At 49.0% G+C, this 62648-nt stretch overlaps 1 protein-coding gene across 4 annotated transcripts; it reads left to right on the plus strand.

Annotated features, from left to right (window-relative positions):
- Window positions 1–7565: 7565 nt before the first annotated feature.
- Window positions 7566–60286, plus strand: LOC135973388 (uncharacterized). Of its 4 annotated transcripts, none has more exons than XR_010590203.1 (5): window positions 7566–7721; window positions 40100–40414; window positions 43733–48003; window positions 54425–59095; window positions 59335–60286. XR_010590203.1 is itself a non-coding variant. In XM_065556406.1 (2 exons), the coding sequence occupies exon 1, from the start codon at window positions 25448–25450 to the stop codon at window positions 26747–26749; it is 1302 nt and encodes a 433-aa protein (XP_065412478.1). In that variant the 5' UTR covers window positions 23643–25447; the 3' UTR covers window positions 26750–42938; window positions 43733–45510. The 4 variants fall into 4 exon arrangements, 2 of the variants coding, with proteins under 2 accessions (XP_065412478.1, XP_065412479.1); XR_010590202.1 differs by having other exon boundaries at window positions 40100–42938; window positions 59335–60285; XM_065556406.1 differs by lacking the exons at window positions 7566–7721; window positions 54425–59095; window positions 59335–60286 and having other exon boundaries at window positions 23643–42938; window positions 43733–45510.
- Window positions 60287–62648: the final 2362 nt, after the last annotated feature.

Genomic DNA, 62648 nt, shown 5'->3' on the forward strand with positions numbered 1-62648 from the left:
AAGTGAGAGTGTGCTAATAAAATTTGCAGATGACACAAAGCTGGGAGGTGTCGCCATTATGGAGGAGGACTGGAATATCATACAAGAAGATCTGGATGACCTTGTAACCTGGAGTAATAGAAATGGGATGGTATTTAATAGTGAAAGGTTATGTATTTAGGGACTAACAACAAGAATGTTTGCTATAAGCTTGGGACATATCAGTTGGCAGTGACAGAGGAGAAAGGGTATGTTGGGTATATTGGCTGATCACAGGATAACTATGAGTTGTCAATGTGAGGCAGCCATGAAAAGGACTAATGCAGTCCTAAGATGTATCAGGCAAGGTATTTCCAGTAGAGATAGGGAAGTGTCAGTACCATTATAAAAGGCTGTGATAAATAAGGGGGCGGGTAGCTCCCTTTTATGGACACCCAGTCAGCCAGTAGCTATAAAATCCCACTTAGTAGCTGTTCTCTAATTGCTCTACCTGTAAAGGGTTAAAAAGTCTCCCTGCGATGCATAGGTAAAAGGAAATGAGTGGGTACCTGGCCAAAAGAGCCAATGGGAAGGCTAGAATTTTTTAAAATTGAAACAAGACTCTCCTTTTGTCTGTCTTTCTGTTGTTCTTGGGGAGAGGCAAACAGGGAATAGTTATGCTGTGAGAAGCTTGGGTCGGGTATGAAAAATCATCGGTATCATACCTAGAAACTACTCATCTAAAACCCCAGATATGTAAGTAGATCAGGAAATGTCTAGGAAGACGTGATTAGGTTTATCCCTTATATTTCTTTATGGCTTGTGGATTCCTCTGTGCTAACCCCAGGTGCTCTTGTTTTGGTTGTAACCTTTAAGCTGGACCTCAAGAGAGCTATTCTTGATGCTTAATCCTTGTAGTTTTTTTTAAATGTAGCAAAAGCCTAAGTTCTCAGATATATTTTCTTTTTTTATTAATAAAATTTACCTTTTTAAAGAACAGAATTGGATTTTAGTGTCTTAAGAGGTTTTTGCATATGTTTAATTAGCTGGTGGCAACAGCTGATTTCCCCCTTTCCCCCACCCCCCCTCCTCTTTCTCAGCTCTTCCCAGGGGTGGGTGGTGGTGGTGAAAGGGCTTGAGGAAGGAATTCCCAAGTGTGCCTTCCTGGGTTCTCAAAGGGGTTTTGCACTTGGGTGGTGGCAGCATCTACCAATCCAAGGTCAGAGAAAAGCTGTGACCTTGGGAGTTTAATAAAAGCCTGGAGTGGCAAGTATTAATTTTTAGAGTCCTTGTGGGTTCTCAAAGGGGTTTTGCACTTGGGTGGTGGCAGCATCTACCAATCCAAGGTCAGAGAAAAGCTGTGACCTTGGGAGTTTAATAAAAGCCTGGAGTGGCAAGTATTAATTTTTAGAGTCCTTGCGGGCCCCCACCTCCTGCACTCGAAGTGCCAGAGTGGAGAATCAGCCTTGACGAAGGCACTGGTGAGACCTCATCTGGAACACTGTGTGCAGTTCTGGTCTCCCATGTTTAAGAAAGATGAAATCAAACTGGAACAGGTGCAGAGAAGGGCTACTAGGATGATCTGAGGAATGGAAAACCTACCTAACAAGAGGAGATTCAAAGAGCTTGGCTTGTTTAGCCTAACCAAGCAAAGGCTGAGGGGAGATATGATTGCTCTCTATAAATATATCAGAGGAATGAATACCAGGGAGGGAGAGGAGTTATTTAAGTTAAGTACCAATATAGACCCCAGAATAAATGGATATAAACTGGCTATCAACAAGTTTAGGCTTGAAATTAGATGAAGGTTTCTGACCATCAGAGGAGTGAAGTTCTGGAAGTGGCTTCCAAGGGGAGCAGTGATGGCAAAAAACCTAACTGGCTTCAAGACTGAGCTTGATAAATGTATGGAGGGAATGGTAGGACTAGACTGCCTACAATGGTGTGTGGCCCGTCAGTGACTTCCTGTAGCAAAAATCCCCAACAGACGGTGATGGACATTAGATGGGGTGGGCTCTGAGTTACTACAGAGAATTCTTTCTCAGGTATCTGCCTGGTGGGCCTTGCCCACATGCTCAGGATCTAACTGATCACCATATTTGGGGTTGGGAAGGAATTTTCCCCTGGGTCAGATCGGAGGAGACCTTGGGGGGGGGGGGGGGGTTTGCCTTCCTCTGCAGCATGGGGGCTTACACTTGCAGGTTTAAACTAGTGTAAATGGTGAATTCTCAAACTTGAAGTCTTTAAACCATGATTTGAGGATGTCAGTAACTCAGCCAGAGGTTAGGGGTCTATTGCTGTAGTGGGTGGGTGAGGTTCTGTGCCCTGCAATAAGCAGGAGGTCAGACTAGATGATCACAATGGTCTGTTCTGACTTTAGTAAGAGTATCTGAGTAGGAATATACATTATAATTTTAAACCTAACCTGTGTCTGTTAAGTGACTTGCCACAGGATGTCAGAACTTGTTAGTATTAGAGCTGAATGGGTCTAGTACAGAGGTGGGCACACTACGGCCCGTGGGCCACATCCGGCCCATGGGACCATTCTCCTCGGCCCCATAGCTCCTGGCCCTCGGCCCCTCCCCCGCAGCCTCAGCTCACTGCACCACCGGTGCAATGCTCTGGGCGGCATGCTCCTAGGGTACATCTACACTACAGGGGGGAGTCGATTTAAGATACGCAAATTCAGCTACGTGAATAGTGTAGCTGAATTCGACGTATCGCAGCCGACTTACCCCGCTGTGAGGACGGCGGCAAAATCGACTTCTGCGGCTTTCTGTCGACGGCGCTTACTCCCACCTCCGCTGGTGGAGTAAGAGCGCCGATTCGGGGATTGATTGTCGCGTCCTGACGGGACGCGATAAATCGATCCCCGAGAGGTTGATTTCTACCCGCCGATTCAGGCGGGTAGTGTAGACCTAGCCCTAGGGCAGCGCAGCTGCAGAGCCCGGCCTGACCCGGTGCTCTGTGCTGCGTGGCTGGCTCCAGCAGGGTGGTGTGGCTGCCTGTCATGGTGCAGCCACCGGTGCTCCAGGCAGTGCGGTAACAGGGCAGGGAGGGGGGTTGGATGGGGCGGGGCCACGCCTGCCTGTTTGGGGAGGCACAGCCCCCCCTAACTGTCCCTCCATACAATTTCTGAAACCCGAGGCCCTCAGGCCAAAAAGTTTGCCCGCCCCGGTCTAGTATCTATTTATGTTTCTTTCCTTATATGGGAACTAGATACAGTACTCCTGTCAGATCATTTCTAAGTTATCATCTGCAAAAAAACAAGAGTTTTCAGTTGCCTAAGTAGCCTCTGGAATCCTGGTTAAAGTTGCCCCCCATCTGAAATGGTGCCCTTGGGGCAGGCATGGAATTTGCACCCCCCCCCTCACAAACAGTCCCCTTGGCCTGACTGGTCCCCCAAAAATATAGAAGTCAAACTATGCCTATGCTAAATCCTGCCCCTCTCCTTATTTTCACATTTCTCTCCAGGTTTAAATGCTGCCTTTAATAAACAATCACTGTGTATCCAGTAAAAACAATCCTTATTTATACTTTCAGCTGCTAAAATAGATGTCACTTTGTGTGTCTATTTTTAGATAAGCTGCCTGCCCCAGCTATTCTGAACCCTGTAAAGGGTCTTAGCCAAGACCAACACTGAGCAGGATTGTAAGAGGCGGGGATGGTTGAGAAGATCAGACCCTGTGCCTGGCTGGGGGAGCTGCCTGGGGCTCTCTGCTCTCTTCCAGGCCCACAGCTTTGCAGGGCGAATCCGTCCTGGGCTCTACTTATCAAGGGCAGCTCGAGTAGGGGGCAAGTCAGCCTGACTCTCCGCCCAGCGGAGGAGCTGAGCGCAATACACTCCCTGCTCCCCAAAAGGGGGGTAACCGCACCAGAAGTAGCTTCATTAAGTCCCTCCTGCCCTTCCCCGGGGTGCTGAGCCGAGGCACTGGCGAGGCGGGGGGCGAACAAGCCGCAATTCGACTCGTGGCCAAGCGCTCGGCCGGGCCCTTGGCACAGGCTGTCCTAGGAGCCGGGGCGAGCCGGCCTGGATCCAGGCGCCCCCAGCTCTAGGCGTGGGGACTCCCAGCAGCAGGTGGCGCAAAGACTGGGACTGACCGCGCCGAGCCAGGCCTCCCCCGCCCATTGCAGACCCGCAGCCGGGGGCAGCGAGAGGTCAATGGGAGCGGCCGGGGGGTGGGGTCCTGCCGGCTTTGGGAGGAGAGTGGAGCAACTCGCAGCCCCCAGACTCCCCCGCAAGAGGGAGCGGGCGCTGTGTGAGCCAGACGCCGCTTCACTACCCGCTGCAGTCCCGTCCCCCCCCCCCCTGCGGCTCCGAAGTGGGGCTGCTCCGCGCGGGGGATTGGGTTGATGCTAGGAATAGCCCGTTTGAGAGGCAGGGGTGTGGCCCGGGAATATTCGTTCATGGCTACCTCACTCTGTTTGAAAGGTTTAAAAGCGGATCGCAGGCTGCGATTTATTTTCCTTCAACTTCTGCCGCTGTTTGGGACGTTCCGAGTTTCCCAGCCTGTGGGCGTCCAGGGAGAAATCAGCACAGCAATTGGAATAGTCAGGCAGATGGTCAACCCCCTCCCCCCCCGCTTTCAGAAGTTGAAAGGTTAAGCAAGAGATTGCAGGCATCACCCAGAACCCCCTCCCCCCATTCTTCCACTTACCAGCAAACAAAAACACCCCCTGACCCTACAGGGCAGCCGCAGAATTTGGGAGAGGTCGGGCGGGGTAAAACTGGTTAGTCCCGCCCCCAACATTCCTCTGCAAATGTCGAGCTGTTGTATGCCAACTTCTCAAGAGGCACCTGTTGGATGGTGAAATCCTACATTTTATTAAGGAACTGTTACCACGTTTGGACATCTACCCGGAGGCGCTAGCATGGCTGTGTTGTACCGTTGGTTTTTCAGTCACTTTTCATGTCCTTTTTATAAAACTGCTGTTCAAAGGACACAGAAACAAAAATTGCACATCATGGGGGTTGATTGATGATATCAAGACTTCCAGCCAGCTGATATTTGCTCAGTGTACACATTAAAAATTGAATCTCTTTTATTTTTTAATCTGCAAAAACTAACCTGGGATTGAGAGTCCAGTTAGGCTAGCTAGGAAGAACCAATCTTCCCCAGCAGTAAAAGTTCTGCAGCTGGCACTTAATTAATAATTTTGCTGCTGATGCACGAGCCAGCATAGGCTCCAGCTCTCTCTCTCTCTGAGTGTGTTGGGTCTGCAGGGCAAACAAGTTAAAAAAGTTTACATCTGTCATTGAAGTCAGCAGACCTGCATCTGAATGGGGAAGTAGATCTTCTGAGTGTGAAGGCACCATTTTTACTTCATAGTTTTTCTGTGGAAAATAATACCACCTGCAACTGGAGGTGAACAAATACATTTGTTATGTTGTATTTATATTTGAATGATGTAAACACATTTTAACATTAACATTTTCTGTTAAAAGATGTACAGTCATGCTAAAGTGTTACTGGTGGTGAGCTGATGCTATTTAAATCAAATGACTCATAACAACCTTCAGTCCTTTGAAACACAATTGGGTGGAGTGGAAGTAATGTATGTCAAATGGGAAAAGATACACGTGCCAGGACTACACAGCCCTAGTGGATAAGATATTGGACTGGAGTGCAGGTGTATTGGGTTCTGTTCCTGGATCTGCTTCTGACCTTCTGTGTGAACCTTGGCAAGTCACTTCACTGTGTGCCTCAGTTTCCCCAGCTATAAAATGTGGATAATAATACTAATTAAATTCTCCCATAGCTTGAGGATGAAAAACTCTTTAAGAGGTTAGTATTATTATTATTAGGGCTTTAAATCGCAGTTAACTCCCACAATTAATGCAAAAAAATTAATCACAATTGCAATGTTAAACAATAGAATACCAATTGAAATGTTAAATATTTTGAATGTTTTTCATATATATTGTATTCCGTGTTGTAATTGAAATCAAGTGTATATTATTTATTACAAACATTTGCACTGTAAAAATAATAAACAAAAGAAATAGTGTTTTTCAATTCACCTCATACAAGTACTGTAGTGCAATCTTTTTGCGGTTGAAAATGCAACTTACAAATGTGTGTGTGTGTGTGTGTGTGGGGGTTGTTTTGTTTTGTTACATAATTGCACTCAAAAACAAAACAAAGTAAAACTTCAGAGCCTACAAGTTCACTCAGTCCTACTTCTTGTTCAGCCAATTGCTAAGACAAACAAGTTTGTTTACATTTACAGGAGATAATGCTGCCCTCTTCTTATTTACAGTGTCACCTGAAAGTAAGAACAGACATTCGCATGGCACTTTTATAGCCGACATTGCAAGGTATTTACGTGCCAGATATGCTAAACATTCATATGCCCCTTCATACTTCAGCCACCATTCCAGAGGACATGCTTCCATGCTGATGAAGCTCGTTAAAAAAATAATGCGTTAATTAAATTTGTGACTGAACTCCTTGGGGGAGAATTATATGTCCCCTGCTCTGATTTACCCATATTCTGCCATATATTTCATGTTATAGCAGTCTCGGATGATGACCCAGCACATGTTGTTCGTATTAAGAATACTTTTACTGCAGATTTTACAAAACCCAAAGAAATGTGAGATTTCTAAAGATAGCTACAGCACTCAACCCAATGTTTAACAATCTGAAGTGCTTTCCAAAAATCTAAGAGGAACGGGGTGTGGAGCATGCTTTCAGAAGTCTTAAAAGAGCAACACTCTGATGCGGAAACTATAGAACCCGAACCACCAAAAAAGAAAAGCAACCTTCTGCTGGTGGCATCTGACTCTGATGATTAAAATGAACATGTGTCAGTCTGGACTGCTTTGGATTGTTATCGAGCAGAACCTGTCATCAGCATGGATGCATGTCCTCTGGAATGGTGGTTGAAGCATGACGGGACATGAATCTTTAGCGCATCTGGAACATAAATAACTTGCGATGCCGACTACAACAGTACCATGTGAATGCTTATTCTCACTTTCAGGTGACATTGTAAACAAGAAGCGGGCAGCATTATCTTCTGCAAATGTAAACAAACTTGTTTGAGCGATTGGCTGAACAAAAAGTAGGACTGAGTGGACTTGCAGGCTATAAAATTTTACATTGTTTTATTTTTGAATGCAGGTTTTTTGTACATAATTCTACATTTGTAAGATTAACATTCATGCACTACAGTACTTGTATTGAATGAGCTGAAAAATACTATTTCTTTTGTTTTTTACAGTGCACATATTTGTAATCAAATATAAATGTAAAGTGAGCACTGTACACTTTGTATTCTGTGTTGTAATTGAAATCAATATATTTGAAAATGTAGAAAACATCTAAAAATATTTAAATAAATGGTATTCTATTATTGTTTAACTGTGTTTCAGTAGCACCTATGCTTAGTGAGGCACAGCTGATTTTACATCCTTGTTCTGGTGTATCTGGGAGAACAGGAGACAGGGTTTGATGTTCTGCCAGAGAGGAGCCTAGAGTAACATCTTGGGAGTGTGAGCAAATCTTGCCAAGAGAGAGACTGTGCCACAGCCACACCAGTTGTCAAAGCAATCTATGATTATATCACATGTAAATAAAGCTGCAAATAACAATGAGGTAATCTCGCCTGTCCCCTGCCAGTGTAGGAGTGGTCCTACAGCACACTCACTATTACATGGTCCAGCTTTATTTTAAGTGGGCCAAGCAATGGGGCTTCTGACTCTTCTCTTCACTGGGCTGTGGAACAGACAACTATCAGCTGAAAACCTTTCCTGCTGGGTAAGTCTCGATTATCCATTTTTAGTTTAATCCTGTTGCTTCTAGTTAACTCCTTGCAGCACCCCATGGAGAATAACTGAGTGCTGGGTATTATTTTTTTATAAATATCATCTTCCCCTCAGTTTACCTGTTTGATATTATCCTGCCTGAATGCATAGAGTTAAATCAAATGAAGCTGTTAAGGAGAAACTGGAAGAGAATGAAATGATGGTAAAAATCCACTCAAATGCCCAAGTGTCTTGTGGGGGAGGGGAACGGAAGGGCAGGGAAATGAGTGAATGGCATTGAACCCTTTGGAAAACTCTCTGTATGAACTCTGTGTGATTACTCAAAGGTGGGGCAGGAAATGGGCAGGAGAGAGTTTGGCAAGGTGGGGCAGGAAATAGCAGAAACTCAACAAGAACATTCCTTAGCTAACTTGTGGGGGAAATTCCAGTGAGAACTAATGCAGATTGTGACATACTGGCCATTTAAGACGGAGAGAGGAAGTCTCTAGGGCCATGCCACCCCATTCCAGGGGTTGTACTGGCAAGTCAGATTCATCAGAAAAAGAAAACAAACACCTAGAGGAAGAAAGTAATTTGGGACTAGTAATTTGTGGTTTGTGAAGAAACCCAGGCTGACAACTATCTAGGACCAGGAACCCTGTTTCCCCTATTTGTTCAGCCAGAAGGAACCCTTGGAAAGTGGGGTCACAGGGCTGTAAGAGTAGGTAGGCCTCCACAGCAGGGCAGGATGTAAGCAGCCTCCTCTTTCATAACAGGGAGAGATGATGGTGGGAACCGGGGCTGCTGACAGATTCTCTCAGAGCCAAGGCAGTTCTGTTTATATTTTGGACACTGACGGCCAGATCTCTGGGGTCAGTCTGGAACACCCGCAAGAAAGGCACACAGGAACTGGCTTGTGAGAGAGGGTTTTTTTTAACTTTAATGTCAGGCTGTAGTTTATCTGCTTTGAACTTTGACTGCGATGCCTCAGAATACTCTGGAGTTCTGGCTGAGTAGGGGGAGTCCTGGCATGGAAAACATTCTGAAACTATAGATAGACTTGGAAGGATTATATCGTTATTGATAAATGTCAGTTTCACTGTAAGCAACACAAGGTGGGTGAGGGAATATCTTTTTCACCAACAGAATTTGGTCCAATAAAACATATGACCTCACCCCCCTTGTCTCTCTGATAACCTGGGACCAACACAGCCACAACAACAATGCATACAACAATGGAAGAGATCAAATTCTTCCCTCTGAAATGGTCATTTCACTGTACACACACAAACTGACCCAAAATATTTCTATTGCAAATCATTGAAATTTACAGTTAGGCAAAATAAGAAAAATGCTGCTTGAGAACATAGTAGAGTCTAACTGAAGGATGTTTACTTTGCATATTTTCACATGTGATGTGGACAATTTGTGTTTTAATGGTTATAAAGCTTTAACTCTTTGAATCTCAACATCTACACTCAATAATTGTCTGACACCCCTCCATAATTTCCCACAACAGCAGGAGTGTAGTAAGCAAGACATGAGAAGTAATTCTTCTGCTCTACTCAGGCCTCAGCTGGAGTATCATGGCCAGTTCCAGCTGCCACATTTCAGGAAAGATGTGAACAAACTGGGAAAGTCCAGAGGAGAACAACAAAATTATGAAAGGCCTAGAATACATGACCTAAGCAGGAAGATTGAAAAAATTTGGTTTGTTTAGTCTGGAGAAGACTTTGGGGTCGGGGGGCAGACATGATGACAGTTTTCAAATACATACAAGGTTGTTACAAGGAGGAGGGACCCCTGCCCCTAACTGCTCCCCCAGGACTCCACCCCCTACCTGAGCCTCCCTGCTCATTGTCCCCTGACTGCCCCCCAGGATCCTACCCCCTATCTGTCCCCTGACTGCCCCGACCCTTATTCACACCCCCACCCCCAGACAGACCCCCGGGTCTCCCACGCCTATCCAACTGCCCCCAGATGGGACCCCCAAAGCTCCCGACCCATACAACCCCCCCTGCTCCCTGCCTGTCCCAACTCCTCTCCACACCCTTGCCTCCTGACAGGCCCCCCCCCCGAACTCCCGACTCATCCAACCCCCCCAAGCTCCTTGTCCCCTGACCACCCTCTCCAGAGACCCCCACCCTAACTGCCCCCCCAGGACCCTCCTTGCTCCCTGTCCCCTGACTGCCCCCTCCAGAACCCCCCCCCGCCCCTAACCCCTCCGGGATCCCACCCCCATCCAACCCACCCTGTCCCCTGACCGCTCCCACCCCTTATCTAACCCCCCTGGCCCCGGACCCCTTACCATGAGATGAGGCTCCTAGCCTCCCCACGGAGCCAAACGCTGCCCCGCGGGAGTGCGCAGCCCCGGCCTCCAGAGTACTGCGCGGGCGGCCGCATGGCTCCAGAGGAGGGGGAAAGGTGGGGGAGGGACCGGCGGCTTGCTGTGTTCGGCTGGCTGCTCCGGCGTGGGAGCGCAGACCCCACTGCTTGCCGCACCGGGGAATGGAGCCATTTGCCCACCCCTGCCTTAGGGTGTGCCTGGGCACACCCGGCACACCCCGTGCGCACGCCTATGCCAGTTCTAGGATCTGTGATTGCACTGGAGAGGGAGGACTTGATTTAGGCAGTACGTTGATGTGGCTGGATGCAGGACTCTTCTGAAATCCATGGGACCCATCAGCTAACACATCAGTGGAGGTCTGGGGCATTATCAGTGAGGACCAAACCCTCTATCAGCACCAATACCTCTCGCCCTGTGCCAGCCCCTGCCATTCCCTAAAGAAATTTTACCTTACAAAGTGGAATAACATGGGTGTTAATGCTCAGAGGATCAGTGTGGCAGACTAGCATTCGCAGAGAGCTGTGCCTATGGAGTTCTTTCAAAGAAAAAAAAAGAAACCAGGAGTTTTTCTTCATGGGCAGAGATTGGGGGGGAGGGGGACATATAGGGGAATCCCCCCCAAAAAAATGTATACCAGAGGTTTTCAACCTGTGGGGCGTGACCCCTAGGGGGGGTGCAAAGGAATGGCAAGGCTCAGGGAGGAAGCGTCATGTCCACCCTGACTCACCTCAGGGGGCCACCCAGCCTGTGGGTCAGTGTCAACATCCGCCATGGCCATGCCAATTTCCATTCCTGGAAGCCTCGGAGCCTATGTTGGCTCGGCCCCCAGAGACCATTGCACCCTGAAAACCCAAGGGAGGCAGGTATTGGGGGGGTGCAACCACCAGTAGAGAAATCAAGCTACATCCTGCCTCTCCCCCTGCCAATATAGAAGTCAAACTATTCCTATGTTTTTCTTTCTCCCAGACATGCCTGTTGAGATATTCTGAGGCATCGCAGTCAAAGTTCAAAGCAGATAAACTACAGCCTGACATTAAAGTTAAAAAAAACCCTCTCTCACAAGCCAGTTCCTGTGTGCCTTTCTTGCGGGTGTTCCAGACTGACCCCAGAGATCTGGCCGTCAGTGTCCAAAATATAAACAGAACTGCCTTGGCTCTGAGAGAATCTGTCAGCAGCCCCGGTTCCCACCATCATCTCTCCCTGTTATGAAAGAGGAGGCTGCTTACATCCTGCCCTGCTGTGGAGGCCTACCTACTCTTACAGCCCTGTGACCCCACTTTCCAAGGGTTCCTTCTGGCTGAACAAGTTCTGGACTCCAGCTAAGTGGGAGATGGTTCTTAGCTCCCATTTAGCAACATGGGCCTGCACAGAGCCTGTGCACCACGTGGGTTCTTCACAAGCACTATTTTGAAGATTTAAGTAGTGCATAAACCTTAATAGCCCTTCTGCTCAGAGGTGAACTTCACCTTCTATGAATATTGTCTTGAATACTGAATTTGTTTTGGTTGCGTTCATGTGCTCCCTCCCTCCGCCTCCCCCCTTTTTTTCCTTTTGCTTAAATATTCCAATTTACTGTCAGGAATGTTCATATGAACAGTTTTAAACCAATATTAAAAGAATACTTACGGGAAAGTGTAGAAAGGAGGCATGGCCTCTCTCAGAGATGGACCAGGAGGGACCACAACCTACCCCCTGAGTTGTAGAGCCAGGAAAGCCCCACCTGCCCTGCCGGAAGCTAAGGCATGGGACAGGAAGCGGAAGTATAAAAGGTGAGCCCTGCAGCTCAGTTGGGCTGAAGCTGCCGAGGGAGACAGATGCTTCTCCCCTGCTGCCAGAGCAGGATGCTGAGGAGGACTGCTGCTGTCCTGAGGACTTGCCTGAACTTCCAGAGCACCCTGCCACTACAGACACCGAGGAGCTTCTGGGACTACCATTGGCAGTGTATCCCGGGGAAAAGGAGGGCAACCCCTGTATGCAGGTACACCCCAGGGGGAGGGTAGGAAGTAGCCCAGGGACAGCTGACTGTAGTCTGGCTATGGTGCTGCCTGCTGATAGGTCAGTGTGTTGCGGCTGGACTTCCTGCTGACCCCAGTGTTAGGGCCCTGGGCTGGGACAAGGCGGAGTTGGGTGGGCCCAGGTCCCTCTACCCCCTGTTGGGGTGGCAGCCTCCCCACCAGAGGCCAGGAGGTCTGTGCTAGTCTACCATCCACCGGAGCTATAGCATGCTAGACGCTTTATTGCTCTGATCTCTCCGAGGGCAGAGCCCTCTACCCATTTGCTGCCCTGCCATGACTGAGGACCTGGGCTCACAGATCCTTTGCTGCTGGCCAGATCCTGACTGCAGGCCAGAGCCCCTGATGGTTGATGCCCCACTCTGCCTAAGGGCCAGGGTGTGACAGTGCCACCCATAAGGCTTTATGGAAATATGGTTATCTATGTATATATATAACATTACTAGGCATATGTAGCATAAAACACATTCATGTAACATATCCCTGTAAAGGTTATGATCTACTGAATCTATTAATTTGTAGGCACGTATCATTTTTGTATTTGAAGTTATAAATATTGGCTGCATACTTGTTTGATTCTAAGTAGGCTGTAGTGAAGCAGTTGGTCAGCTTCCTGAGAAAAGACTGTTTCTTGATTGGGCACTTACTGAGAATACTTAAGCCAACAATGAACTTGGAGGCACTTCTGTTAGTCTTAAAGGTGCCACAGGACGCTCTGTTGCTTTTTACAGATTCAGACTAACACGGCTACCCCTCTGATACCAATCCACACAGGGCCGGCTTTAGCAAGAGCGGGGCCCGATTCCTGGGGGCGGGGCTTGCAGCAAGCCCCGCCCCCAGGACCCGAGCCGCGCCGCCGGGAGCCGGGGGGGGGGGGGGGCCGGGGGGGCCCGAGCCGCGCCACGCCGCCGGGGGGGGCGGGGGGCCCGAGCCGCGCCGCGCCGCCGGGGGAGGACGGGGGGCGGGGGGGGCCCCGAGCCGCGCCGCGCCGCAGGGCGGCCGGGGGGGACCCGAGCCCAGCCGCGCCGCGCCGCAGGGGGGCCGGGGGGGCCCCGAGCCCAGCCGCGCCGCGCCGCAGGGCGGCCGGGGGGGACCCGAGCCCAGCCGCGCCGCGCCGCAGGGGGGCCGGGGGGGACCCGAGCCCAGCCGCGCCGTGCCGCAGGGGGGCCGGGGGGCCCCGAGCCGAGCCGCGCCGCCGGGGGGGCCGGGGGGGCTCCGAGCCGAGCCGCGCCGCCGGGGGGGCCCCGAGCCAAGCCGTGCCGCCGGGGGGGCCGGGGGGGACCCGAGCCCAGCCGCGTCGCGCCGCAGGGGGGCCGGGGGGGACCCGAGCCCAGCCGCGCCGCAGGGGGGCCGGGGGGCATTCTGGAACTGGTGATGATCTTATCTGTATTCAGTTTCTTACTGTATTAGACATAGACTGGCGTGTTTTATTTTATTTTGCTTGGTAATTCACTTTGTTCTGTCTGTTACTAATTGGAACCACTTAATTCCTACGTTCTGTATTTGATAAAATCACTTTTTACTTATTAATTAACTCAGAGTATGTATTAATAACTGGATAACTGGGGGGGGGGCAAACAGCTGTGCATATCTCTCTATCAGTGTTATAGAGGGCGAACAATTTATGAGTTTACCCTGTATAAGCTTTATACGGGATAAATTGGATTTATTTGGGTTTAGACCCCATTGGGAGTTGAGCATCTGAGTGTTAAAGACAAGAGCACTTGTGTTAACTGCTTTCAGGTAAGCCCACAGCTGTTAGGGGATGTGATTCAGACCTGGGTCTGGGTTTGCGGCAGGCTAGCAAGTCTGGCTTAAACCAGGCAGGTCCCTTAAGTCCTAAGCTGATGGGGCAGAGGTAGTCTTGGCACTTCAGGTGGCAGCTCCCAAGGGGGGTTCTGTGATCTAACCCGTCACACAGGGTTCATAGATAAGGCTGCGAGTTTGTCATGGAGGTCACGGAAGTCATGGATTCGGTGACTTTCCGGGATCTCTGTGACTTCTGCAGTGACCAGTGCAGCTGGCCCTCCCTCAGCTCCTAGTTTACGGTCCTTATTCCTCTGTAGAGAAGTAAAGTGTGCGTTGTAAATGGCTTGTCTTGTTTTTGTAAAGTCCAGCCATGTGGAAGTTTGTGTGGAAGGTTGGTTTTGTATGAGAGTCTCCAGTTTTGAGAGCTCATTCTTGATCTTCTCCTGTTTGCTGTACAGGATGCTGATCAGGTTGTTCCTCAGTTTCTTTGAGAGTGTGTGACAAAATCTCTCACCATAGTCAGTCGATTGCAATGGATTTTTTACCTTCAGTCCATTTGGTATTATGTCTATCTGTTTGCTCTTGGAGAGGAAGATAATGTCTATCTGTATCTGTGTGAGTTTTTTCATGAAGTTGATGGATTTCCCCTAGCACCCCTCCTCTACTTGTGCTACATTGATGACATCTTCATCTATGGACCCATGGGAAGGAGGCCCTTGAAGAATTTCACCTGGATTTCAACAATTTCCACCCCACCATCAACCTCAGCCTGGACCAGTCCACACAAGAGATCCACTTCCTGGACACTATAGTGCAAATAAGTGATGGTCACATAAACACCACCCTATACCGGAAACCTACTGACCGCTATACTTACCTACATGCTTCCAGCTTCCATTCAGGACACATCACACAATCCACTGTCTACAGCCAAGTCCTAAGATATTTGCTCCAATCCCCCAGACAGGGACAAACACCTACAAGATCTTTATCAAGCATTCTTAAAACTACAATACCCACCTGGGGAAGTGAGGAAACAGATTGACATAGTGAGACAGGTACTCAGAAGTCACCTACTACAGGACAGGCCCAACAAGGAAAATAACAGAACACCACTGGCCATCACGTACAGCCCCCAGCTAAAACATCTCTGGCGCATCATCAACGATCTACATCCTATCCTGGAAAACAATCCCTCACTCTCACAGACATTGGAAGGCAGACCAGTCCTCGCTTACAGACAGCCACCCAACCTGAAGCAAATACTCACCAGCAAATACACACCACACCACAAAAACACTAACCCAGGAACCAATCCCTGTAACAAACTCTGTTGCCTACTCTGTCCCCATATCTACTCTAGCAACACCATCAGAGGACCCAACCACATCAGCCACACCATCAGGGGCTCATTCACCTGCACATCTACTAATGTGATATATGCCAGCATGTGCCAGCAATGCCCCTCTGCCATGTACATTGGCCAAACCTGACAGAATCTATGTAAAAGAATAAATGGACACAAATCAGACATCAGGAATCGTAACATACAAAAGCCAGTAGGAGAACACTGCAATCTCCCTGGACATTCAATAACAGATTTAACATCCTTAAAAAAAAAACAGATTTCAAAGAAAAATTGCAGAGTTACAAATCACTTGCAAATTTAACACCATTAATTTGGGCTTGAATAGGGACTGGGAATGGCTAGCTCATTACAAAAGCAATTTTCCCTCTCTTGGTATTGACATCTCCTCCTCAGTTATTGAGAGTGGACCATATCCACCCTGAGTGAATTGTCCTTGTTAACAGTGGTTCTCCACTTGTAAGGTAACTCCCTTCTGTTCATGTGCCAGTAAATTTATGCCTGTAACTGTAATTTTCCTCCATGCATCTGAAGAAGTGTTTTTTTTTTTACCCATGAAAGCTTATGCCCAAATAAATCTGTTAGCCTTTAAGGTGCCACCAGACTCCTTGTTGTTTTAGTGGCTGGAGTGTACTTAGATTTTCAGAAGCCTTTGACAAGGTCCCTCATGAAAAGTTCTTAAGCAAAGTAAGTTGTCATGGGATAAGAGGGAAGGTCTTCTCATGGATTAGTAACTGGTTAAAAGATAGGAAACAAAGGGTAGGAATAAATGGTCAGTTTTCAGAATGGAGAGAGGTAAATAGTGGTGCCCTCCAGGGGTCCGTACTGGGACCAGTGCTATTCAACTTATTCATAAATCATCTGGAAAAAGGGGTAAACAGTAAGATGGCAAACATTGCAGATGATACAAAACTACTTAAGATAGTTAAGTCCAAAGCAGACTGTGAAGAGCTACAAAGGGATTTCACAAAACTGAGTGATTGGGCAACAAAATGGCAGATGAAATTCAATATTGATAAATGCAAAGTAATTCACATTGGAAAACATAATCCCAACTATACATATAAAATGATGGGGATACATTAGCTGTTACCACTCAAGAAAGATCTTGGAGTCATTGTGGATAGGTCCCTGAAAACATCCACTCAATGTGCAGTAGCAGTCAACAGAATGTTGGGAATCATTAGGAAAGAGATAAATAATAAGACAGAAAATATCGTATTGCCTCTATACAAATCAATGTTATGTCCACATCTTGAATACTGCACACAGATGTGGTCGCCCTATCTCAAAAAAGATAAATTGGCAAAGGTTCAGAAAAGGGCAACAAAAATTATTAGGGCTATGGAACAGCTTCCATATGAGGAGAGATTTTAAAGATTGGGACTTTTCTGACTAAGGGGGGAATATGATAAAGATCTATAAAATCATGACTGGTGTGGAGAAAGTAAATAAGGAAGTGTTATTTACTGCTTCTCAAGAATTAGGGGTCACCAAACAAAATAAATAGGCATCAGGTTTAAAACAAACAAAAGGAAGTATTTCTTCACACAACACGCAGCCAACCTGTGGAATTCTTTGCCAGCAGATGTTTTAAAGGCCAAGACTATAATGGGGTTCAAAAAGAACTGGATAAGTTCATGGAGGATAGGCCCATCAATGGCTGTTAGACAGGATGGGCAGGGATGCATAACCATACTCTGAAGTGTCCCTAGCCTCTGTTTGCTGAGAGATGGCAATGGAAGACAGGATGGATCACTTGATGATTACCTGTTCTGTTCATTCCCTCTGAAGCACCTGGCATTGCCACTTTTAGAAGACAGGATACTGGGCTAGATGGACCATTGGTCTGACCCAGTATGGCCATTCTTATGTTCTCAGAGAGGAACACAGGAATTGCCAGACTGACTCAGAGTCAAGTCACACAATACTGTCTCTGACAGCAACCAGTAACAGATTTCTCAGAGGTAGGTGTAAGAACCTCATAATTGATAGATGAGAGGTAATCTGTCCCTTCCACATTAGATCCCATATTGATCCCTTGGAGTTTGACTTAAACCTGGAGCCATGAGATTTAACATCCCTTCCAAAAATGTTTGTGAGCACCAACTATTGTAACTCTGGATATTCTTGTTATCCATACACACGTCCAATCCCTCTTTGAATCTTGCTAATATTTTTGCCTTAGTGGCACCTGTGGCAATGACTTCCACAGTCTAATTACACATTTTGCAAAGACCTATTCCTTTGATCCTTTTGGAATTTCCCACCTTTTAGCTTCTTTGAATGGCTCCTTGGTTCTTGTATTATGAGACAGAGAGAAGAGAAGTTCCTGCCCTACCGTCTCTAAACCAGTCATTATTTTATACACTTTTATTATCATGTCCCCTCTTATTCATCTCCTTCCTAGGGTTAACAATCCCAGTCTTTATGAGAAGTTTTCCATGTCCCTAATCATTCTTGCCACCTGCCTCTGAACTCATTCTAATTCTGCAATATCTTTTTTGAGATGGAGTGACCAATGAGGGACACAATATTCCAGATGCTGCTGCACCATTGATTTATATAAAGGCATTATAATAGTCTCTGATTCTGTATTCCGTTCTTCATGCAACTTAACATTGGTAGTTTTTTTGACTGACCCTGCAGAGGTCTTGATCGCTCTGTCCACAATGATACCCCCATCATTGTTCTGACCTGATAGTTGATTTGGAATGCTGTGTGGTATAGGAGTAGTTTAATTTTCCCCCTCCCACCTGTATTACTCTGCATTTAACATTGAACTTCATTTGCCATTGTGTTGCCCATTGACCTCACTTAGGTACCTCTGAAGTTCTTCACAGTCCTCTTTGGATTTGACTAACTTGAATAGCTCAGTGTGATCGGCGTCGGGGTAGTCCGCTGTTGGCAGCTCCGGCTCCCCCTCAGGCTCAGGCTCCTCCAGCTCCTCTGGGTACTCGGCTGCTGGCAGCTCCCGCTCCCCCTCCGGCTCCTCCAGTTCCTCTGGGTACTCGGCAGCAGGCAGTCCTGGCAGCCCCAGTTCGTCCTCCAGGTGAGGTTTCCACGGGTCCAGGGCCTCCCCTGGTGTGGCAGCAGGCTCTGAAGGGAGCAGCCCACGGTCTGTGTCTGCCTCCCTCCCTGGTGCTGCCCTAACTGAGCTAAGGGCTCCGCCCTTTATACTTCCTGTTCCACCCTTCCCCTTCCGGGGGGTGGAGCGAGCTTGGGCTGGCCCCGCCCACTCAGGCTGAGAGAAAGGCACTTTACCCTCAGGTTCGGAGGGAAGCCACCCTGGCTCCCTACATACCCCACCCCTCAAATCCAGCTCCCGAACCTCGGAGCTGGCATCCTCAGTCTCCCTCAGACGGGAGAAAAAGTCCGCGTTGGCGTTGTCCCGTCCCGCCCGATGGCGGATCGTGAAGGCGTAGGTTTATAGCGTAAGATACCATCGCTGAAGGCGGGCATTCGCGTCCTTCATCTTGTTGAGCCACTTCAGGGGTGCATGATCTGTAACCAGTATAAAGGGGGCCCCGAGGAGGTAGTAGCGGAGAGCATCAACCGCCCACTTAACAGCTAGGGCCTCCTTCTCCAGGACGGAGTAGTTCCGCTCCCGGGGGAACAGTTTCCGACTGATGTAAACAATAGGATGCTCCTCCCCGTCCACCTCCTGTGAGAGGACCGCCCCAAGTCCCACGCCGGAGGCATCGGTCTGGACAATGAAGTGCCGATCGAAGTCCGGGCTGAAGAGAACGGGCTCGCTAGACAGGCAGTCTTTGACAGTTTGAAAGGCCCTCTCGCAGTCGTCAGACCAGCACACTCTACGGGGGCTATCTTTGGTCAGGAGTTCTGTCAGAGGGGCCGTAATGGTTGCAAAGTGGGGTACGAACCGCCGGTAATAGCCGGCCAGGCCCAAGAATTGACGTACCTGCCTCTTCGTGGTTGGCGCCTGACATTCCTGGAGGGCTTGAACCTTCCCGATGAGGGGGCGTACCTGTCCCCGCCCCAGGGTGTACCCCAGATAAGTGGTTTCTTCGCGCCCGATTCGGCATTTCTTAGGATTGGCTGTGAGGCCGGCGGCGCGGAGGTCCCGGAGGACAGCCGCCACTTGGTTGAGATGTTCCTCCCAGTTACTGCCATAGATGACCACATCATCCAGGTAGGCGGCGGCGTACTTGGTGTGAGGTTGCAAAATCCGATCCATCAAGCGTTGGAAGGTTGCTGGGGCCCCATGGAGGCTGAAAGGCATCCGAGTAAACTGGTACAAGCCTGACGGGGTGGTGAACGCAGTCTTCTCCTTGGATCGGGGTTCCAAGGGGATCTGCCAGTACCCCTTGGTGAGATCTAAGGTGGTGATGTAGCAGGCTTCTCCAAGCCGGTCAAGGAGCTCATCGACGCGGGGCATTGGATACGCATCAAACTTTGAAATGGCATTGAGTCTCCGAAAGTCAATACAAAACCGCCGGCTCCCATCTGGCTTCGGAACCAGGACGACAGGGCTCCGCCATTCGCTCTGGGAATGCTCAATAACACCCAGTCCCAACATGGCCTGGACTTCCTCCTCCACAGCCTCTCTCATTCGCCTAGGCAATGGCCGGGTCTTCTCTCGGACCACCACCCCGGGGTCGGTCTGGATTGCATGGTAGGCGAGCGTAGTCTGTCCGGGCTTCGTGGTGAAGGTCCTGGGGAATGCCTTCACTAGGCAGAGGGCCGGTTCCCGCTGCTCAGCAGTGAGCGTCTCGGCTAGCTGGGGTTCCCCATTATCAGACTCTTTGGGGGGTTGTGGCCCAAGGTCTGGTTCAGGTGGGTATGGGGCAATTAGTAGTCCTTCCCGTTCCCGCCAGGGTTTTAAAAGATTCACGTGATAGATCTGCTTTCCCTTCCGGTGATCAGGCTGCCGGATTTCGTAATTGACAGGCCCCACTTGGCGAAGGACTTCATACGGGCCCTGCCAGCGGGCAAAAAGCTTTGATTCCTCCGAGGAGAGCAGGAGGAGAACTCGGTCCCCGGGGGCAAATAATCGGACCTGGGTGCCCCGATTATATTGCTGCTCCTGGCCCCTTTGGGCCGTGTTTAAGTTTTCCCTCGCGAGTTCACCCGCCCGGGCCAACCGTTCCTGCAGCTGCAAGACGTATTGTAAAAGGCCCTGCGTTGAGGATGGTGTATGTTCCCAAGTTTCTCTCAGGAGATCCATCACTCCGCGGGGCCGTCGCCCATAGAGGAACTCAAATGGAGAGAACTTCGTGGAAGCCTGTGGAACTTCCCGAACCGCCAGTAGTAAAGGGGGAAGTAGTTGATCCCACTGACGGAGGTCCTGGGTGGGGACGCGTCGCAACATTCCCTTCAGGGTTCGATTAAAACGTTCGACTAACCCATCCGTCTGGGGATGGTAAACTGAGGCCTGCAGCTTCTTAATCCCCAGCAGGGCACATACCTGACGGAACAACTTAGATGTGAAGTTGGTCCCTTGGTCAGTAAGTAACTCTCGAGGGAGGCCTACCCTGGCGAAGATCTTCACGAGCTCTGCCGCAATAGTGCGGGCAGTGATACTCCTTAAGGGGACAGCCTCAGGGAAGCGGGTGGTGTAGTCCATCAAGACGAGGATGTATTGGTAGCCCGCCTGACTTTTCGGGAAGGGTCCGACCAGGTCCATCGCTACTCGTTCAAATGGAACGCCCACGGTTGGTAATGGAACTAGGGGGGCCTTCCGGATCCCGGCCAGGGCGGCGCGTTGGCAGTCCGGGCATGACCCACAGTAATCCTTCACTTCGCGGTGGATGCCGGGCCAGAAGAACTTGGCCAGGACCCTAGCCGCGGTTTTCTCCGGTCCTAAATGGCCTGCGGCTGGGATGTCATGGGCTAGCTTTAGGACCGCCCGTCGATGAATGCAGGGAACCACGAGTTGGGTCCGGACCTCTTGAGTTCGAGGGTCCCGCTCCACACGGTAGAGACGATCCTGATCAAGCTCAAATCTAGGCCATTGGGTAGCCCGCTGGGCCTCCACGACCTTCCCCTCTACCCGTGCCAGCTGTTCATAGGCAAACCGGAGCGTAGGGTCCTCCCTTTGGTCTCGGCTAAAGTCCCGAATGTCCACCGGGGGGCCCCCTGTCTCCTGGCCGTCCTGCCTGGGTGAAAGGGATGGGTCACCGCCGGGGTCGGGGCTCCGCCTGGGGCCTGGGTCCGTCGCAGAGGAGGCTCCCTCGAATGCCTCTTCCGGAGATAGGGACCGGAGCACTTCGACGAATTCTGGCCAGTCCCGGCCCAGGATGATTGGGTAGGCAAGGGACGGGGCCACCGCCACATTCATTACCTGAGTCACCCCGTCTACCGTGAGAGGGACCTGCACGGTGGGGTACGGTTTCACATCCCCATGTATGCACTGTATCCGTACCTCCCCGATGATCTGCTCGGTGTCCGGGAGGAGGGACTGGCGGACAAGAGTCTGCCCACAGCCCGAATCAATTAGACCCACCACAGGTGTCCCGGCGATGCTCATGGGGGCTGTCAATTTGGCCGCGGATGGCGGGCGGGCCCGGCTCTCCCCGGTGTACACCTGGCCAAAATCGCATTCCATCGCCGTACAGTCTCGTTGCAGGTGGCCGTACTCACCACACCGAAAGCAAGGTCCTACCTCTGTGCACCCCGGCCGTGCCGGGTCACCCGGGTGGCCGCGGGGTTGGCCGGGGCCCGATGGACGGGCCAAACGTCCAGACGGTGTGGGTTGTGGGGCCTCGGGCCGTCGGGGAAAAGTAGTGCCGCCGCCGTTTGGTCGTCGGGCTCGAGCGGGCACATTGACTTTGGGGGTGGACCCCCTTTCCGGCTTCTGAGCGCCGGGTCCAGAGCTTGGGGGTCGGGCTGTCGGTCCTATTGGGGTCTCGGCCTCTAGAAAGTTCTCCATAAGTGTGACTGCTGCACTTAGAGTTTGAGGTCGGTGCCGCAACACCCACGCCCTTCCTGGAGTCGGAAGGATGTGCATGAATTGCTCGAGGATGATCTGTTCTGTCACCTCAGCCACAGTTCGATGCTCGGGTCGTAGCCATCGGCACGCTGCATCCTTTAATTCCTGTGCCACGGCTCGGGGCCGGGCCCCCGGGGGGTAAAGCTTTCCCCGAAACCGTCGCCGAAAAGTCTCCGGGGTGATGTCGAAGGCATCCAGGATAGCCGCTTTTACTCTGGCGTAAACATGGGCTTCATCGTCTGGTAGCCCCCGGTAAGCCTTCTGGGCCGGCCCCGTTAGATAGGGGGCAAGCAGGGTTGCCCATTGGTCCAGCGCCCAACCAGCTACTGCAGCAACCCGCTCAAAGGTCACCAGATAAGCCTCTGGGTCATCCTCGGGCCCCATCTTGGCCAGGCGAATCGGTGGAGCAGGAGGGTTGGGGGTGGTCACCCCGCCCGGCTGGGCTCCACCGGGGCCCGGCCACAGGGTGGCAAGTTGCTGGAAACATTGAGTCTGTTGTTCGCGGTGCTGGGCCCCCAAGGTTTGAAGCAACTGCTGCTGGTGGGTACCCAGCTGCTGTATGAGTTGTTGCTGCTGCTGAGTCTCGGCCAGCACCTTGATAAGCCTTTCCATCTCCATCTTCCGTTTAGGGGCTGTCGCTGCCTCCTTGCTCTAATCCCTTTCGGCAGGGATAGGGGGCGCTACCCACATTCTCCACAACTTGTGATCGGCGTCGGGGTAGTCCGCTGTTGGCAGCTCCGGCTCCCCCTCAGGCTCAGGCTCCTCCTCTGGGTACTCGGCTGCTGGCAGCTCCCGCTCCCCCTCCGGCTCCTCCAGTTCCTCTGGGTACTTGGCAGCAGGCAGTCCTGGCAGCCCCAGTCCGTCCTCCAGGTGAGGTTTCCACGGGTCCAGGGCCTCCCCTGGTGTGGCAGCAGGCTCTGAAGGGAGCAGCCCGCGGTCTGTGTCTGCCTCCCTCCCTGGTGCTGCCCTAACTGAGCTAAGGGCCCCGCCCTTTATACTTCCTGTTCCACCCCTCCCCTTCCGGGGGGTGGAGCGAGCTTGGGCTGGCCCCGCCCACTCAGGCTGAGAGAAAGGCACTTTACCCTCAGGTTCGGAGGGAAGCCACCCTGGCTCCCTACACTCAGCATTATCTATGTATCTTGCTACTTTGCTGTACACACCTTTAGTACAGAACCTTGAGGCACTCTTCATCTTAATCTTTTACCACAATGAAGGTTGGCCATTTAATCTGACTCTTTGCTGTCCACTGCCTAGCCAGTTTTTGATCCATGAAAATACTTTGCCCCTCAGCCCACCATTACTTAGGGTATGTCTACACTACGAAATTAGTTCGAATTTATAGAAGCCGGTTTTATTGAAATCGGTTGTATACAGCCAATTGTGTGTGTCCCCACATAAAATGCTCTAGGTGCTCTAGTCGGCGGACCGCGTCCACAGTACGAGGCTAGCGTCGACTTCCGGAGCATTGCACTATGGGTAGCTATCCCACAGCTATCCCACAGTTCCCGCAGTCTCCGCCGCCCTTTGGAATTCTGGGTTGAGATCCCAATGCCCGGATGATGCAAAAACAGTGTCGCGGGCGGTTCTGGGTATATGTCGTCAGGCCCCTCCCCCCCCGTCACAGCAACGGCAGACAATAGATTCGTGCCTTTTTACCTGGGTTACCTGTGCAGACAACATACCACGGCAAGCATGGAGCCCGCTCAGCTCAGCTGAGCTCACCGTCACCATATGTCCTCTGGGTGCCGGCAGACGTGGGACTGCATTGCTACACAGCAGCAGCTGCTAACTGCCTTTTGGCGGTAGACGGTGCAGTAGACTGGTAGCCTTCATCGGCGATCTGGGTGCTGGCAGCCGTGGGGCTTGCCTTTTGGCAGTAGATGGTGTATTACGACTGTTAACCGTCCTATTACAAGTTGGGTCATCGCACATTAGCAGAGTCTTCCCCGAGCAGCAGATCGTGCAATAGGCCTGAAGACCATCGTCATACACTAACTGCCAAGCGCCCAGTATTTGCTGCCAAGCACCCAGAAAGATGCCGAGGGCTATCAGTCACGCTGCACCGTCGTCTTAAGATGTAAAAAATAGATTTGCTCTGTATTCATTTGCTTCCCCCTCCCTCCGTCAAATCAACGGCCTGCTAAGCCCAGGGTTTTCAGTTTAATCTTTGGGGGGACAATTCTGTGTGACAGTTGTGTTTCTCCCTGATGCACAGCCACCGTTCTTGATTTTAATTCCCTGTACCTGTACGCCATGTCGTCACTCGGCCCGCCCTCCCTCCTTCCCCTAGTCCGTCAGATACTACTTTCGCGCCTTTTCTTTGAATTCTGGGTTGAGATCCCAATGCCCGGATGATGCAAAACAGTGTCGCGGGCGGTTCTGGGTACATGTCGTTCTGGGTACATGCCCCTCCCCCCTCGTCACAGCAATGGCAGACAATAGATTCGCGCCTTTTTACCTGGGTTACCTGTGCAGACAACATACCACGGCAAGCATGGAGCCCGCTCAGCTCAGCTGAGCTCACCGTCACCATATGTCCTCTGGGTGCCGGCAGACGTGGGACTGCATTGCTACACAGCAGCAGCTGCTAACTGCCTTTTGGCGGTAGACGGTGTAGCATGAGTGATAGCCGTGGGGCTGGCAGCCGTAGGGCTGCATTGCACCAGCCCCTTGCCAGGAGATGGTATATTATGACTGGTATCCGTCATCGTCATACTGGAATGGCTGTCAATCATGGCCACCTGGGCAGACATGCTACTGTTTCGATGATGATGGCTACCAGTCGTATTATACTATTTTCTGCCAATTGCCCAGTATTGTCTGCTAAGCACCCAGAAGAGGCCGAGGGCGATGCTGGGTGCTGGCGGACGTGGGGCTGGCAGACGTGGGGCTGCATTGCGCTACACAGCAGCAGCCCCTTGCCTTTTGGCAGACGATGGTATATTATGATTGGTAACCGTCGTCATTATACTGCAGCGGCTATCACTCATGCTGCACCGTCGGCTGCCAGCTTAAGATGTAAAAAATAGATTTGTTCTGTATTCATTTGCTTCCCCTTCCTCCGTGAAATCAACAGCCTGCTAAGCCCAGGGTTTTCAGTTTAATCTTTGGGGGGACCATTCTGTGTGACAGTTGTTTGTGTTTCTCCCTGATGCACAGCCACCTTTCTTGATTTTAATTCCCTGTTCCTGTACCTGTACGCCATGTCGTCACTCGGCCCTCCCTCCCTCCCGCCCTCCCTCCTTCTCCTGGTCCATCAGATACTAGTTTCGCGCCTTTTTTCTGACCAGGCGCCATAGCTAGCACTGGGATCATGGAGCCCACTCAGATCACCGCGGCAATTATGAGCACTATGAACACCACGCGCATTGTCCTGGAGTATATGCAGAGCCAGGACATGCCAAGGCGAAACCCGGACCAGCCGAGGAGGCGATTGCAGCGCGGCGAAGAGAGTGATGAGGAAATTGACATGGACATAGACCTCTCACAAGGCACAGGGCCCAGCAATGTGGAAATCATGGTGTCACTGGGGCAGGTTCATGCCGTGGAACGCCGATTCTGGGCCCGGGAAACAAGCACAGACTGGTGGGACCGCATCGTGCTGCAGGTATGGGACGATTCCCAGTGGCTGCGAAACTTTCGCATGCGTAAGGGCACTTTCATGGAACTTTGTGACTTGCTTTCCCCTGCCCTGAAACGCCAGGATACCAAGATGAGAGCAGCCCTCAGAGTTGAGAAGCGAGTGGCGATAGCCCTGTGGAAGCTTGCAACGCCAGACAGCTACCGGTCAGTCGGGAATCAATTTGGAGTGGGCAAATCTACGGTGGGGGCTGCTGTGATCCAATTTGCCAGGGCAATGAAAGACCTGGTGATATCAAAGGTAGTGACTCTGGGCAACGTGCAGTCAATAGTGGATGGTTTTGCTGAAATGGGATTCCCAAACTGTGGCGGGGCCATAGACGGAACCCATATCCCTATCTTGTCACCGGAGCACCAAGCCACCGACTACGTAAACCGCAAGGGGTACTTTTCAATGCTGCTGCAAGCCCTGGTTGATCACAAGGGACGTTTCACCAACATCAACGTGGGATGGCCGGGAAAGGTACATGATGCTCGCGTCTTCAGGAACTCTGCTCTGTTTCGAAAGCTGGAGGAAGGGACTTTCTTCCCGGACCAGAAAGTAACCGTTGGGGATGTTGAAATGCCTATCGTGATCCTTGGGGACCCAGCCTACCCCTTAATGCCATGGCTCATGAAGCCGTACACAGGCAGCCTGGATAGGAGTCAGGACCTGTTCAACTACAGGCTGAGCAAGTGCCGAATGGTGGTGGAATGTGCATTTGGACGTTTAAAAGCGCGCTGGCGCAGCTTACTGACTCACTCAGACCTCAGCGAAAAGAATATCCCCATTGTTATTGCTGCTTGCTGTGCGCTCCACAATATCTGTGAGAGTAAGGGGGAGACCTTTATGGCGGGGTGGGAGGTTGAGGCAACTCGCCTGGCCGCTGATTACGCGCAGCCAGACACCAGGGCGGTTAGAGGAGCACAGCAGGGCGCGGTGCGCATCAGAGAAGCTTTGAAAACGAGTATTGTGACTGGCCAGGCTACTGTGTGAAACTTCTGTTTGTTTCTCCTTGATGAACCCTCCAAACCCCACCCCCGACCCGGTTCACTCTACTTCCCTGTAAACCAACCACCCCACCCCACCCTCCCCTCCTGCTTGCAGAGGCAATAAAGTCATTGTTTTTTCACATTCATGCATTCTTTATTAGTTCCTCACAGAAGTAGGGGGATAATTGCCAAGGTAGCCTGGGATGGGTGGGGGAGGAGGGATGGAAAAGGACACACTGCATTTTAAAACTTTAACTCTTATTGAAGGCCAGCCTTCTGATGCTTGGGCGATCATCTGGGGTGGAGTGACTGGGTGGCCGGAGGCCCTCTCACCGTGTTCTTGGGCGTCTTGGTGAGGAGGCTATGGAACTTGGGGAGGAGGGCTGTTGGTTACACAGGGGCTGTAGCGGCGGTCTCTGCTCCTGCTGCCTTTCCTGCAGCTCAACCATACACTTGAGCATATCAGTTTGATGCTCCAGCAGACGGAGCATTGACTCTTGCCGTCTGTCTGCAAGCTGACGCCACCTATCGTCTTCAGCCCGCCACTTGCTCTTTTCATCCCGCCATTCAGCCCGGCACCTCTCCTCTCGTTCATATTGTGCTTTTCTCATCTCCGACATTGACTGCCTCCACGCATTCTGCTGTGCTCTATCAACGTGGGAGGACATCTGCAGCTCCGTGAGCATATCGTCCCTCGTCCTACGTTTTCTCTTTCTAATGTTCACTAGCCTCTGCGAAGGAGAAACATTTGCAGCTGGTGGAGGAGAAGGGAGAGGTGGTTAAAAAAGACACATTTTAGAGAACAATGGGTACACTCTTTCATTACAAGGTCGCATATTTCGGCTTGCAGGCAGCCATGGTAGGCCACAGTGTTTTGGCTTTTTTAACCTTCTTAACATGCGGGAAAGGTTGCAAACAGCAGCGCATTTCCCATATCAAGGATGAATTGGGTTGTCCATTTAAAATGGGTTTTCAATGTAAAAGGAGGGGCTGCAGTTTCCCGGTTAACATGCGGCACAAACACAAGTAAACCACCGCCCCCCCCCCCACACACACGATTCTCTGGGATGATCACTTCACCCCTCCACTCCACCGCGTGGTTAACAGCGGGGAACATTTCTGTTCAGAAGAGCAGGAACGGGCGCCTCTGAATGTCCCCTTAATAAAATCACCCCATTTCAACCAGGTGACCGTGAATGATATCACTCTCCTGAGGATAACAAAGAGCGAAAAGGAATGGATATTGTCTGCATGCCAGCAAACACCGGGACCATACGCTGCCATGCTTTGTTATGCAATGATTCCAGACTACGTGCTACTGGCCTGGCGTGGTAAAGTGTCCTACCATGGCGGACGGGATAAGGCAGCCCTCCCCAGAAACCTTTTGCAAACGCTTTCGGAGTACATAAAGGAGAGCTTTCTGGAGATGTCCCTGGAGGATTTCCGCTCCATCCCCATACACGTTAACAGACTTTTCCAGTAGATGTACTGGCCGCGATTGCCAGGGCAAATTAATCATTAAACACGCTTGCTTTTTTGTGTGTAATGTTTACAAATATTTACAAAGGTACACTCACCAGAGGTCTCCTGTGTGCCCTGAGGGTCTTGGGTGAGTTCGGGGGTTACTGGTTCCAGGTCCAGGGTCACAAACATATCCTGGCTGTTGGGGAAACCGGTTTCTCCACTTCCTTGCTGCTGTGAGCTACCTACAGTACCTCCATCCTCATCTTCCTCGTTCCCCGAACCGTCTTCCCTGTGTGTTTCTCCAGTGAGAGAGTCATAGCACACGGTTGGGATAGTGGTGGCTGCACCCCCTAGGATCGCATGCAGCTCCGCGTAGTAGCGGCAAGTTTGCGGCTCTGCCCCGGACCTTCCGTTTGCTTCTCTGGCTTTGTGGTAAGCTTGCCGTAGCTCCTTAATTTTCACGCGGCACTGCTGTGTGTCCCTGTTATGGCCTCGGTCCTTCATGGCCTTGGAGATCTTTTCTAATACTTTTCCATTTCTTTTACTGCTACGGAGTTCAGCTAGCACTGCTTCATCTCCCCATATGGCGAGCAGATCCCGTACCTCCCGTTCGGTCCATGCTGGAGCTCTTTTGCGATCCTGGGACTCCATCACGGTTACCTGTGCTGATGAGCTCTGCGTGGTCACCTGTGCTCTCCACGCTGAGCAAACAGGAAATTAAATTCAAACATTCGCGGGTCTTTTCCTGTCTACCTGGTCAGTGCATCTGAGTTGAGAGTGCTGTCCAGAGCGGTCACAATGAAGCACTGTGGGATAGCTCCCGGAGGCCAATAACGTCGAATTCCGTCCACACTACCCCAATTCCGACCCGCAAAGGCTGGTTTTATCGCTAATCCCCTCGTCGGAGGTGGTGTAAAGAAACCGGTTTAAAGGACCCTTTAAGTCGAAAGAAAGGGCTTCGTTGTGTGGACGTGTCCAGGCTTAATTCGATTTAACGCTGCTAAAGTTGACCTAAACCCGTAGTGTACACCAGGCCTTAGTGTCAGTGACCAGAATGTGTGCAGTCAGGCCTAGTGGATAGAGCATGTGTCAGGTACTCACGAATTGGAACGGAGGGTCAGTTCTGGAGGCAGAAGTCAGGACTCACAACAGAGGCTCAGAAGTGGAGTAAGACCTGATGCCAGAGCCAAGGGGTAGAGCCGAAATCAGAAGTCAGGAATTGGAGCTGAGGGTCAGACCCAGGTTACATAGAGTGAGGCAAGGCAGGGAGATGGCTGGGAACAAGCAGGCATGGACAAATGCTTAGAACAACCAGCATCATGCTGCTGGTCTTAACAGCAGGCCTGTTGATCTCTTCAGCCAATCAGGCAGTTTGGGCAATCAGCTGGCTGAACTGGGGCCCCGCTGCACTTGTTAGAGTGCCTGAGGGTTAAGCTAGCTCAGGGGAGGGCAAACTACAGCCCATGGGCTGGATCTGGCCCATCAGGGCTTTCAATCTGGCCCGCGGGATTGACAACCCTGTGGCACAGCAGTCCTAAGGCAGGCTCCCTGCCTGGCCTAGCCCCACGCCACTCCTGGAAGTAGCCGGCACCATGTCCCTGCGGCCCCGGGGAGACGGGGGCAGAGGGGTCCGTGCGCTGCCCTTGCCCGCAGGCACTGCCCCCCGCAGCTCCCATTGGCTGGGAACGGGGAACTACGGCCAATGGGAGCTTTGGAGGTGGTACCCAGAGGCGAGGGTAGCACATGGCAGAACCACCTACCCCACCCCACCTGACTCCCAGGAGCCACTGCCAGACATGCTGACCACTTCCAGGAGAGGCACAGGGCCAGGGCAGGCAGGGAGTCTGCCTTAGCCCTGCTGCCACCCCGGGGCCACTCGAGGTAAGCAGCGCTGGGACGAAGCCAGCACCCCTACTGCACCCCAACCCCCTGCCCTGAGCCCCCTAACCTCTTGCCTTGAGTCCCCTGCCAAACCCCGCATCCCTTATGCACACCAACCCCCTGCCCTGAGCCCCCTCCTGCACCCCTCACTCTTGCTCTGAGCCCCTTCCTGCACACTGCACCCCCCCCACACACACCCCACACTCCCTCCTGTACTACAACCCCCTGCCCCAGCCCTACATTCATGGCCCTGCATATAATTTCCCCATCCAGCTGTGGTCCTCGGCCCAAAAAGTTTGCCCACCCCTGACTTAGCTGGTAAGCAGGCTAGCTGTGGGTCCTTACTCTTGACACTTAAGTACTTTAGTAGCCTCTTGATAGGGACCGTGGCAAAAGCCCATTGAAAGTCTAAATAAATTAAATGGTTCTTTTTTCTCACATTCAACAAATTCCGATCAATAGCTCTGCAGAAGCCATGCTTGGTTAGACTCTGTCATATCACAATTTCCAGGTGTTTCAGTATATTATTTTTAACTAGTGTTTCAACCACTTGTTCACCAGATACAGATGCTGGGCTTACTGCTCTGTAGTTCCCCAGCCAGCCCCTTCAGCCTTTTCTAAATGTAGGCACAGGAAGAAGAGAAGGGAGATTGCCTTACTCCTGTGTGACATGCTGTCAGGGCTGTATCCCCACTTTGAACTTTAGGGTACAAATGTAGGGGCCTGCATGAAAACTTCTAAGCTTAACTACCAGCTTAGCTCTGGTCCGCTGCCACCATCCCAATGGATTCCCTCCCTGGGAAGCCTTGAGAGACCTTCACCAATTCCCTGGTGAATACAGATCCAACCCCCTTGGATCTAAAACAAGGAAAAATCAATCAGGTTCTTAAAAAGAAGGTTTTTAATTAAAGAAAAAGGTAAAAATCATCTCTGTAAAATCAGTATGGAAAATAACTTTACAGGGTAATCAAACTTAAAGAGCTCAGAGGACTCCCCTCTAGTCTTAGGTTCAAAGTACAGCAAACAAAGATAAACACTCTAGTAAAAGGTACATTTACAAGTTGAGAAAACAAAGTAAAACTAAGATGCCTTGCCTGGCTTTTTACTTACAAGTTTGAAATATGAGAGACTTGTTTAGAAAGATGGGGAGAACCTGGATTGATATCTGGTCCCTCTCAGTCCCAAGAGCGAACAAACTCCCAAACAAAAAGCACAAACAAAAGCCTTCCCCCCGCCCCCCAAGATTTGAAAGTATCTTGTCCCCTTATTGGTCCTTTAGTCAGATGCCAGCCAGGTTACCTGAGCTTCTTAACCTTTTACAGGGCAAAGGATTTTGGAGTCTCTGGCCAGGAGGGATTTTATAGTACTGTACACAGGACAGCTGTTACCCTTCCCTTTATAGTTATGACACGCCCCCCAAATCACAGATAGTGTTGGGCATTTGGTTCTACACTGGCTGTGATTTCTTCCTGGAGTTCTAGGAGAAAACAGAGTTAATAAGACACATGTACCTTTAGACATACTACTGATTATATAAAAACTAACAATATGTTTCATTCCAAGAACAATTGTTAACCAGTTAACTCTGGGAAACTTTCCCGGGAGAGTGCATCAGCTACTTTGTTAGAAGCTCCCGAAATGTGTTGTATTTCAAAATCAAAATCTTGGAGAGCTAAACTCCACCGAAGAAGTTTTTTGTTATTTCCCTTGGCGGTATGAAGCCACTGTAGCGCAGCATGGTCTGTTTGTAGTTGGAAACGCCGTCCCCAAACATATGGGCATAGCTTTTCCAGCGCGTACTCAATGGCGTAGCATTCCTTTTCGCTGATTGACCAGTGGCTTTCCCTCTCAGACAGTTTCTTGCTGAGAAATACGACAAGATAGAATTCTTGATCCGGTCCTTCCTGCATTAAAACTGCTCCCACGCCTCGCTTGGACGCATCTGTGGTTATTAGGAATGGTTTGTCAAAGTCTGGGGCCCTTAGCACAGGGTCAGACATGAGTGTTGCCTTAAGCTGGTTAAAGGCCTTTTGACACTCATCAGTCCACTGAACTGCATTTGGCTGTTTCTTTCTGGTTAGGTTTGTCAGCGGGGCGGCGATTTGGCTGTAGTGTGGTACAAATCGCCTATAATATCCAGCCAAGCCTAAGAAGGATTGGACCTGTTTCTTAGACTTTGGAACCGGCCACTTTTGGATAGCATCCACTTTGGCCTGTAGGGGATTTATAGTTCCTCAACCCACCTGGTGCCCCAGGTAAGTCACTCTATTTTGGGCTATTTGACACTTTTTAGCCTTAACTGTTAGTCCTGCCTGCTGGATGCGCTCGAAGACTTTTTCCAGGTGCTCCAGGTGCTCTGCCCATGAATCAGAAAAAATGGCCACATCATCGAGGTAGGCAACTGCAGATTCTCCCAATCCCGCTAGGAGACCATCTACAAGTCTTTGGAAGGTGGCGGGTGCATTTCTCAACCCGAAAGGGAGTACATTGAATTCATACACCCCTGCCTGGGTGACGAAGGCTGACCTTTCCTTAGCGGGTTCATCTAGTGGTACTTGCCAGTACCCCTTGGTTAAGTCTAAAGTAGAGATGAATTGGGCATGTCCCAATTTCTCCAATAGCTCATCTGTGCGTGGCATTGGATAGTTGTCAGGACGAGTTACAGCATTTAGCTTACGGTAGTCCACACAAAAGCGTATTTCCCCATCTGGTTTGGGAACTAGAACCACTGGAGATGCCCATGCACTATTAGAGGGGAGGATTATACCCATCTGTAGCATGTCCTGGATCTCCCTTTGTATAGCAGTTTTGGCATGAGATGACTCCCGGTAGGGTGGGGTTCTAATTGGGTGAGCATTACCTGTGTCAATGGAGTGGTATGCCCGTTCGGTCCGTCCTGGAGTGGCTGAGAAAATTGGTGCAAAGCTTGTGCACAGCTCCTTGATCTGCTGTCGCTGCAGACGTCCAAGGGTCGTGGAGAGGTTCACCTCTTCTACGCCACCATCCTTTTTTCCTTCGTAGTAGACACCTTCAGGCCACTCCGTGTCATCTGTTTCCTGGGCTGTAAACTGGCAAACGTATAATTCTCTGGAATAAAAGGGCTTAAGAGAATTAACATAGTATACCTTGGGCTTTATGTTGGAAATGGGGGAGGCTATGAGATAGTTAACAGCTCCTAGGCGCTCCTGGACTGTGAATGGTCCTTCCCACGACGCTTCCATTTTATGGGCCTGGAGCGCCTTTAAGACCATGATTTGGTCTCCTATTTTGAAGGACCGTTCTCTGGAATGTTTATCATACCAGGCCTTTTGCTCTTCCTGAGCATCCTTTAGGTTTTCTTTAGCAAGGGCTAAAGAGTGTCGGAGGGTGCTTTGTAGGTTGCTTACAAAGTCTAGAATGTTAGTTCCTGGCGAAGGCGTAAACCCCTCCCATTGCTGCTTCACCAACTGTAATGGCCCCTTAACCTCGCAGCCACAAGTTCAAATGGTGAAAACCCTAAACAGGGATGTGGTACAGCCCTGTAGGCAAAAAGCAACTGCTGCAACACTAGATTCCAATCATTGGAGTGTTCATTTACGAATTTACGTATCATGGCCCCCAAAGTTCCATTAAACCTCTCCGCCAGGCCTCTGGTTTCATGGTGGTAAGGGGTGACAACCAAGTGATTCACCCCATGAGCTTCCCATAGGTTTTTCATGGTCCCTGCCAGGAAATTAGTTCCCGAATCTGTAAGGATGTCGGAGGGCCAACCTACCCTGGCAAAAATGTCTGTTAATGCCTGGCACACACTTTTAGCCCTGGTGTTGCTTAAGGGTACTGCTTCCAGCCATCGGGTAGCAAAATCCATGAAAGTCAGTACGTACTGCTTTCCTCTGGGTGTCTTCTTTGGGAAAGGACCCAGAATATCCACAGCTACTCGCTGAAATGGGACCTCAATTATGGGTAGTGGCTGGAGAGGGGCTTTAACCTGGTCTTGGGGCTTTCCCACTCGTTGGCACACCTCACAAGACCGGACATAATTAGCAACATCCTTGCCCATTTCCTCCCAGTGGAAGGACTTCCCCAACCGGTCTTTGGTTCTGTTCACCCCAGAATGGCCACTGGGATGATCATGGGCTAAGCTCAAGAGCTTTACCCGATACTTAGTGGGAACTACCAACTGTCTTTGAGGATGCCAGTCTTCCTGGTGCCCACCAGAAAGAGTCTCCTTGTATAAAAGTCCTTGTTCTACAACAAACCGGGATCGGTTAGAAGAGCTGAGAGGCGGTGGGGTGCTCTGCGCCGCCGCCCAAGCTTTCTGAAGGCTGTCATCTGCTTCCTGCTCGGCCTGGAACTGTTCCCTTGATGCTGGAGACATCAGTTCCTCCTTGGACTGTGGACTAGGGCTTGGTCCCTCTGGAAGCGATGCAGGTTGTTGTCCCACAAACTTATACAGGATCGTTTCAGGGGTCAAGGCAAAGATGCCACATTTATTAATCTGTAACTATTAACAAATACCTCAATGATTATACACATACAGTCACACACACACACACACCAAAATGTTCTGCAGCTGCTGGATAGTTACCAGTCCTGAGTGTAGTTTGAGTTCGCAGCTTGGGATCGTAGCTCGTGACAGCTAACTGGCCAGGAGAGCTGAGCACGAGGGGGAGCCGGGTCTCTGTCGGGCGCGCACCGATGCTCCTTGATGTTGATAGCAGAACGTTACCCAAAGTCTCTCATCTCACCCTTTCTTTTTTATAGGAGTTTTTGGATTCAAAGTCTCTAGGTCTCGCTGTGTCACGCCGCCTCTGGGTTTGACTTGATCACCCGTCAATTGCAGGCGTGACTGTCAGCCTGGGACCTGGCTTTGATCTTCCTTCTGTTGTTTCTTTTTAAGGTGGATGCTTCTTGCTTGAGTTAGGGCTGTTGTCTAGTTCTTCAGCCGTTGGTATTTGAACTTTATCTCATCAGGACGGGCTGGTGCTGGAGGTTGATTCTATCACCCATACATCCCTCATTCACACATCTTAACTAGACTAATAAGGTTACAGCAGGGTTTGCAAAAATGAAGGTTGCAGCAAGCCCTTACAAAATGGAGTAAGCATTTTAAAATGGGGTTTGAATTACAATATGGCACAGAAGTTACAATGTAGCAAAATGGCAAGTGTAATGAAAGTTACAATGTAGCAAAATGGCAAGTGTAATGAAAGTTACAATGTAGTAACAGAAGTTACAATGGTACAGTGGATAACTTAAAAACAATTTCATTCACATTGGTTCTACAAGGTGTTGGGGCTGTTTCCATTGACTGTGAACCGCTGTCCGCTTGTGCACTATGTGGTATCGCAGGCTCTGGCTGAGCCTCTTGGGTAGGGTTATTTGCTGCTTCCGCCAGGTCAGTGCCCTCTGGCGTTGAAGTTGTAGATGGGTTTGCAGGCGCTGGGCTCAGTGCTGGCAATGGTTCTGGTGCTGGTTGCGTTGCCAGTTCCGGTTCTGGGACTGGCTTTGGCTGGGTCTCTGGGATTGGATCCACTACGTCTGTTTCAGTCGTTGGCAGGGGATCCAGTTCCACTACCTTTGTTTGGGTCTCTGGTAACACAGACGGGGCCCTGGTGGATGGCTCAGGAACAGGGATGGGGGTGAAAGCTTGCTTAGCCTGGCTGCGGGTGACTATTCCCACTCTCTTGGCTAGCTTCACATGGTTGGCCAAGTCTTCCCCCAGCAGCATGGGAATGGGATAATTGTCATAGACTGCAAAAGTCCACATTCCTGACCAGCCTTTGTACTGGACATGCAACTTGGCTGTAGGCAAGGTTACAGACTGTGACACGAAGGGTTGAATTGTCACTGGAGCCTCCGGGTTGATGAGTTTGGGGTCCACTAGGGATTGGTGGATAGTTGACACTTGTGCCCCAGTGTCCCTCCAAGTGATAACCTTCTTTCCGCCCACTCTCAAGGTTTCCCTTCGCTCCGAGGGTATGAGAGAGGCATCTGGGTCTGGGGATCTTTGGTGTGATTGGGGTGTAATGAACTGTAATCGGTTGGGGTTCTTGGGGCAGTGAGCCTTTCTTTGTCCCAGTTCATTACATTTAAAACATTGCCCTGCTAAGGTATCACTGGGGCGATGTTGGTTGGTGGAGACGGGTGTGGTGGGTGAGAAGGCGTCTGGGGTTTCCCTTGGGATGTGGGTGGGGCCTTGGGTTGTCCCCAGTGGTAAGGTTTTGTTTCGGCTTGCCCCTTCTGATATTCGCTCCAACTGTTACTAGTTTTTTTCTTTTCTGCCACCTCCACCCATTTGGCTCCAATCTCCCCCGCCTCAGTTACAGTTTTGGGCTTCCTATCTAGGCTGTACCTTTCTATTTCCTCAGGAACACCCTCTAAAAACTGCTCCATTTTTACTAGGGAAAGCAGATATTCCAGAGATTTAACATTTGCTCCTGATACCCAGGCATCACAATTTTTGTCAATGTGGTAGGCATGCCAGGTAAATGACACATCTGGTTTCCACCTTAGGACTCTGAACCGCCGACGGGCATGCTCGGGTGTTAGCCCCATTCTGAGTCTGGCCTTGTTTTTAAAAAGTTCATAACGGTTCATGTGTTCCTTAGGCATTTCAGCCGCCACCTCTGCTAAGGGTCCACTGAGCTGCGGCCTCAGCTCTACCATGTACTGGTCTGCAGCGATGCTGTATCCAAGGCAGGCCCTTTCAAAATTTTCTAAGAAGGCCTCAGTATCATCGCCTGCCTTGTAGGTGGGGAATTTTCTGGGATGGGAAGTGGTACCTGGAGAGGGGTTGTTAGGATTGGCTGTTGTATCCGGCTTAGCCTTTGCTACTTCCAGTTCATGCTTCCTTTATTTTTCTCTCTCCTCCATCTCTTTTTCTTTCAGCTCCATCTCTTTCTTGTGGGCCTCCTCTTTGGCTTTCTCTTCTCCATCTCTCAGCTCTATCTCTTTTTCTTTCAGCTCCATAGCTCTCTTGTGGGCCTCCTCTTTGGCTTTTTCTTCTTTTGTAGTCATTTTCCTGTTTTCTTGTGCTGGGTCACCCCCTCTGCAGTTTACTGAAACTGGGAAGCTCTCAGCTCTGGCTGCTGCTGGGTTAACAGAGACTTTCTAACTAGCTACTCCCGAGGATGTAAAAAGAAAAAAAAACAATTCAGCTTGTAAATTCCTTTTACCAGTCGTTTGTTTGCTCATTAATTGAACACTTTTCTTAACAAAGGACCTTGTTAAAAAAACTTAACACCTCTGCCTTCAGGCAAGGAGAGATAAGATATGCATCTACCTTCAACTCTGCTTTCCAAGCAGCTAGAAGAAAAAAAAAATCTTACTGGCTTTTGGGTTTAAAATGATCCCACCGCTCTGCCACCATGTCAGGGCTGTATCCCCACTTTGAACTTTAGGGTACAAATGTAGGGGCCTGCATGAAAACTTCTAAGCTTAACTACCAGCTTAGCTCTGGTCCGCTGCCACCATCCCAATGGATTCCCTCCCTGGGAAGCCTTGAGAGACCTTCACCAATTCCCTGGTGAATACAGATCCAACCCCCTTGGATCTAAAACAAGGAAAAATCAATCAGGTTCTTAAAAAGAAGGTTTTTAATTAAAGAAAAAGGTAAAAATCATCTCTGTAAAATCAGTATGGAAAATAACTTTACAGGGTAATCAAACTTAAAGAGCTCAGAGGACTCCCCTCTAGTCTTAGGTTCAAAGTACAGCAAACAAAGATAAACACTCTAGTAAAAGGTACATTTACAAGTTGAGAAAACAAAGTAAAACTAAGACGCCTTGCCTGGCTTTTTACTTACAAGTTTGAAATATGAGAGACTTGTTTAGAAAGATGGGGAGAACCTGGATTGATGTCTGGTCCCTCTCAGTCCCAAGAGCGAATGAACTCCCAAACAAAAAGCACAAACAAAAGCCTTCCCACCCTGCCCAAGATTTGAAAGTATCTTGTCCCCTTATTGGTCCTTTGGTCAGATGCCAGCCAGGTTACCTGAGCTTCTTAACCCTTTACAGGGAAAAGGATTTTGGAGTCTCTGGCCAGGAGGGATTTTATAGTACTGTACATAGGACAGCTGTTACCCTTCCCTTTATAGTTATGACACATGCACTTTATAAATCTGCCTTAATGTGATTGAACAGTAGAAGAACTGGGTTTCTTATGCATCTCCATAGAGAAAAGCCAGCTGAGCGGTCATGTTTGCCAGCCATTTGATTTCCATGCTCCAGCACTGCTCAGCACATCTGAGTCCCCACCTCAGTTTCTCACATACATTCTCACTCCAGACTCTGGGGATCCAGGGAGACAAAATAGGCAATAAAAGGCAAAGGGGGCTCCTGGGAGACATTGGAAGTAGGAAGGTGTGGAGGGAAAGAAAGGCACTGGGGGATTGAGTGGGGGAAGGGAACAAGTTAGGCTATGGAAAAGTAGGAAGTAAAGCCGGCTGCACAGGGAGCCTGCAGTATGGGGGAATGGGGCTCTCGGAGAGGGAGTCAAGACTGTATCTGCCCAGGCATTATCAGAAGAAAAGGACCCAAAAATCGGGACTGTCCCTATAAAATCGGGACATCTGGTCACCCTAGCTGCCTGATGTGCCAATAGCTTACATGCAGACTCAGGTCCCTGGCATAGGTGGTATATAGATTGGATTTTAGTTCCTCCATTGACAGAACAGGGTCCTAGAATCCCATAGGAGTTACAGGTACACTAACACCTTGTATGCCCCGTACCTGCTCAAGGTGCACCCCACGATGTGGTCTCCTCTTTGAACACAAAGTTGCCCCACCTATGACTTCTCCTTTTATACATTGATACAAACAAGTTATGTATTATACTCCAGATGGTGTTAGTTACCACCCTTATATACCTGCTGGTTTGAACAAAACATCCTTATCTGTTAGGGCTTGCTGTGTTCTTGTAAACACATGCCTAAGAAATGGTACATAGTTACTTGAGAGATCTGTGTGTTTTTGTATCCTCCTCTCTAGTCAGGAATGTGCTAACTTGGTGTTAGCTGACTGCTGACACCTAGCCTAAACATTTTAAATCCAAACTACTAAAGGAGCTGTTAGTAGGAATTCTGTCTCAGCTTAACTTCTCAACACTGACTAATCACCAGCTATTTGTAATAAGAGTCTCAAAACCCATGTATACCACTGAACAAAGAGAAAACCTGGCTGACAAGGTGTAGACTAATATGGCAAGGTATTAGAGGTTATTTGAGCCAGACAAAAATCCTTCAAAATGTGTACTGCATACTGAGAAAGCAGGACGATCAGCGAGTTATCGTAAGTGCCTATACACAAATGCAAGAAGCCTGGGAAACAAGCAGGGAGAACTGGAAGTACTGGCACAGTCAAGGAACTATGATGTGATTGGAATAACAGAGGCTTGGTGGGATAACTCATATCACTGGAGTACTGTCATGGATGGATATAAACTGTTCAGGAAGGACAGGCAGGGCAGAAAAGGTGGGAGAGTTGCATTGTATGTAAGAGAGCAGTATTGTTGACGTCACTAGGCATAACCCTAGGTAACTCGGGAGGGTGGAAGGCCACTAAGTGTCAATGAAGCCTTCCTGCACTAGGCCTAAGTGAACCAAACTCTATTCTTCCATGTTTAAACTCTAATCAACCTCAAAAGCCAGGTGCAATTGGAATATGTAAGCAACCAGTTATCTGTGTGCAACCCCCTGCTCAAGCAGTAATAATGAGGCCTGCATGTTTCTGGCTGAAGGGAAAAAGGACAAGATAACGGTTTAAAAAAGTTACTAACAAGCTAGGCTTATAGCTGCCAAGAATGACTTAACTATTACCAGGGACAGGAGGGGTAGAGGGAGGAATGGGGGGGAGAAAGGGAGGGCTAGAGGGGAAGGGGGGGGGTGAGGCTTAACTGCAAAATGTATAAAAGAAGAAAAACTGTTCCTGTTAATGTGCTTGATCTGAGACGTGCCTGTTTCCTAGCACCGCTTTGGGATCCCAAATAAACTTTGTTTGCTTCTCCCCCTGGTGTGTTTATTGGCGCGAAGCACACCGGGCAATGAACCTGCTGTTGCTTTGCCTCGGGCACTCTGTGCTGGCAACAGTTTTGGCGCCCAACGTGAGGCTCGAGGCTGAAATTTAGCCTTGCCCGGACCCCTCTCGGAGGTCGACAGATTGCGGCGACGACCAACGCCCAGCGCGCACCGGTGACTTTACCGGGGCCTCGGCGAAGACGTGGTTTGGTCGACCGCGGAGGGCACAATGGTGCAACGCGCTCAAGTAGTGGAGAAGCAGCTGCGGGTGACGGTGGGGAACCGGTCCCGTGGATAGGGCGACGGTGCAGAACCGGACCCTTGGATAAGGTAGGAACAGTCCAGTGGGGACTTTATCTGTCTTGACCTGGGGATGCCCAGTGTCTACCTGTTATGACCTGGGGACGCCCAGTGTCTCCCTATGGGGCAGGGACAGAGTATGGCAGGCAGGGCAAGGTGTACACCCTTGGAATGCATTCTGGTGAATTGGAAAGTGTTTGGTGCAAATCCAATAACTAAAAGTAAACTGAAAAGGTTCTGTACAGTAGACTGGCCTCAATATCAGCTAGAGGACCAGGAAAGGTGGCCACCGGAAGGATCACTTAATTATAACACGATCCTTCAATTACTTCTGTTTTGTCAGCAAACGGGTAAATGGAATGAACATATGTATGTACAGTTGTTTATGTTGCTAAGAGATAGGTTAGATATTTTGCAAAAGTGTAATTTGACTCCCGACAGGTTCGGTAGTAGCTACTGTTAGTCCCCAGAACCCCCCCACAGCTGTAATGGCAGGTCCGGTGTCCCCTTCGGCTACCACACCCCCACCATATAAAGACAAGGTGTCTCAGGTCCCAGAGATTGCCCCCTCGGTGGAATTTTATCCGTTGATCACTGAGACCGTGGTGTCCAGACATGGCTCAGATAGGAATCAGGCCACTACTATGCAGGTTTACACCCATGTGCCTTTTAACCCGGTGGACCTAGTAGCCTTTAAGGCACAGGCAGGGGAATTCTCTACGAACCCAAGCAAGTTTATCTCGGTCTTTGAAGGGTGCCTGGCTAGCTATAAGCCTGACGGGAATGATTGTAATGTCCTTATGCGGACCCTGCTGTCTGAGGTGGAGCGTAATCGGGTTGTGTCTAAAGAAAAGGAAAAGAGGCAAGCGAAAATGATGGTTGCAGCAGTACAGGCCAGTGGCAGGGGAAAATTCCAGGAAGGTGGAAGGGGCCGGGGAATGAGGACGTGGGCGCCCTGGCTCACAGGAAAGGCGTCTGGGTCGCAACCAGTGTGCCATATGCCGAAAGGAGGGACATTGGAAAAATGAGTGCCCCGAAAGGGAAGGTACCCCTATGATGGCAGCGGAGGATCAAGAATAGGGGTGTCAGGGGAGACGGACTATCCTGCCCCTGGAACCCCGAGTAAACATGAGGGTGGGAGACTTGGACATAAACTTTTTAATAGACTCTGGAGCTGCACGAACCGCCGTAAACCAATCCCTGCAGCTGCCTGTGTCAGAGTCCCTCACTGTGGTGGGTGCCACAAGGAAAGGAACCAAGTGCCCAGTATATGCCCCAGCGGAATGTGCTTTGGGAAACAGAACTCTATCTCACAAACTGGTTTACCTCCCTGATTGTCCAACACCTCTACTGGGATGGGACCTGCTTTGTTGCTTAGGAGCCACCCTGCATTTCACCCAAGATGAAATAACCCTCACCTTACCCCCAGAGAATGCCTGGATAATGACCCTTGCAATTGAGCCCTCAGCCTTGCAAGCCCCAGAGTGGAGCCAGTGGGAGGACAAAAGGAGGGTTAAAAAGCAGCTTTGCTGGACAGTGTTGGCCCAGGGATTTAAAAATTCCCCCACTCTGTTTGGCCAGGCCCTGGCCAAGAGACTTGGAGGAGTGGGACAATGAGGACAGGGTCTTCCTCCTGCAATATGTGGATGACTTGTTAATTGCTGCTGTGGGTCTCATCCCTTGCCTTAAAGCCACTGTGAGCCTCCTGAACTTTGTTGGACTCCTCAAAAGTAGGTGTGCTCGTCCTGGTTTGTTGCTCCAAAGCTCTGTATAGAAGTTATTTTACTAGAAGGGTGTATAATGGCAATGTGTATGTGTTCATTGTTGGGAAAAGGTGTATGAGTGAAGAGTGGAAGTTTCCTTTGTAAGTTAAAAGAAGCCAAGAAGGAGAGAAGGAAAAAGAACAGAACGAGTTAACTGAGGAAAAAATATAGCTAGCAAGCTCAGTCCAAAGATAAGATGCTGGCACCATCCAAGGGCATTGTTCACAGCTAAGACTTGGCTGACAACCAAGAAAAGGAGGGCCTGAATGTGCCCAAGCAACTATGAGATCTGCAAAACACTGCCAGGCATTAATGAAATGTGTAAGGTTTCTTTTCTCACAGATAAAAGACATGCTAACCAAAGACCCTAGCAGCCCTGCCATTCATTGAAATAACGAGACTGAGTCTACGTAAAGTCCATCAACAAAAAACTGCTTTGGCTCCACACTGGAAAGGCCCTTTCCAAGTCCTGTTAACCACCAACACCGCTGTGAGGTACCAAGGACTGCCCACCTGAACCCAGGCTTCTCACTGTAAAAAGACCCCTCCACCTCGGGAGGACTCTCCGACTGATGATATGCCTATTTAAAGACAGGGAGATGTGCTAGTAACCTCTCCCCTGTATGATGCTGAACCACACTGTTTCAGGAAAAGAGAAGAAGGAACACTTGCTTCATTGAAACCACAAAGTCCAGGAATTCCTGACTACAAAAGACATTAAGAACTGACCCTGGTGAAGAAACAAAGAATTATACGCTGGCAGGGAGGCTCTTACACCTCTGGCCTCCCAGGTACAGGCTGAATGTCTAGTCTGCCAAAAGAACAACCCTCGACCAGGAGTGTCAGTGCCACCAGCCACTCTGGAACCTGAGTGAAGAAACAAAGAATTATACGCTGGCAGGGAGACTCTTACACCTCTGGCCTCCCAGGTACAGGCTGAATGTCTAGTCTGCCAAAAGAACAACCCTCGACCAGGAGTGTCAGTGCCACCAGCCACTCTGGAACCTACCCCAGGCCTAGGGCTGGTTTGGCAAATAGACTTTACTGAGTTTCCCCGGACCCAAGGATTCAAATACCTTTTCGTCTTGGTGGATCGATTCAGCGGATGGCCTGAAGCCTTCCCACGCCATAACAACACTGCCAAGACGGTGGCTCTGAAATTTGTCAAGGAGATCATTCCCCACTTCGGACTCCCCCAGTGGATGGAATCTGACAGTGGAACACACTTCACATCCCAAGTTGTTCAGAAGATATCGGATGCCCTGCAAATCCCCTGGAAGCTTCACACTCCATGGCGACTGCAGGCCAGTGGAGTAGTGGAACGCACAAATCAGACACTCATGCGACACCTCTCAAAGGTGTGACAAGAGGCTTCCCTTAAGTGGCCTGATGCCTTACCCCTTGTTTTGCTCGGCATTCGCGCTCTCCCAAAGGGCAGGTTAGGGCTCAGTCCCTTCGAGATTATGTTTGGAAGGGCATGGCCTATGAATGGTACACCGGTTCTGGCAGGGGAGTGGGAGGTAGGCTGTGGTTTCTTCTCTCAGTATATGTGCTCTCTGTCTGCTGTTCTCTGTTCTCTCCACAGGTATACCAGAGATTTGCAGCCTCTCCCGCTGGATGCCCCTGTCCACTCCTTGCAGCCAGGCGATTCCGTTCTCGTTCGGACCTGGAAGGACTAGCCTCTCCAAGAGAAGTGGAAGGGACCCCACACCATCCTGCTGGTCTCCCACACAGCAGCAAAGGTCAAGGGACACAAGAACTGGATTCATCACTCCTGTCTGAAGGCAGTGCCCGCTCCTGAATGGTGGACCGTCCAGCCTACGGAAAAGGACTACCAGCGACGACCTGGGACTTAAACTGTTATTCAAAAAAGACAATAAGGCCTGCTGGGAATGCCCTGTGGTCTCTTTGGACAGTCGCAGTGCACTCCCCACGAAAACTCTAAGCGTTGGTTGTGTTTACTCTCACAGGGCCGGCCTAACCTGGTGGTCTGGTCCCTTTTGCTTTTAGTCTGCCTGCTATTGGTAATTGTTATTTTGTGGGTATTTGGAAATTGTAATTGTTAGGCCTTAGGGTCATCTGCCCAGCATGAGTTCAGGTCCAGGGTCTGCCCCAGTAGTACTCTTTGCCATAGGGACACTCCTTTCATTACCTCCCGTTTCCCCCCAGGCACATGTGGGATGGAAAGGAATCCCTACTAACTTGGAAACAAACACATATAAGTCCTTGAAGGTTTGCTTTGCCCAAGAGTTTAACCTCTCTAACTGCTAGGTATGCTCCCAAGTCCCGCACCACGCAGCAAGGTTACCCTGGAGGGTGGTCCCCCAAAATTGGTCAGATATCTGTTGGGGATGGTTCAGTAGGGGAAGAAATACCTCGGGTACCCCCTTGTCACAAAACTGTACCATTGAATCCCAGTATGCATTAAGGGACAACCCCTGGCTGCCCCAGGCAGCATAAATCTTTGTATGCCACCTCAGAGCCCATTAAGGAAGAAGCTTATGTCCCAGAACACTCACAGGACATTAACAAGCACGTCCTGTTGTCCGAACAGGCTTTCGAGCCGTGGAAGGCCCAGGAAAGGGAACCCACGGTTTTCAATTCCCTTTGAAGTTTGTTGCCCGACCTAGGAGGACTGGGGGGTGGCCTTGTGCGTCTCCTCCTCACAGGTGTGGTACTGTGCCTGGTCACCCTCCTCCTGATTGCTTGTTTTAAGATGCTCCTCCGTAAGCTTTGTGCCCCCCGTTCCTCAAAAATCCCGGCATACCCTCTCATTGAAAACCCCAGCTTCATAGCACTTAATCATATCTTGTCCACAGAATATGAGAAAACTCAGCCAAAAGCTTGTTGAGTATTCTCAAAGGAGGGAGTTGTTGACGTCACTAGGCATAACCCTAGGTAACTCGGGAGGGTGGAAGGCCACTAAGTGTCAATGAAGCCTTCCTGCACTAGGCCTAAGTGAACCAAACTCTATCCTTCCATGTTTAAACTCTAATCAACCTCAAAAGCCAGGTGCAATTGGAATATGTAAGCAACCAGTTATCTGTGTGCAACCCCCTGCTCAAGCAGTAATAATGAGGCCTGCATGTTTCTGGCTGAAGGGAAAAAGGACAAGATAACGGTTTAAAGAAGTTACTAACAAGCTAGGCTTATAGCTGCCAAGAATGACTTAACTATTACCAGGGACGGGAGGGGTAGAGGGAGGAATGGGGGGGAGAAAGGGAGGGCTAGAGGGGAAAGGGGGGGGGAGTGAGGCTTAACTGCAAAATGTATAAAAGAAGAAAAACTGTTCCTGTTAATGTGCTTGATCTGAGACGTGCCTCAGCACCGCTTTGGGATCCCAAATAACTTTGTTTGCTTCTCCCCCTGGTGTGTTTATTGGCGCGAAGCACACCGGGCAACGAACCCACTGTTGCTTTGCCTCAGGCACTCTGTGCTGGCAACAGTATGACTGCTCAGAGCTCCGGTATGAAACTGCAGAAAAACCTGAGAATCTCTGGATTAAGTTTAGAAGTGTGAGCAGCAAGGTTGATGTTGTGGTGGGAGTCTGCTATAGACCACCAGACCAGGGGGATGAGGAGGACGAGGCTTTCTTCTGGCAACTAACAGAAGTTACTAGATCGCAGGCCCTGGTTCTCATGGGAGACTTCAATCACCACGATATCTGCTAGGAGAGCTATACAGCAGTGCACAGACAATCCAGGAAGTTTTTGGAAAGTGTAGGGAACAATTTCCTGGTGCAAGTGCTAGAGGAACCAACTAGGGGCAGAGCTCTTCTTGACCTGCTGCTCACAAACCGGGAAGAATTAGTAGGGGAAGCAAAAGAGGATGGGAACCTGGGAGGCAGTGACCATGAGATGGTTGAGTTCAGGATCCTGACAGAAGGAAGAAAGGAGAGCAGCAGAATACGGACCCTGGACTTCAGAAAAGCAGACTTTGACTCCCTCAGGGAACTGATGGGCAGGATCCCCTGGGAGAATAACATGGGGGGAGAGGAGTCCAGGAGAGCTGGCTGTATTTTAAAGACACCTTACTGAGGTTGCAGGAACAAACCATCCCAATGTGTAGAAAGAATAGTAAATATGGCAGGTGACCAGCTTGGCTTAGCAGTGAAATCCTTGCTGATCTTAAACACAAAAAAGCTTACAAGAAGTGAAAGATTGGACAAATGACCAGGGAGGAGTATAAAAATATTGCTCAGGCATGCAGGAGTGAAATCAGGAAGGCCAAATTACACTTGGAGTTGCAGCTAGCAAGAGATGTTAAGAGTAACAAGAAGAGTTTCTTCAGGTATGTTAGCAACAAGAAGAAAGTTAAGGAAAGTGTGGGCCCCTTACTGAATGAGGGAGGCAACCTAGTGACAGTGGATGTGGAAAAAGCTAATGTACTCAATGTTTTTTTTGCCTCTGTCTTCATGAACAAGGTCAGCTCCCAGACTACTGCACTGGGTGCAGGTGACCAGCCCTCTGTGGAGAAAGAAGTTGTTCGGGACTATTTAGAAAAACTCTACGAGCACAAGTCCATGGGGCCGGATGCGCTGCATCCAAGGGTGCTAAAGGAGTTGGCGGAGCTGATTGCAGAGCCATTGGCCATTATCTTTGAAAAGTCATGCCAATCAGGGGAGGTTCCGGATGACTGAAAAAGGCTAATGTAGTGCCCATCTTTAAAAAAGGGAAGAAGGAGGATCCGGGGAACTACAGGCCAGTCAGCCTCACCTCAGTCCCTGGAAAAATCATGGAGCAGGTCCTCAAGGAATCAATTCTGAAGCACTTAGAGGAGAGGAAAGTGATCAGGAACAGTCAGCATGGATTCATCAAGGGCAAATCATGCCTGACTAACCTAATTGCCTTCTATGAGGAGATAACTGGTTCTGTGGATGAGGGGAAAGCAGTGGATATGTTATTCCTTGACTTTAGCAAAGCTTTTCATACCGTCTCCCACAGTATTCTTGCCGGCAAGTTAAAGAAGTATGGGCTGGATGAATGGATTATAAGGTGGATAGAAAGCTGTCTAGATTGTCGGGCGCAACGGGTACTGATCAACAACTCCATGTCTAGTTGGCAGCCAGTTTCAAGCGGAGTGCCCCAAGGCTCGATCCTGGGGCCGGTTTTGTTCAATATCTTCATTAATGATCTGGAGGATGGTGTGGACTGCACTCTCAGCAAGTTTCCAGATGACACTAAACTGGGAGGAGTGGTAGATATGCTGGAGGGTAGGGATAGGATACAGAGGGACCGAGACAAATTAGAGGATTGGGCTAAAAGAAATCTGATGAGGTTCAACAAGGACAAGTGCAGAGTCCTGCACTTAGGACGGAAGAATCCCATTCACTGCTACAGACTAGGGACCGAATGTCTAGGCAGCATTTCTGCAGAAAAGGACCTAGGGGTTACAGTGGACGAGATATGAGTCAACAGTGTACCCTTGTTGCCAAGAAGGCTAACGGCATTTTGGGCTGTATAAGTAGGGGTATTGCCAGCAAATCGAGGGACATGATCATTCCCCTCTATTCGACATTGGTGAGGCCTCATCTGGAGTACTGTGTCCAGTTTTGGGCCCCACACTACAAGAAGGATGTGGAAAAATTGGAAAGAGTCCAGCAAAGGGCAACAAAAATGATTAAGGGGCTGGAGCACATGACTTATGAGGAGAGGCTGAGGGAACTGGGGTTGTTTAGTCTGCAGAAGAGAAGAACGAGGGGGGATTTGATAGCTACTTTCAACTACCTGAAAGGGGGTTCCAAAGAGGATGGATCTAGAATGTTCTGAATGGTAGCAGATGACAGAACAAGGAGTAATGGTCTCAAGTTGCAGTGGGGGAGGTTTAGTTGGATATTAGGAAAAACTTTTTCACTAGGTGTGACAATGCGGTTCTGGCGGAACCCAACTGAGAGTGCCAACTCAGGACAAATTGCTCAAATAGGGCAGTTACAGCCCAAGGCTGGGGTTTTTCCACCTCTAAGGCAAACCAAACCAGCCAGACTAAGACTTCGGTCTCACCCCACTGGCTAACCGCAAGTCTCACAAGCAATCTCCTTAGACACTCCAGTTACCCAGTATTACCACCAGTGCCACACGTTATGGGGATAAATGGTTATAAAAACCAATACCCCAGTAAAAGAAAACGGTTCTCCCGATCCCAAAGGACCAAGCCCCAGACCCAGGTCAATGTACAAGTCAGACCTTACCCATAAATCACGCTACTGCCAATCCTTTAGAATCTAAAATCTAAAGGTTTATTCATAAAAGGAAAAAGATAGAGATGAGAGTTAGAATTGGTTAAATGGAATCAATTACATACAGTAATGGCAAAGTTCTTGGTTCAGGCTTGCAGCAGCGATGGAATAAACTGCAGGTTCAAATCAAGTCTCTGGAATACATCCCCCGCTGGGATGGGTCCTCAGTCCTTTGTTCAGAGCTTCAGTTTGTAGCAAAGTCCCTCCAGAGGTAAGAAGCAGGATTGAAGACCAGATGGAGATCAGGCATCAGCCTTATATAGTCTTTTCCAGGTGTAAAATCACCTCTTTGTTCTTACTGTGGAAAATTACAGCAAAAATGGAGTCTGGAGTCACGTGGGCCAGTCCCTGCATACTTTGCTGAGGTACAAGGCGTATCTGCCTTCTCTCAATGGGTCCATTGTATAGCTGATGGTCCTTAATGGGCCATCAAGCAGGCTAGGCAGAGCTAAACTCAGCTTGTCTGGGATGTCACCCAGAAGCATAGCATAAGTTTGCCATACAGACAGTACAGAGCCAATATTCATAACTTCGACTACAAAACTGATACATACATATAGACAGCATAATCATAACCAGTAAACCATAACCTTGTCCTAGACACCCCATTTGACCCCCTTTATACAAGATTTGGGGGCCACTACAGGACCTGGGTTGCAACAATGATCTATATGGTCCCAGTTTATGTCAATAACGTCACACCCCCAACGCAAAATTGATGCAGGAAGGGATGACACAAACATCACTGACTGCATCCCAAGAGCTCCCCATCCTGGGTTCTGTCTCACTACAGCTAGTATTGGGTTAGAAGCCGTACCAGTGTATAACAGAAATGGTTTATCAAAATCATGTTCAACCACATGATTGAACCTCTTTACAAACTCAAGGTAACACTTAGTTAGAACAATAGTGGATTGGATCTGCTCTGGCAGCATGGTTCCTGTATGTGCCATGTGATCTTGCCAAGAGCTAAAGAAAACTGCTACTTTATCCATACAAGCTCGGGCAAATGTTTGGAACCCAATTAACATCGAATAAATGCAGATATTAATGTTCTTCATAGCCCAGGAATCTTGGCATTTAGCCCTGAAAGCAATATGGTAGTGTGCCTCAGTCTTCCTTTTCATACAGCACATTAGGTCTGGAATGTCTTTTCCCCTGTGAAAAGTTCCCATATTGTTTATAGGCATTACCTGTGAAACCCCAGTGTAACAAGGCCTTTTAACATAACGTGTGTTTTCATGTATTCCTTTTAACATGTCCAAGGGATTCTCCAAAAGATTAGGCACATTGTTAATTATAAAATTTAGCAATAACAACAAGTTCATTGCAAGTGTCCATCTACAGTCATGTTTGTCATGCCACACCTTCGGCTCAATACCATTGGAGTTTGGGCATTTTAGGGTTAACCTGTGGCTTCCCTTTGCAAAATTCAGTTTTCTCTTTCCTCCTTGTCCTGCAGGATCAAACCCCGATTTCTCTTGCTTAACAGAATTCACTGGCTGATGGGGTGGGCCCTCTGTGCTAACAGCTATTAGCAAGTCCTTCCTTTCCCAGCCAGGCAAGTAATTTGCACTACCCCAGACCAGAGCCAGTTCACCAGTTTTCATATTCGTAACTGCTATTATCTCCAAGGCTGGACTCTGTCTTAAAGAGATACCACACAAATCCAAAGAGTCTGCGGGTGAGAGTTTGCTTGCTCTCCCCCGCATCCTCAAGCATTTAGCCATAAAACTGCTCTGCTCTGACACATCAGTAACCAAATCTGTCCTCAAACCCTGAAGCACAAACTGCTCATTTAAAGAATCAGAAAGGAGACATTCCTGTTCCAACACCATTGTCTCCCCAACAAGTTGGCCCCACACAGCCATTCGGTTATAGGGATGCCTCAATTCCTTAACAACTTTTACTTCCTCTGAGACCTTCTCAAAGCTACCCACACTGGATCTTTTAAAAGGAAAGTCAGAGGATCCATTCACAACAGACAATTTTTGGCTGCTAGGAACTGAAACTTCCTTGATTAAATCACTCTCACACCCTTCAGTTGCAGGGAACTGCTTGCACCGAGTACCATGAGGATTCCTTTTTCCAGGAGCTTTTCTAAGCAGCAATTCACCCCTCACAGAAATTCTGCCCTTACCCTCTTCACCTAGGGCTTGCTCTAAAGGCACACTTTCCTGAGCAACAACAGACTCTGTCTGGGTCTTACTTGCATTCAGGATCACCTCTGGCCCATCAGGCAGATCTCTACACAATCCCCTTTCAGGTGAAACCATAAACTTCCTAGATAAAAGGTTAGAAATACTTCCCTTCTCTTTGCCACACACCAGCTTAGGAGTTTTTTCCTTTTTGCTACAAGTTGTTAAACTGTCCGTAGGTAACACAACCAAATTACCTTTCTGCTCTCCATGTGCCCTGGCTAGGGTATCACCCTGATCAGACAGAGTTGTTACACCCTTCTCCAACCACACATGAGCAACAGGCAAAATACAAGCACCAGAATCGTCTGATCTCTGGGATTTTGCTAAGACACTAACTGGATGCAACCTAGTTACAGTGCTATTCTCCCCAGCAGATGCAAACTTAGGACCATTCCCTTCCTGGGCTTTAGTTGAATCCAGAACCAACTCTGAGACAACTAAATTACTCTCAACCATCACAGGCCGAAAGGCACCTTCTGTCTGCTCCACAGACAAAAAAGAGTTGGAGACGCATTTTCCTTTACTAGACATATAATTTGGGATTTCATTTCCCTTGTCCCAGCACACCGGGCTGTTCACAGACAACTGCTTGGAGATTGGGGTAGCTTCCTCCATAGGCAAGTCAATACCCCTGACAGACACAGGCACATTTCCTTCACTGTCACTATTCTTCGCACAGGAAACAGATAAGGTATAGGGACACTCATCTTCCACTCTCCTTGCCTTCCCAAACTGCTGACTAGATAAAGCCATCAGCTCACAAGACTGCCTAGGCTCATCCAAAATCTCCTTGTTCTCCTCTCCCTTTGCTTGATCTAATTCCAGATTTACTTCTGAGACATTAGATAGATATTCAGAAACTTCATTCACAGCCAAACAGCTACTTTCCAAAGACAAACTTTTGGAGAAACCCTCCATAGGCACAACCTTAGGATCATTCCTCTCTTGTGCCTGGTTTGTATTAACTTGACTGACCATAGCTTTAATATCATTTCCAATCATAATATCCTTAGGGATTATGTCTTTTACTCCCACAACCGTGGTGCCCTCCAATCCCTTCCATTTCAGGTGGATTTTAGCTAAAGGCACCCTGACAAAATACTTAGATAAGGCTACAACAGTTACATCTTCACCTGGCAAATAATCTTCCTTCCTGACAAGACTTGCTTTAACCAGAGTAATATCTGCTGCGGTGTCCCTCCATGCCATACACCTCACTCCATTAACTTCTGCACTGCTAATAAACTCTGCATTATTTCCCCCATATTTAGCTCTAATGTGAGTTTTAAGGTCAAATTCTTCCGAGACCACAGAAACAGCATTTGCACACAGGGCACCAATGCTGGGCTCTGTGTGGCTTGCCTGTGAGTTTACAACAACAGGGTTAGCATTGGCCGTGGCATTTGGGGTTGCTGGTTTTGGGCCGCCCTTCAGTGTCGGGCAGTCTGGTCTCATGTGGCCCAGCATACCACAGTGATAGCATGTAACCTGTTCCGTCCTGGGATGTGAGTTCCTACCCCCCGGACCCCCTTGAACTCCTTTAGAAGAGTCAGGTTTATTTTTAAATCCTTCCCTCCTCTTGAACTGGGGAGAATGGTGATCAGTTTTCCCCGGGGTTTTACACCCTTCTCGAGCCCTGTTTTGGGTATGGGCATCCGCAATCTCTGCTGCCCGTAGGACTGACTCAGGGTCCCTGTCACACACAGCTGCTCTCACATTGTCCGGCACAATGTCTAAGAACTGTTCCAAAGTTATTAAATCCAGCAGTTTTTCAAAACTCCCATGAACCTTGGCTCCCATAACCCACTTTTTAACAAAACCCATCAGCTTATGAGCACATTCTACAAAAGTACAATCCTTAGACATTTTAAACTCTCTAAACTTAACTCTGTAAGATTCAGGAGTAACCTTGAACCGCCTTAACACAGAATCCTTAAACCGCTCATAATTTAAGGCTTCTTGTTCCCCCAAGTCATTAAACACCTCCCTGGCTTTTCCAGTCAGTCTGGTCAGCAGGACAGGCATTCGCTGACCCTCAGGGATCTGGTACAGATTGCAGAGGCGTTCAAAGGTAGACAAAAACTCCTCTATATCCTCAGTATCATTGTAAATGGGACACATCCTTTCCCAGTTTTTCTCATGGTGGGGGGGAAGTGGAGTACCAGGTGGGGATGACTTTCTCCGCTCTTCCATTACTTGGAGCTGAAGTCTGGCCGTCTCCTGTTCAGCAACGAGCAGCTCTAGACGTCCCTTACGAGCTCTCTCTTCTCTCTCATCAGCCTCCTTCTTTCTTTGATCAGCTTCTTTCTCTCTCTCAGCAGCCTCTTTCTCTCTCTCAGCAGCCTCTTTCTCTCTCTCTCTTTCTAACTCTGCTATTTTTCGCTTCTCCAGCAATCGAAGATCTGCTAGCTTCTGTTCATGCTCAAATTGCAGTTGACTTGTCACCCTTTGCATCCTAATTTTTTCTGCATCTTCTGCAGCCTCAGGTAAGGGCTGTGCTCCTGCCCCCTGATCACTGGCTATTAACAGATTTCTCAGTTCTTCCTTTGTAGCTTTCTTTCTAAAGCATATCCTCTTTTCTGAACACAAATTTTCCAGGGCTTTTTTGCCAAGTCCCTCATATGCTCTTTGCTCAGCCATTGCAGCAGCTCTTTAACCAACAAAACTCTCAATCCCAAAATTCAAATTTGGATAGCGTGGGGTTCTGACCCAAAGCTTAATTGACCTGGTTCTGTGGATCCAAGCACGACTACGCCACTGTGACAATGCGGTTCTGGCGGAACCCAACTGAGAGTGCCAACTCAGGACAAATTGCTCAAATAGGGCAGTTACAGCCCAAGGCTGGGGTTTTTCCACCTCTAAGGCAAACCAAACCAGCCAGACTAAGACTTCGGTCTCACCCCACTGGCTAACCGCAAGTCTCACAAGCAATCTCCTTAGACACTCCAGTTACCCAGTATTACCACCAGTGCCACACGTTATGGGGACAAATGGTTATAAAAACCAATACCCCAGTAAAAGAAAACGGTTCTCCCGATCCCAAAGGACCAAGCCCCAGACCCAGGTCAATGTACAAGTCAGACCTTACCCATAAATCACGCTACTGCCAATCCTTTAGAATCTAAAATCTAAAGGTTTATTCATAAAAGGAAAAAGATAGAGATGAGAGTTAGAATTGGTTAAATGGAATCAATTACATACAGTAATGGCAAAGTTCTTGGTTCAGGCTTGCAGCAGCGATGGAATAAACTGCAGGTTCAAATCAAGTCTCTGGAATACATCCCCCGCTGGGATGGGTCCTCAGTCCTTTGTTCAGAGCTTCAGTTTGTAGCAAAGTCCCTCCAGAGGTAAGAAGCAGGATTGAAGACCAGATGGAGATCAGGCATCAGCCTTATATAGTCTTTTCCAGGTGTAAAATCACCTCTTTGTTCTTACTGTGGAAAATTACAGCAAAAATGGAGTCTGGAGTCACGTGGGCCAGTCCCTGCATACTTTGCTGAGGTACAAGGCGTATCTGCCTTCTCTCAATGGGTCCATTGTATAGCTGATGGTCCTTAATGGGCCATCAAGCAGGCTAGGCAGAGCTAAACTCAGCTTGTCTGGGATGTCACCCAGAAGCATAGCATAAGTTTGCCATACAGACAGTACAGAGCCAATATTCATAACTTCGACTACAAAACTGATACATACATATAGACAGCATAATCATAACCAGTAAACCATAACCTTGTCCTAGACACCCCATTTGACCCCCTTTATACAAGATTTGGGGGCCACTACAGGACCTGGGTTGCAACAATGATCTATATGGTCCCAGTTTATGTCAATAACGTCACACTAGGAGAGTGGTGAAGCACTGGAATGGGTTACCTAGGGAGGTGGTGGAATCTCCTTCCTTAGAGGTTTTTAAGGTCAGGCTTGACAAAGCCCTGGCTGGGATGATTTAGTTGGGGATTGGTCCTGCTTTGAGCAGGGGGTTGGACTAGATGACCTCCTGAGGTCCCTTCCAACCCTGATATTCTAGGATTCTATGACCCTAGTGAAACCAGTAAACTTTAATTACAGCAGGAGCTATGTCAGAGGGAAATTAGAAAGATCAGAATGGATTTTGAAGCACAATAAGCATAAAATCCCTGCAAACAATGTAATGACAAACAATAAGAGAAGCTTTAAGTACATGAGACGCAGGGAGCCTGTGAAAAACTTGGTGGGCCCACTGGGTTAAAGAAGCGATAAGGATATTGCTGAGAAGTAAAATGATTTCTTCATACTGAGAATGCTAGGCAGATACTACACCAGACTCGCTCTTTTCTGGTAATAAAAATGAGGTTCTCTTAGAGATTCATGTGTTGCAGGAGGAGAGGGGGTGGGTGAGGGAAGGGAGCTGGAACAAACAAGTTGCAGGTAGGTCCTTGTGGGATTTTCAGAACTACCCAGGTGTAATGGGGTTCATGCACCATTCTGGCAGCTCCTGTTGGCTGTCATGGGAATTAGCTCTGCATGTTAGTGCGCCCTCTTTGGGTGGTGCCTCGCCGCCATCACTCCTGCTCTAGGACCCAAGTCTCTCCAAGAATCCCCTTCAGCGACACAGCCCTCCGGCCATGCCATACACTATGCTCCCCGCTTCCAGGGGACCTGCAGTCCACTCTTCAGCCACGTCCCTTAGTGTCTACTGCAGTGAATTGTCTGGCCACTTCCTCGTGGCCCCAGCATCCTCTTTGCCCTTTCCTCAGGGTCAGAGCCTGCAAACCCCAGCAGCCAACCAGGAGCTGTCTCTCACGCCCTCGGTCCCTGCTAGCAGCGCTGCTCTGTCCAGGGTGCTGGCAGTGCTCTCAACCCTCCAGAAACACAATCCTTCCTCCCTGACCGCCTAGCAGAGAACTGCCCTCCTCTGCCCTGCAGCTCCCTTTTTACATGGGCCTGCTTGGCCCTGATTGGCTGCCTCCTGCACAGCCTCCCTAGGGCTCTATTAACCCCTTAGAGCCCAGTGTGGGCAGGTGTCCCATCACACACCCTTCCCCTCAAGCCTACAACCCTCGGGGGTAGGGAGGTCTCATGCTCTGCGCTACTCTGAGGTGCCCCTTTAGGTTATCCAGCTGTTTCTTGGTTTCCCTCAACTGGAAACACACATCTTCCTTCTTCTTTATAGCATCCTTAAACTCTTCCCTCAGACATGCCCACATCTTCAATACTGCGTGCAGATGTGGTTGCCCTACATAAAAAAAAAGGGTATTTTGGAATTGGAAAAGGTTCAGAAAAGGGCAACAAAAATGATTACGAGTATGGAACAGCTACCATGTGAGGAGAGATTTAGACTGGGACTTTTCATCTTGGAAAAGACATGACTAAGGGGGTGGGGTGTGACAAAGATCTATAAAATCATGACTGATGTGGAGAAAGTAAATAAGGAAGTGCTATGGGGGTCACCAAATGAAATTAATAGGCAGCAGGTTTAAAACAAATGGAAGTATTTCTACACACAATGCACAGTCAACCAGAGGAACTCATTGCCAGAGCATGAAGGCCAAGACTATAACAGGATTCAAAAAAGAACTAGATAAGTTCATGGAGATAGGTCTCTCAATGGCTATTAGCCAGGATGGGCAGGGATGGTGTCCCTAACCTCTATTTGCCAGAAGCTGGGTATGGGCCACAGGGGATGGATCACTTGATGATTACCTGTTCTGTTCATTCCCTCTGGGGTACCTGGCCACTGGCAGAAGACAGGACACTGGGCTAGATGGACCTTTGGTCTGACACAGTACGGCTGTTTTTATGTAGAGACTGAGTCCTGTGTGACTCCCACAGCAGACATCCTGACCAGAAACGGCTCTCCAGACTGCGGGGGTGTGCGCTCAGGTTTTAAAATCGAAATGCAATCCTTCCGGTTGGTTGTAATGAGTGGGAGAGGGCTTAGCTCTGCTGATTCTGTGTTTGTTTAATTTGCACTTCTGGCGAAATTTGTATGAACTCATTCAAGGCAAATAGGAGCGTTAGTAATGCATACTGCACAGTGTGCATAGAAAGGCTCTCTATCCGCTTGCTCAGACAATTACACAATACACTAGGGCAGCTTGTTTACTTGTAGTTATGAATGTATGGGGCTGTAGCTATGTCGGTAGAGGGTCCCGGCAGCAAAGCGGACAGCATCCTCATCAAATTCAATTGTTACACTTCTGCATGTATCGGTGCAGCAGGACTGGATCGAATTTTTCCGCGAACGGATATAAACAGCTATCCATCCAGCACGCAGCTGCATTTGACTATGTCGAGCAAATAAATCTAACTTCGCTGTTTCTGTTAATCTGCTCAATTGCTATGATTTTCAGAGCAAAAAAACCACAAGGACACTAATCTTTGGGCTTGTGACAGGTGCACTAGCACTGGGAAAGAAGGTGTGTGTGAAATAGTTAACGCAATGTAACCATACAGCAAGGGAAGGCAACCTATGGCATGTGCGCCAAAGGCGGCACGTGAGCTGATTTTCAGTGGCACTCACACTGCCTGAGTCCTGGTCACTGGTTCTGGGTGGCTCTGCATTTTAATTTTATTTTAAATGAAGCTTCTTAAACATTTTAAAAACCTTATTTACTTTACATACAACAATAGTTTAGTTATATATTATAGACTTATAGAAAGAGACCTTCTAAAAATGTTAAAATGTATTACTGGTACGCGAAACCTTAAATCAGAGTGAATAAGTGAAGACTTGGCACACCACTTCTGAAAGGTTGCTGACCCCTGCCATACAGGGTTCTCTCCCTACTTTCCTGGGCAGGAATTTCAATGCTTCTTTTCCCAGCTGCCAGGAAAGTCAATCAGATTCTTTCCATTGACTTTCAAGGGAGCTGAATTCAGTCAGATCAGTCACTTCTCCTTGTCTGTTATCATTTGACACTTTCAAAGTGCTAACCACCGCCAAGGGTCTACACACAGCCCGGGTGTGAAGACAGCGTTTGGAATGTAAACACACAGCAGTTCCATTAATGTCAGCTATTTAGGCAGTGACTTGGTAGGCGAGTGCTGAGGGACTGGGTCCTAGTACGAGGAACAGTGGCATCCCAAAATGACAGGAATTAAAAAAAATTCTACAACAAATACTGTCCAGCTATTCAAAACTGTGCTCCTCCAGTTGACCCGCATGAAAGTTGTTTGTTAATCCTGTTGGACTCATGTGAAGCAGCTCGTGTCTGAACCTATTCCCACTGAAACCCGCAAAAAGCAGAATCAGGGTCCCCCTTTGTCTTTTTACCCTCAAGAAATTCCTGCTGCTATGTTGCTTCTCTGAATATAGCGTGACCTGAGAGAATCTCTCCATGGAGGCATAAACTAGTCCCTTTTGGTTGTTTTAATACTGGGCTCTGAAATTTTGCCCAACTGACAAATGTGTCAATTTTGGGCAAGGAATTCGCACTAGGAAATGCACCTTTATTTCTCCTTAAAAGGAATAGCTGTTGTGGGTTAAATATGAACACCACTCCTGCTAGAAATCCTGAACAACCAGAAGCGGTTATACAAAACGGGGTGGGGGGAGATCCAGGGTGATTCTACAGTTTACACAAACACAGAGGGGGAAAGTACAGCAATGTAGGGCTTGGTCTACACTAAACCCCCAAATCGAACTAAGGTATGCAACTTCAGCTACGTGAATAACGTAGCTGAAGTTCGAAGTACCTTAGTTTGAACTTACCTCGGTCCACACGCGGCAGGCAGGCTCCCCCATCGACTCCGCGGTACTCCTCTCGTCTAGCTGGAGTACCGCAGTCGACGGCGAGCACTTCCTGATTCGACTTATCGCGTCCAGACAAGACGCGATAAGTCGAACCCAGAACTTTGATTGCCAGCCGCCGAATTAGCGGCTGGGTGTAGACATACCCTTAGTCAAAAGATTAAAACCTTGGCTGTGGATGTAATTGACTAACTTCTAATAAAATGTAGGTACGATTTCCTAATCATCTCCAAAATCTGGCAGATTAATAATTTCTTGGAGGTATTTTGTTAATGACCCATTTTAAAAAAAGAATATTTGAGGACAATGACATACAATATGTTTTTGTCACATGCTGCGATTTTTGTAAATAATGTAAATAATAAATGAATCGGATTACTACAATTTCTAAATCTCCCCTTGTAAATATGGCTCTCTTTTGAGTCTGACCAATAGACGTGTCAATGTTAAATTGTGTCTTTGAAACGGAATTAATTGATCTATTTAATGTGTATATCAATAAGAGATTATTTTCAAAATGGAAGCAATGCAATTGTTGAACTGTAGTTTTATATTATTCTCCGTGTGTGTGTTGGGGATGAGGCTGCATTACTGTATCTCTAATACAAAGTTTTTTTCATGAAATATAAATGTATAGTGCTTCATCGTGTGGATTGGCAAATGTCTGTACTGTACTGCATAGTCTTATGTTTGCATAAGGTCCCCAAATCTGACACTGTTAGATCTGGTTTAGTTGTGGATTATCACATAATGGTACCATAATAGATCAGTTCAATAGCTAATGTTACCCTGTTTCCCCGAAAATAAGACAGTGTCTTATATTAATTTTTGCTCCCAAAGATGCGCTAGGTCTTATTTTCAGGGGATGTCTTATTTTTCAATGAAGAAGAATACGGTACACATCGGTGGATGCCTTATTATCGGGGAGGTCTTATTATCGGGGGGATGCCTTATATTACAACGAGAGGCAAAACTGTAAGTAGGCCTTATTTTCGGAGGATGTCTTATTTTCGGGGAAACAGGGTAAGAGGGGCTGCTGTTCTGATGAGTGTCTGTTACAGTTGGAATTTGCTGCTCACATGTGGTTTCCTCAATTAGTTTACCAGATTTGGCTGAATGGTATTTTTTCAGGGAAGGATTGGATCTTGGAAACGTTTGACAAACACCAGTTGTGAAAGCTTTTGCCACATGTTTAGTTTCTTTGTGCGGATAGAGGGAAACAGATGGATTTCTGTTTAATGTTTAAAAATTTGTGCCATGGCAAAACAAGCCCAACCAGAGCATACAGAACCCTGTTCCTCTGCTCCTGTTTCCAGCACCTAGTGGATTTCTGTCAGTTCCCTGCCTTTAATACCTACTCTACCAGCCCCCTCTCTGGGCCCTTTTCACAGATAGGGAACTGAGACAGACAGGATAAGTGACCTGCTGCAGGTCACACAAAGTCTGTGGCAGAGAGGGGACTAGAATCCAGCTCAGTGTCCAGCCCCTGGGTCAGCCTTCCTGTCCGATAACGCTATTTCCAGGCCCGGATATACACTAGATCTATTTAATAATGGACTTTCTCTTATGAGAGAATAAGATTAACCTCTGCCCCTGTTGAGAATAAGACTTTCCTTGTTCCTTTTTAGGAATTAATACAATTATTAGGGCCTCACGTACATCAAACACTTTTAGTCTGCAAGGCTGGCTTCTGACTTTTGTAAATTTCTTTGTCATTTGGCATATTTTGTTGTGATTTGTAACTTGCTTGTGCTTAGACACTGTATTTGACTCTGGCCATGGCCTTCAGAGAAAAGTCTCTGAGCGAGACTTACTTGTATGCTGCACTTTAGGCACACAAGTACTCCCTTCTATTTTACTGGGATAATTCGCATGTTTAAAGTTAAGCACTTAACCTAATTCTGAGCAGGTTCTCAGGTTGCGAGTGTCCACATAGGCATTTACACCTCTTACAATAAATCAATTTAAAATACAATTTGGGGTGAAACTAGTATATTTAAGCCCCTGTGTCTGGCTTCCAACGGTTGCATGTTCTCTAACAAATATATAATGGCGCTGGATGACTATTTGGTTCCTGGATTTACACAGCGCAATGATGAGGGATCAACCCAGATCAGAGGCGGATTTACAGTAAAATACAGGGGGCCCTGGCAGGGATCCCCAACGACAGGGGGCCCCCGGCCTGTCACCTGCGGGGGCAGAAGCATGGTCCTGCTGGCTCCTGGGGCTCCAGTCCTGCTGCAGGCTCTGCATCCACCAGCAAGCAAGCTCCCCCCCCTTCCCCAGTGCTGCATTCCCACCCCTTCCCCTCCCTCCCAGTGCTTCTTCTACCAGTAAACAGCTGTTAGCCATTGCTCAGGTGGCTCTGCGAGGGAGAGAGAGAAGCAGAGCCACAGTGCGCTTGGGGAGGAGGCGGAAAAGAGATGGGGGTGGGGCCTTGGGGAAGGGGGTGGAATCGGGGCAGGGTGGAGCAAAGGTGGGGCCCCGCACTCCACCTACACATACCCCCCCAGCCCTCTGCTGTGAGCTGCTCAGGACAGGGAGCTGGGGTGGGGCAGGGGACTGGGAGCACCCCCACAACCCCAGCCCACACCCCCAGCCCTCTGCCCTGACTCCTGCACCCTCTTCACACACACCTAGCCCTGACTCCTGCACCCCCTCGCACACACCTGCACCCACCACCCATCCCCAGTCCCACCCTGAACACCAAACGAGAGCTCCTGCACCCCCCCCCACATCCCCACCTGCACCCCTCACACCAAATGGGAGCTGCCTCTGGTAAGTGCTCCACACTCCAACCTCCTGCCCCAACCCTGAGCCCCCTCCTGCATCCTAACTCCTGGCCAGACTGTGCACCCCAACCTGCTCCTGCACCCTAACTTCCTCTCAGACCTTGCACCCCCAGCTGTGACTCCTGCATGGCCCCCATATCCCCACCTGCACCCCTTGCACCAAAAGGGAGCTGCCCCAGGTAAGTGCTCCACACCCAAACCTCCTCCTGCCCCAATGCTGAGCCCCCTTCTGCATCCTAACTTCCTTCCAGATCCTGCACCCTCAGCTGTGACTCCTGTACCCCCTCACATGCCCCCAGACCCTTGCCCTCCCTGACTCCTGCAGTCCCTCACACACTCCCAGCCCTGACTCCTACACTCCCTCACACACTCCCAGTCCTGACTTGTGCACCCCCTCATATACCCCAGGCCCCTGCCCTCCCTGACTCCTGCACCCCCTCACACACTGCCAGCCCTGACTCCTACACCCCCTCACACACTCCCAGTCCTGACTCATACACCTCCTCATACACCCCAGGCCCCTGCCCTCCCTGGCTCCTGCAACCCCCAACATCTCCTGCCCTCCCACACCCCCAGCCCCCTGCCCTCCCTGACTCCTGTACCCCCCACCCCCCAGGCCACTGATCACCCTGACTCCGGCACCCCCACATCACCACCTGCACTCCTTGCACCAAAGGGGAGCTGTCCCAGGTAAGGCGCTCCACACCCCAACCCCCTGCCTCAGCCCTGAGCCCCCTCCTGCACCCTAACTTCCTCCCTGACCCTGCACCCCCATCCCTAAGTCCCCTCCCACACCCTAAGTCCTGGCCAGACCCTGCACCCCAATTTTTTTTTTTTTTTTTTTTTTTTTTTTTTTAATAAAGTGCTCTTATCCAAAGCACTTTACAGTAGTTAGCTAATGGTACAAACAATATTTGGAACGATCATTAAGTAGTCTGCCGAGACCCTCAGCGATTTTCAAGTGGTCTGTGGAAAAATAAGTTAGAATACAAATAGAATCAAGATACCTGACTTTATTTTCATTTACTTCCCATTACTTATAGGAGGAGGATGAAGAAAAAAAAAGAATGAAAAACGGGGACTGCGGGGAGATAAGAGAGAATGTTCTTTTTCTTGGCTGCGTCCCAAGGAGGGGTCCCAAAAATGAAGCTGAGCACAGGGCCCCACTAATTCTAAATCCACTACTGACCAAGAGCCTTGTATTTGAGAAGGAATATGGCAGTTCCAATCCCAGTAGTTTGCTGTAATGAAATGCACAGATTACGCCTAGGGTGCCAAGTTAAATGGGGCACCAAATTCAAGGGAAAAAATCAAATGAAAAAAAAAATGAAAAAGATAAAACAAATACAAATAAAATAATGAAGATGTCATTATTTCAATTCCTGTGCATGTATGGAGGGAATATGAATTATAATTCATTTCTCTACATTTCTGATATGTCAACTCTTATTTACTGCAAAAATAAATAATATTTTAGTGATTTTTTTTTCCAATTTGTGACGTAGGGTCAAGATGACCCACTCCACAATTTTGATAAGCAATAA

Source organism: Chrysemys picta, chromosome 9 (genome assembly GCF_011386835.1).
Source record: "Chrysemys picta bellii isolate R12L10 chromosome 9, ASM1138683v2, whole genome shotgun sequence".
Taxonomy (NCBI): Eukaryota; Metazoa; Chordata; order Testudines; family Emydidae; genus Chrysemys; species Chrysemys picta.

Coding starts and splice junctions, on each gene's coding strand:
- LOC135973388 (XM_065556406.1), top strand. CDS start 25,448: ATGGAGCCCACTCAGATCACCGCGGCAATTATGAGCACTATGAACACC.